The following is a 72,089-nucleotide window of genomic DNA, read 5'->3' as shown; positions in this document are numbered from 1 at the left end:
TGAACACATTGTCTGGCTGAACCTTGGTCCAGCCTCATCCTGAAAAAGAGTGCTAAAACCCTGCCAAGAGATAGAAACAATACCCACAAATGATACCAGCAGCCAGGACATTTAACAAACAAAAAAACAAGTTAATTGACACATCCTGCTTTGGAAAACATGTGCCTGTACGACATAGCCCAAAACTACTTATACACAAACAATGTCACACCAACTGGTAAATATTCAGTCTCAACTTGTGAAGGAAACCTAGTAAAACATACCAAACCCAGCCTAATTAATTATATAAAGTTATCATTTTCAATCTCTGCAACATAGAGAACTTTAGTGCATGGCCCTACTATTTAAACCATGTAGAAAAGAAGAAGAATTATTAGGTGACCATGACTCATTTGAAGCTGCATCCAATGCAAATGAAACCGGTATAACAAATGTAAATTTCAAACAATACAAACACATGTTAGACAATGAGCGCCAATAAGAGGAAGACATTTAAAATCTACTAGATAAAGACGCTCCTGAGGGCAATCAACCTTCTCTTGGAAGCCACGAACCACTTGGAGAGCAAATCATTCTAAATGAAGCAGAAATAGCCGCCATGAATGAGATAGAAAATGCCATGTATTGATCTAAACAATCTGCAGAAGACTTGTCAGTGCTCAAATCACAGTCAAATGATTAACAACTCACCATTTATCTAGAAGTCACTGAAGAAATTGAACATGGTTCTAATCATGAAACTGAAAGTTATAGCTGTAAAAATTATACACCTCTGCAAATGTAAGTAAACTTTCTTAATTCAAATAATCAGCACATTTTGACAAGACTTAACAAACAACAACCTTTCAGCTGTTGTAACAGCCGCCACAGGTTTAGCTGCATACAGCGTAGGAGGTGTATCTTTCCACCGACTACTGCGCCTCCCAGTAGAACACAAAAAACAAAATCGAAAACTACTTTGTCAGCAGAAGCTGCTACTGAAATACTCAAAATTCAGAAACAAATGAAAGTACTCCTGATCGATGAAGTAAGCATGGTTTCCAAACTCATGTTGGCTTTAATTCAAGAACTGACTACGAAGAACTGTTTGGAAGAAAACAAATGTTTGTTTTCAGATACCTCCTACAGTTAACACAAGTGAAAGGTCAAACCATTTTAAAAACATTTGGACACAAACAATGCCGCAGCACACTCAGCAGCATTGGAAATGTAAATCTCTAGCAACATTTCTGCTACAGAGAACTAACTCAAAACATGCATCATAGAGATCTGCAGATCTGACCTACGATAAAAAAAAATAATCAAAATTGGTCTGTTTACTAAAGATTCAAAATCCATCTTAACAACTTGACTAATCCTTGAGCTGTATGGACAAAACACATTTTCCCCTGATGTCATGCAACAATTAACTCAAGATAAAATTACATTAATGTTCTTAATGCCAAACCTTGCAAGATGTAGTGAATTCAATGATACAATGTTAAACAAAATGCAACCCTTACTGCATATCAGCTCCACAGACACACTAGGAGTGCACAGCATTACACTTCATATGTGCCAACAAGCAACACCACAACTAAATAGCTTAGAGAAATGTATCTCCAACACAGCTGGATTAGAACAAGTATTAACTTTCTGTCTAAACTGCAGAATAATTCTAAAATGTAACCTTGGAGTAGAACAAGGTTTAGTCAATGGAGCAATTGGTACAGTTGTTGGTTTCCAAAACATATCCACATGACAACAACATTCTGTTCATCACCAATGACTTTGACAAACTTGCAGAAGTAAAAAAATAGGCTGCACAATAGCACAATTCCTCCTTTTCAAAGACATGAACATACACAGAGAACAATTCTCTCTAGCTCTTGGATATGCTTTCACTAGTCACAAATCGCAAGGTCTAACCCTAGACCGTGCATTGATTGACATTGGCAACACAGTCTTTAAAGAAGGTATGGGTTACGTAACACTGTAACGTCTACCTACACTTGACGGCCTATTCCTAGTGAACTTTGATTCATACAAAGTAAACGCTGACATTCCTTGCATCTTTGAATATAAAAGGCTTTGGGCACTGTACACCGCCCATCTAGGTATGTACTCTGTACATCAAAAAGAGAAAACCTTTTTGAAGAAAAGTAATACAAACAGAATCTATAGCACATCTCCCTACAATACTGCTAAAGAAACAAAGAACAGCTGCTACTCCATCATAGAATACAACTACAAACATGTTGAGTTCAAACCCAATTGTACATCCATCCGTAGACAAAAAGACAAATGTCCCTTCTCAAAAAACAACTGCAGGCCCATCAAAAGACACAGAGACACAACTCTCTGGTACAGTTAAAATCTGCAACACATCTGGAGTAAATTGCTATGCAAATGTAGAAATCAATCTTCTCTTCCAATTGCCATCAATTGTTCACAACATTTACTTAAACGGTCCAGAGCAGTTGTATTTGCAAAAGTTTTTCATTCATAGAAATTCCACAAGTAACCCACCAATACTTACAGTCTCTCAGGTATAAAGCAAGAATTGGACTACTGTACAGGAATGGCACAATTCACCATAAACACACAGGAAGATCCACACAAATTCCTTATGTACTTACTAAATTTACTAGAAAGTAAACACATCCCTATAAATGAAATTTTCCAAATTTCTTACACATAGAGACATACATTCACTCTCTGCAACCATGTTTCACAAGAACACATCCTTAATGAAGCATTGTTGTATGTATCCATACCAAATTGTGAATCCATTTGATTTCACCAGCTATGCAAATCATGGTATATTATGCCCTTTTTGTAATTCAGACAATCATTCCAGCATACAAATAAACTCACATAGCCAACATGTGATACTAATGCTTCTACAGTACAATGCAGATGGTACCAAAAACAACTGTAAGCATACTAGCTTCACACACAGCCAAGCATCTCTTGGCAAGACAACCTTCACAACAGTGGGACTAATCTACAACACTTCAGGACACTATGCTACATATGTCCAAAACCTCTGTTACTATAAAACATAGGTTACCAGCAAATCTAACAAATGCCTACTAAATATTCCTTGAACCCAAATCTAGTCACTAAACTGTAGCACAATAAATAGTTAGAATATGCCAACGGGTATATAACTACATTCACAATACTACAATTGTACATTTACAGGGTAATTCATGGAATAAATGTGCGCCGAAAAGGGGAGCGCAAGCGTGAAAATCACAGTGCATGCGTGTTAAAGCCGCGCACGCCGCAGCCGTTCATTGATTCATGGAATTTGCTGCACGTGCAAACCCTGGGAGGTGCGCCAAATCCAAGGGTGGCGCACACAAGTCACTAAATGCCGAGCGTGACGTGCACAGCGAAAGCGCACAACGTGTGGCGCACACAAGAAAAGGGGGCGGAACACAGGGGGTAACACGCGAAATGGGGAACAACGTGTAAAAATGTGGGCGTTACGGGGGAAGTACTGCAGGTAAATGCTCGCAATGCCCACATGCACACTAACAACACGTATTCATGAAATCGAACAGGGGAAACCCGTGCGCTAAAATTGACGCGCTAATCCGGAAACACGTACGCCAGCAGGAAGCAGGCATAAGTGGACCCGCGCAGCATAAAAGTGCATGCAAACAACAAACAAGCTCATACGCTACAATGAATATACCGTTCCTCACAGCAGTGGTCGTGGGAAACCGCAGGAGGAGGAGGATAGCCAGGCCTTGCATTATTTTACCCAGGACCAGCCATTTTGGGATGCCTGATGACCAGGTCTATGAGAGGTATAGGTTTCCACCACTAATAATCCTAGAACTGGTCAGGGAGTGGGAGGATGACCTCACATCACCCACCCTGTGCTCCCAAGCATTGAGCCCCTTGGAAAAGGTGCTCAATGTACTGCATTTCTTGGCTCCTGGGTCATTTCAGCAGACAAGTGCCATAGTTGGAGGTGTCTCACAGGCCACGCAGTCATGCTGCCTACACCAGGTGTTGGCGATCATGACTGCACGCCCCTCAATCTTCAGGCACATATAAATGCCCAGAACACATGCAGAAAGGCAGGCCGTCGTCCAGGACTTTTACAGGGTGGCACACTTCCCCAAAGTGCTAGGTGCCATTGATTGCACCCATGTGGCTCTACGTCCTCCCAGGGCCACTGAGCACATCTATCGAAACCGCAAGCACTGGCATTCCATCAATGTGCAGGTTGTATGTGATGCCAAGGGAATCATCACCTCAGTATATGCCAACTACCCGGGGGCCAGCCATGATAGTTTCATATTCCGAATGTCACCCCGAACCGGGACCTGGAAGCTGGGATGCATGGCGACACATGGCTAATTGGTGAATACAAATGCCTCTGCACATTCATGCATGTCAGACACTGAGAAATGGGAAAACCCAACTAATGACAACCATTATCACCTCTCCAGGGGACAGCACCTACCCTCTGAGCACCTGCATGATGACGCCAATACGGAACCCCATCACACCACCTGAGGTAAGATACAACACAGCCCATATTGCAACCAGGGGCATAGTGGAGCGCACATTCGGAGTGCTCAAGTCATGCTTTCGCTCCCGTGACCACTCTGTGTACTACATGTGCCACCAGTAGTGTGCAGGATCATAGTGGCAGCATGTGTCCTCTGGGGGACCTATGTTCTAACCTCAGGGCATCCCTGTGGGCCTGTGACTCTGCAGAAATGGCTGTGCACAGAGTCTCCAGTCCAGCCTGTCGGTCACTGTTGGACGCCAACATGTCCTCCCTGTGTGAGGGGCACATGGACTCTGTTGCCTGCTGCTGGAGCTCCACCTGCCTTTCAGAGTGGAGAATGGAAGTGGCCACCCTATCAACGGCCTGAGCCATCATTTCACACAATGCCCCCTGTTGTGCTGCAATAGTATACATTGAGTTCTCCCACACAGTATTGCCTAGTGGCGCACGGCCACCGCCTTGGCAGGCACCACACGTGTATGGGGCAAGGTGATGTGCACATTGCTGTGCTGGCACTGCCTGAGGCTGCAGGACTGCATTCCTCCTTTGATCTCCTGGCAAGGAACAGGTGCAAATATAGTGGAGTGTGACCCTGCATCCGTAACTGGCACAGGCTGACTTTCCAACACTGAATGCCCCATAGAGGGGTCTACCCCCTGTGCAGGTGGGTTGGCCAGAACAGCATCCCTGCCAGAAACACTCACCTGCGACGGGACATTTTTCTCAATGTCAGATTCAGCACCTGAGCCATAGAGGTCTTCGGAGGTGTACCCAGAGACACCCATGGACAGGATGGTCTGTAAAAGTAATGGATTTTCACCCACCACCACCCCACGTCCTCCACTGCTGCCTGGTTGGGGCTGTGAGTACTTCTGCCTATGCGCCTTCTCCTCCTCCTCAAGAGCATCTAGTGCCTCATCACCTGCAAAAACATAAAAGAAAAGTAATGAAGACAGGCATGAGCAGCATAGCCCACACACATAGGCATCACAAGGTACACATCTAATACATAAATGACACATGTCACACATGACACTAAATCTGGCATGCATGCACTGGCAATGAAGTGGAAGGGGAGCTGAAAAGCAGACACTGAGGACTCCAAGATGGAAAAGCAACACATGTGCTGCATGATGGGAAAAAGCCAGTCTTTACTAATACAGTGATGGCAGGCACATGGATACATCAATGGTTGGTCACTTGGACATGGTAGAAGACAATTGTCATGTTGAACATTCAAGCAGGGCCCCAAAGTGATCATGTGCAGGGCATGTGTAGGTGCACAATACTCAATCAGCCTGATTGATGAAATCATTACCATAATAAGTAAACAAATGTGGGGCATTGTGAGGTGAAAACTATGTCTGAAGTATGTTGAATTTGGGGCAGAACGGCACAAAAATGTGTGTTAATCATGCAAAGTATTCCATCAATCAGGCAGAATGAACAGGAAAACAGTATGAACAACTTTGTGGCATGATGGCATTTGAAGGACAAGTGCGGTAATCAGGTGCAAATTGTTAACTGCGGTCAGAAGGGATACTGTAAAACCCAAACCCAAGGTCAGGGAATGGTTTGGAGGCACCACATGGGTGACCCATAGCAGTCATGACTACACAGCTTCACCTGGCACTCAATCAGAACACATGACCCAAGCAACATACACATGATTTGCACACACATGCATGCCCACTCACTGGACATTGCCTCAAGATCTGGTAGGTCTCCCACGCCTTGGATCTGATCCTCTGTGATGAAGCCTCCAGCGATTGACTCATGTTCTGTGAGTACTTCCTCCTCTGGTGGAGACCCACTGCCAGTCACCAGAGTAGAGGCATGATTGGAAGCCAGCTTGTTTTTTGCTCTGTGTTTCAGTTCATTCCACCGCTTAGACAATCATCAGCTGTGCGCATCACAAATCCAAGGGAACTAATCTGGTCAACGATGCACTGCCAGTGGGCCCTACGTTGAGCAGTCATAGTCTTGCACACTGCAGTCACCGGCATATCGCGGCCATGGGCCGACACGTAGCCCACAAGTGCATCTAGTTCCACATCATTGAAACTCTGCTTCCTTGACGTGCCAGAGGGGGAGCCGTGTCTGGGGTCCCAGCCTGTACTGCAAGAGCACCCTTCTTCCTCTTGAGAGGTGGTGCGGACCCTGAGAGGCTTATGCAACTCTGGTCGGTAGGGGCTGAAGCCCAGGTGAATTGGGCACTGGAAGTAGCCAAAGGCACGATGACCAAAGGTCTCACTGCAGGCATTGGCTGCTGGGTGATGTTGGCAGGACCAATCTTGGTGTGATGGTCTTGGACCAACACTGTCCCGGGTGGGAGACTCAGAGAGGGGTGGATTGAGCTGCAGCTGCCCCTGCCCCTGCAGCCTCCTCACCCTGGCTACTTAGGGCAGCAGATGACATTGCTGCCCCAGATCCACGTGGCCTGGTGACAGCAACTTTCACCGCCACACGTGGCTTTGACTTGGTGAAACGGAAGTCGGCCTGTGAGTCTTCCTGTGCCAGTTCAGTCAACAATATGGGCCGGGTTAACAAAGCCTGAGCTGGGATGGTGTCAGCTGCATCTCCCCGACCCATTGGGGGGGGGCATGGGTTTCCCAGATTGGTCCTCCACACACTGGCCTCTTGGGCCACCCTGCACATCCTGGCCAAGTCCCCTACCGTGGACACCTCTTGGAGGTCGGCCACCTTTACCTCCATTATCACTTGGTTGCCTCCCAACCATAGCACTGATGTTCTTGTACGAATGGGAGGTGCAGTAAACAATTGTCCTTGGCAATTGGGGTGAAGGGGGCAGGGTACTAGCTGGAATACATACCCTAGTGCTCTAGCAAGGCTGTCTGTGACCGCTGGGGGAAGATGACGGGTCACGCAACGATCAGGCACCCCGAAAACAAAATTTCACATGCACGCAACCCCTGGTAGCCCACGTGCATCGAAAAAAGAACCCTCACTACGCTGTGGCACCCAGAAACACAAGAATAAGCGTACGCGTGGTACACGCAGGCTACAATGACCTCTGAATGGGTACATGACACACGGGGCAACCACAGTTGAAAAATACGTGCGTGAATCACTGTCTGCCTGGAAAAAGAATGTGAAAAAGACGCACGTGTGCGCATTGGGAACATCCCCGCCAAAAGAAGAATTGAACGCTATCCGAGTATACAAGGAGTACGACCTGGAACCATTGTGAAGTAATCGCGTGTGAACCGACAAGAAGTACAAGAATCACCCACTCTCCACAAAAAGCATGTACAAGAAAATGGCGTCCTACGCGTACCTTTTAACCCAGGCCACACGCGTAAGATTACTTAGGCGCGTACACGCTAAGGGCCTTTCCTCCAATTACACACAGTGACACCCGGAAGTGCAGGATTTGCATGTGTACAATCACTATGCACCCGTGTGGAGGGAAAAGCGTTGTGCGCGTTATGTCACAGATGCGCTTACATGCTAAGGGCCTTTCCTCGAATTACACGCTGACATGCAGTTTTTTCACGTGCCAAATCACTCCGTATCAAGCTGGCCACACGATAACACACGGAAGATCACGCTCCTGCCCAGAAGGCCATTTTCCTGCCCCCCAGAGCCCCAAGCCCGCTCCCACCTGCCATCTGCTGCTGCCTGCTGGCAATGGTGCCCAGCTATTTGGTGCCTGCACGTCAGCCATCTGCAGGGGTCCAGTTGCTGTGACCACCCCTGCTGGAACAGCAGACTCCCGACTGAAGTTCCGTTGCTCCACAGACCAGCACCAGAACCTAGTTGCCCACCCACACCTGCCTCGGGGGTTGCCATGTCGATGGATACACCATCGGAGACCACTGGCAATCCCCAGCCAGAGAAGCAGAGCGCTACCAGTTTCAGTGCCACAGAGGTTGGTATCCTGTTGGAGCAAGTGCTGGTGCATTATTATGCCCTCTTTGGAACAGGACGCGCCGACAATGAAGGACGGAAGAGGATCTGGAAAGACATTGTGGCTGCCATCAACATGGAGGGGGTGGCAGCCCGCGACATGGCACATGTCCGGAAGCACTGGGAGGACTTCAGGTCCATGACCCTCAGCAAGGCCCGGCACCTCTTGGAGGCAGCGCATGCAGAGGGGTGCCAGGTCCACCATACCAACATCCAGATGAGGGTCCTGGAACATATATGCCCAGTGCTCCACCTGCAGGTCCTTGAGAGGCAGACCCATCTGGAGTCGAGCGGTAAGTGTCCATGCATACTGATTGGATGCAGTGCATGTTGGGGTGTGCCAGGAGTGTGGACATATGTCTTGAAAGGGGCATGTATGGATGTGTATGTACAGTGACATGAGCCTGCCGCATGTGAGTCCAGTCATGTGTGAGTCACATCAATGGTGTATGTGTTCAAATGCATGATGCACGGATGTATGTGGGGACGCACACTTGTTTGTATTTTGTACTGTGGCATGGTTGTGGTGTGACACATGGATGCTGGTTCCTCCTTCATATACGTGCATGGCATACATGTGCATGTGTGTGTTTGACATGTGTGGGAATGTGATATGCCATGGATGCATGTGACACAGACATGTAGGTGTCTGATTGGCAGATGTGACAGAGTTGCCGATGATTTCACTGTGACAGGTGGTGGAGATGTACAGATGGATGTATGTCTGGTGGCGTGTGTGCATGTGTTCAGAACTCCCCGTGTTGCATGTGACTTCAGGCTAACCTTCGGATGCTCATGCTGTTGTATGTGTATGGATGTTGCTGCCTGCTGTAACATTCCTGTTAATTTGCGCATGTGTGTGAGTTCAAATGATATGTGTGTTAGGGAGTGTGATCCCATCTGTGAAGTTTGACACTGCCACTCATGTGCAACTGTTGTGTGTATCAGACCATTGGACAGTGCCCTGATGTCTGTGTTCTGCCTCTCCCTGTCTACAGCGTCAACTGATGAAGAGGGCAGAGACGGTGCTGTGGAGCACAGCGGCAGGGATCCCACCACGAGCCGGAGACGCAAGGCCCAGCTCATCTCCCAGGTTGTCATCTCTTCGGGGAGTATGGAGTCTGGTGCCATGTCCGCAGCTGCAGAGGGTAGGTCCATGAGGTGGAGGTTGGAGGTGGACTCCTCGGCAGCAGAAGGTGCAGCTGGGCCCCCAGAGGGGCCTATGGAGGAAGATGGCACAGAGTCATCCATGTTGGTGGTGGGTTCGGTTGAGGAGGAGGCCGTGGAAGGCCCACGCATGGGGCCTGGAGGGTGGCATTCCACTGGTGCTAGTGGTGTAGTCCAGGGACAGGAGGCAGCACAGGCTGCCGCTGAGATGCCTGTGTGTAATCCTGTCCCCAATCCTGTGACTGCATCATCCCGCACCAGAAGGGATGCCTTCGTCCAGACCCGTTTTCAGGGAGGGATGCGCGAACAACAACTGGCCTCCCTCTCCCTGCGGACGTGGCTATCCTGGACCGGGTTGAGCCTGTCCTGGCTGTGGTGGCATTGCATCAATGCAGTATTCGGGATGATGTGCAGGGTTCTCGTGAAGACAATGCACGTCATTCCGAATACCTCATTGACCGCGTCGGCCTACTAGGAAAGGTCACCCAGGCTGGGTTCCTCCATGTGCTGGATCTTCTAGTGAACCCCTCCTCAACTGAACCCCCTATGCGCCAGCCGTCCTCCGTGCTATCTTCCTGCCCAAGTATCACCTGGGCACCCTGTGGAGCTGACCCTGAACCAGCGGCCAGGCTGGTGGAGGAAACATCCCTGCCACAGTAGGGAGTCGGAGGTCCAGCAGGGGTGGCCACCCCCACAACTGGACCCCAGCAAGAGTGGGACATGCAGGCATCGACCAGCAGGGCACATGCACGGCAGCAGCAGGCTCAGGGTGGGAGGCATCATGGCTCGGGAACATCTACATCAGAGGGGCAGGCATCGGCCGGAGGGCAGGAGGACCCTGGATTGGGAGTGTCTGCTGTGCGGCAGCAGTTGGGCCGGCAAATAGATGCAGAGCGGCGGCGAGTGGGGGAGGCATGGCTCACTATGGTCAGGGCAGAGAACTCCATGCGCAGGGCATTGAGGCGGGCTGAGTGCCTCAAGGCCACTCGCAGGGAGTTGGAGGCCGCCATGACTGCATCCCTGAGACACCTCGAGGCCAGGGAAGAGGCCCACCTCCGGGACATCGACATGGAGTTCGATGATGCCCTGGCCCGGAACATCAAAGAGTGAGCCGTAGGACATGCCCACCGCCTTTGTACATAGTTCTTTAGTGTTAGGTTTCCTTCGTTTTTTTTATTTTTATTTTGGAGTTCATGGACTTTGCTCCACTTTATGTATATTCTGGTAGGTTTCCTTTGGTTTTGGCATCATGGACCCTTTGGACTTGCAGTGTATATAGTTCCCGACTTGTACATACTTTGGTTATTTTAACATCCCATGGATCAATGGTTTTTCCTGGATTTTGTCATGTACTTTATTTGGACATTTGAAATTTACCACTTCCCTGTTTTCCTCTTGTGGATTTTTGTTTTACATTGGATTTTTCTTTTTTTATGATTTCATTGTCTCTTAATTTACAAGCTTGGATTAATGATATTTTATTTCAATACAATTTTTAATACATTTCATTTATCTCCTTTATTGGTGTGGTCTACTCTCATTGGTTTTGTACATGTGTCTATGAGCATTGACAAAGTCACGTGTTGCCACTGTGTGGCTCTGTTGTACATTTATGCATGGCCATGGTGGTTCTTTTGAGACTCTCATGGCATGGGTAATTTGGGAGTGGGTGCAGTGGATGGTTGCGTGCTTGTACTGGGGGCAAGAGGGAATAGGGTTGGCATTAGGGACATGGGTCAGTTTTGTTAGGACATGTTGTTTGGTGGGACATGTGCCGGGGCCTGCTGGCAGGTGCCCGTCAATGTGATGGGGACATGAGTCAGGGCCTGCTGGCAGGTGCCCGTCTATGGTTGGGGGACATAAGTCTGTGCTCCCCAGTGCATGGAGCCATGTGGGCTGGCTGCGGGCATGCCGAGGGGTGTAGGGTAGTCCCCTGTGGTGTGGGCTGCCTGCAGGGCATGGTCTGGGTAGATGTACTGCCTGCAGGGCATGGGGAGGGGGGAAAGGGCACACCCGAGGGCCCACACTGCAAAATCGCTTGTAAAACTCCCTGCACACCCCTCAGAAAAAATGCGTACCCCACCCGCGCTAGCAAAAACGTATGTAATACTCCCCACGCACCCCTCGGAATACGCATACCCCACTCGCATTAGCTAAAATGTCTGGAAAAAATCCCACAGGGGACTACCCTACAACCCTGACCATGCCCCCCAGGAAGCCCACATGGCACCATGCACTTGTGAGCCCCAACACATGTCCCCCACCCACCCACCCAGCAGTGACAAGCACCTGCCAGCAGGCCCCAAATCATGTCCCCCTGCACAAAGATGGGCACCTAGTAGCAGGCCCCAACTCATGTCCCCCAGCCACCCAAACAACCAACCACCCATCAGTGACGGGCACCTGCCAGCAGGCCCCAACACATGTCCCCCTGCACCCCCACCCACCCACCTTCCATTGAAGGGCACCTGCCAGCAGGCCCCAACCCATGCCCCCCAGCCACCCAACCACCTACCCACCAGTGACAGACACCTGCCAGCAGGCCCTGACTCATGTCCCCCAGCCACCCAACCACCCACCCTCCTAGCAGTGACAGGCACCTGCCAGCAGGCCCCGACTCATGTCCCCCAGCCACCAACCAAATTGACGGGCACCTGCCAGCAGGCCCCGACTCATGTCCCTCAGCCATCCAGGCACCCACCCGCCCAGCAGTGACGGTCACCTGCCAGCAGGCCCCAACTCATGTCCCTCAGCCACCCACCCACCATTGATGGATACCTGCCAGCAGGCCCCAACTCATGTCCCTCAGCCACCCAATCACCCACCCACCCAGCAGTGACGGGAACCTGCCAGCAGGCCCCAAATCATGTCCTCCTGCACATCCACCACCCACCATTGACGGGCACCTGCCAGCAGGCCCCAACTCATGTCCCCCAGCCACCCAACCATTGATGGGCACCTGCCAGCAGGCCCCAAGTCATGTCACCCTGTACCCCCACCCACCCACCATTGACGTGCACCTGCCAGCAGGCCACAAATCATGTCCCTCAGCCACCAGAGCAGTGACGGGCACCTGCCAGCAGGGCCAGACTCATGTCCCCCAGCCACCCAACCACCCACCCACCCAGCAGTGACGGGCACCTGCCAGCAGGCCCAGACACATGGCCCACCAAACAACATGTCCTGACAAAACAGACCCATGTCCCTAAAGCCAACCCTATTCTCCCTTACCCCCCAGTACAGGCATGCAACCATCCACAGAACCCACTCCCAAATTACCCATGCCATGACAGTCTTAAATGGACCACCATGCCCATGCAGGAATGCACAACAGAGCCACACAGTAGAAACACATGACTGAGTCAATGTTCATTGAGACATGCACAAAACCAATGATAGAACACAACACCAATCTTGAAGTTAGCAAAAATGTATTACAACATTATGAACTGACATTGAAGAAATGAAACTTGAAAATGATTGTCCAATGAGAGAAATTAAAAAAAGAAATTGTTGATCCAATGAAGAAACAAAAAAATATGTCATGTTGGATCAAAAAGTGGTCCATTGCCAATGTCTATTAGAAAAACATAATCCAAATTAAGGAAAACCATTGATCCATAGGAACATTTAAAAAGAAAGTATGTACAAGTTTGCAACTATATACAATGGAAGTCCAAATGGTCCATGATCCACAAACAAAAGAAAACCTACAAAAAGTCCTATAAAGAATAGACTATATACACGAAGTGGAGCAATGTCCATGAATTCAAAATAAAAGTAAAAACAAATGAAACCTAACACTAATGAACTATGTACAATGGCGGCGGGCAAGTCCAACGTCTCACTCGTTGATGTTTGGGGATAGGGCATCATCGAACTCCACGTCGATGTCCCGGAGGCGGGGTATGTGTATTCTGAGGGGTGCACGTGGACTTTTACAGGCATTTTTGCTGGCGCGAGCCTGGTACGTGTATTCCGAGGGGTGCGCGTGGACTTCTACATGCGTTTTCGATAGTGCAGGAGGGGTACGTGTATTCCAAGGGGTGCGCAGGGAGTTTGCCATGTGTTTTCGCTGGCGCGAGCGTGGTACGTGTATTCCGAGGGGTGCATGTGGACTTTTACACGCATTTTCGATCGTGCAGGCGGGGTCCGTGTATTTCAAGGAGTACACAGGGACTTTAACACTCATTTTCGCTGTCGCGAGAGGGGTACGTGTATTCCGAGGGGTGCACGTGGACTTTTACACAAGTTTTCGATAGCACGAGCGGGGTACGTGTATTCCAAGGGGTGCACGGGGAGTTTTCCACGTGTTTTCAATAGCTTGAGAGGGGTACGTGTATTCCGAGGGGTGCACAAATACATTTTCATGCGTTTTGGCTGCCGTGAGCGGGGTATGAGTAATATTTTTACACAATTACGGTGTAGCGGCCCTGTAAACTGGTCCAGAGTTAGCACGGTCCTTTGCGCCGCATTGGGGATTTCAATGGCTTTTCCCTGCACAAGGGGCATTCTTGGGGGCGTAACCGGCGCTGCGAGATGTTCGCTGCGCCAGCGCTCAAAATGGCTTGGAAATTCCATGAATACGCAGTGTGCCAGAATGCTTTTTAGCGCACACGGCTGGCCCACACTGGCTCATGCTCCCTCTCTGCGCTGCCTCTACACTGAAATCTATGAATTACCCCCTGAATGGCAAGCTATAATACACCAACAGCTATCTAACTACTTCAAAAATACCCTTCATTGCAATAAACTTCAAATATGCCATAACAATTCTTGTTACTATAATACTTTACATAAAATCCAATATAATTAAAATATGTCAATGTTACCACCACATCTAACAAATGCCTACTAAATATTCCTTAACCCCAAATTCACTCACTAAACTATAGTATAATAAACAGTTAGAATATGCCAACTGGTATCTAACTACTTCTAAAATACCCTTCCATACAATACACTTCAAATATGCCCTTTTAGTTATTCTTACTACAATACCTCTTCTAAATTCCAACATAGTTAAAATGCGCCAACAGGTATCACAGGGCAAACAAATATACTATCTCACTTATGCTCACACAATTAGAATAGTTTTTTAATACTCTATTGATTTGTTTTCCCAATGACCCATTGATTATTTTATGTCAATATAACAACAGTATACCACACATTAATGTTGTACAAACATAGTTCATAGAATGCACTGTTTATGAGGGTCAAAAAAGTATATCTATATGTAAATGGTATGCCATTAAAGCTTTAAACTATCCAACTTACTGTTGTTTTACAGACAAAGAACCAGAGATTCCAGCTGTATTACCATATGCACCTAAGTAACCCAATCAAGCATAATCCTATGTGTTATCTTCACAAAGAAATAAATACACATTTCATAAGCACTAAGCTCAATCGTACTGCATTCACAAATACCATATACATTTCAATTGTATCATTCTACCATATTACAAATACTGTATACGCCCCCTATAATACCTATACATACTACACACATATTAGTATAGTATATGTTGCCCGTGGCCACATTTTTGGCCACTGCCACAACCACCACCACAATATAATTAATCCATTTAACAAGCATGTACAATACAACTTAAAAAAACTCACCCAGAACCCCCTGCCATCCAAATGATGTCAACAGACACTAAAATTGTCTTGCGGACTGGGTAGCACCTGCAAACCCTTTTTTTACCGATACAAAAAGCTCCATATCAACTTTATTTAACTCCCCCACCCTTTCCAGGTCCTCTTTTGGCCACTGAATGACCCCAAATGTGTTTTCCAGACATTTTTCTCCGTCTGTGGTTGGTGGGTACGGTCCGTGGTTCCATTTTAGAAATATCTGACGCAGTTCACGTTTTTCTCCATCCAGTCAACGGGCGTGTTTGATTGGCACTAAACATGTCTGCAGACTCTGAATTAGGCAATGAGTCTGCGGACAGGACCCAGATATCACAAATACTTTTGGCCATTTTAAAAAAAAACTGTATGGATTTGAACAAAATTTACAAAAGCACACTTTCGGGACCAAGTTGCCGCTCCTTGCTCAAATATGATGAAAATCCATCCAGCGGTTTGTGCTATAGGTGCATGCAAACATATATATTTTTTTTCATTGTATCTATGAAGATTTCCATGCATTTTTGGACCACCCTGTAACTTTGCCCCACCCTGGACTAACCCTCACCAAACTTTGTTTCGAGGGAGCCACATACTTTTTTAGCTGTGTTTGGTGATGATTCGTCCAGTGGGGAAAAGTTGTAAGCCACCCAAATAGTGCTCTTCCTATGGGTTGAGCGACTTAACTATAACTACAGGGCCGTTACCGCAGGCCCTGCAATGAGCTGAAACTTAACATTTTATTGCAGCGCCTGGAAGTTAGGCCACATTTAGCATAGTATGGCTATTCATGGCAGGTGATAATTTAAAAGCTATAAGATGCCATTGACTGACCATATGATGCAGTTCTTGCATAGGAATGCAGTGCTTACAGCCTACGATAGTCTTGCTGTGTGTAAACTTAGCATATCATGACAGAAACCATTATATAGTGGGATAATGCTGCAGTTAATATATGGTTGAAAACTAAAATAACCTTTTGTCTGCTTTTTTTCTATTTGTTCTTTTTTTAATCATTCATGAATTGCTGTTTTTTTGCAATGTAATTTCCTGTGATTTCGCCAGAAAAACATTCCACATGGCATCACTTCCTGTGTGGTTGTCAGGGTAAGAGATCATGTGATGTCACTTCCTGTGCTGTAATTGGGTACACAACGACATGTCTTGTACTCCAAACATTTTCGTGAATATACGTCACTGTTCCAAATCCCCTCATCACTTCAATCTTGCACAAATAGAACCCTCCCATCGTTTTCAATTATGAGTATTTGGAGATAGCTTTTTCAGATTGGTAATATATTGTCAAGTTTTGCTTAAATCATGTTGATAGAATTCTATGTGTGAAGGAGTTTGGGGATTTTGTAACAAACATAGCACATTTGGTTTCTGCAAGAAGTGTTCTCCGTGAAACAGACACACTTTCTGTACATGCATAACGTTCTGTGTGCCATTATAAATGTACTTGCTTCCTGCTGAGGTAGTAAATACATTAATTATTCACATTCAAATATTGGGTGTATATATAGCTCTGTTGTGTGCAGTCCAAGCTACAGCTGGGAGGGTGGAAATGTCAACACTCCTGAGTGTATAGGTTGCCTGATTGAAATGTGCACATGGGGAAGTATGTTTCACTTTTACTTCTACTAAATGTACTATTCCCACCCCTGGCATTAGCATTAGCAAATGATGTGGGTCTGTGAAGGAATATTAGTGAAACAGAAAACATTCTGGGGTCCCAACCACCTGATAGCATAGGTGGTCTATTTCAATTTATAAAGCCTTATGTTAACATTCACAGATATTTCCACTGCAATTTAGCATGTACCTAAAGTCAATTTAACACACAAATTGACGTTAGGTATGTACAGCATTTAGCAACATATGTCTAAAGAAATATGTTGGTGTGTAATTAGACACAATTATAGCCCTATTCATTTTACTTAAAATAAATACACATGCCAAACTTGGAATTCATTTAATAGTTCTGAGATGAAAGAGTCAAAGGCTGAGAACCTTTCGGGGATGACAACAGCTTGCTTCAAAACAAACTACAAAGCCCTATTTTGTCCCTCAAATAACATTTCCACACTTTATATGGATTTGAAGGGGGGAAGCTAGTGGGTATGCAGAACACAAAACGGACACTTGGCATAGGGGCTATTTGAGCAAATTTCAAGCAGACCATTTTGTTCTTGGGGCGGCATTTATTATGTGGCAATGGCGCTAAGGAAACATGCTTTCTCAGGAGCAGTGACTATCATGTGTGCCAATTTAGGACTGCCACAAAACAACCATACATAGAGGAAGGGGCTCTGGGTATCATTTCAATGGAGTGAGGATTTTCCACAAGGGAGATGTCACCATTTGATCAAAGAATGGGCTTGGAAGACAAAACCTCCCCACTTTGATGAACGTACAACTTAAGAGCAATAGCCTCACTCTGTTGCAACCTGGTCGAATTTGTCAGCACTCAATGGGGGTTGGGAGTCCCCTCCCTCTATATCCTGGGTCCAGAATACCCATGTATGGTGAAAGGGTTAGTGTGCATTGAGGTGCTTCTGTTAATTTCAACCTGAAGAGGTGTTATCAGGTTTGTACTTGCCCTTATGATGGATCTATGTGATAGTTTCAACTCCTAAAATACCACATTTGTTCTTTTCTTTGGCCCTATTTCACAGCATATATATGCAGGGGGAGATCCCCCATATCCCGCCTCCATACCGATCCAATTTGTATTAACTTTACACACCCCTGAAATCTATATGCAGTGAAATGGATCATCCATATTTCGGCATTATGGGATTTGCATTGATTGTCTGAGATATTTTGAGGTGAGAGCACAGGCAAGATGGTGGATGGGCTGGTCGGTCTTCTATTGAGCTCCTAGCAGCAGCTCCTGATTACTGAGCCCTAGTGATCTATGAGATTCCGCACACCGTGGTTTGGAGGGCAGAGCCTGCAATTGTTTTCTAACATCAGTGGTGGTGGCCCATATGGGTCCCTGCATCTACCATCTGGAAGATCGGACTGGTTACAGTTGGTGACGTTTGAAGGGAGGAACCCATTGCTGATTTAATATTTGTTTTTTCTCTGGAGGAGAGGTGTTGGAAGATAGTCTGGGCGATCCTGGTGATTCCTGTGCAGATCAATCCATTCATTCAGTGGATATTCACCATAACTTGGCGCTGCAGCCGCAACTAAAACGGTGGCCGTCACAGACCTCCAACCTGTGAGTGCGGTTTCTATCACAGTGAGACCCCGTGCATGGATTCTCTTAATCTTGTGCCCCTTTGGGGGCACTTGGAGGCAGATTATCTGACTTCTTTGCTCACTTTGTCAGTGCCTCCCTGATTGCCTGCTTGTCTGCTGCTGAGCGCGTGTGCTGCGTGCCACCCTCAGGCGGGGCTGGAAGGTGTAATGGAGGCAATTTGGGAGACGCCTGGCCTGAGAAACTGTGGGCGGTCTACATTGAAAGGTCCCAAGCTGTGAGCCTCTGCCCCTGCTGCAGTCTGCTTGTGCAGCGGCGCTGTTGTGCTGCGTATGCTAATTCTAACCCTAATGCCATGGAGTATTCATGGTAAGGGACTGCTATTATTACTGTGCTGACTGTATCACTGTGGCTCTGTGCCCTGCTCTTGCAGGGTTTGGCTGTTCAGGGGTCTGGTTTGCAGGGGTCTGCTCTTGCTCGGTCTGTGCCCTGCTCTTGCAGGCTTCTGGCTAGGAGTCAAATTGTGCACCTGCTGTCTGCAGCCCTGTGTGGTCAGTGGGTCTGTGCTGCTTGCAAGGTTGGTGTGGATGAGTCAGGAGCACCTGGGCTAACCCGACTGCAGAAGAAGATCAGCATATGCATTGCTGGGGTGACACAATGTAATGTAAAGTAATGTAATTACATTTGTAAAGTGCAAATCTATGGCCAAAAGGCATCTAGGTGAACAGCATGTGGGAGATCCACTCTGGAGACATTCAAACCAAAGCAGAATGTATAAAATATATGTTTTGAGGGCTTTCTGAAATGCTAAATGATCATCAATGCTTTGCAGATGATTTGGTAGCAAATTCCACATACCAGGTGCAAGGGTGGAAAAAGCTCTGCCTCCCACCCGAGTTCTTTGAAAACGAGGGACCATTAAATGTTTCTGAGACTCTGAACAGAGCTGCCTTGAGGGAATCTAGGAAATAGGTTTTTTTCTGATGAAAGAAAGGCCTGATGAGTAATACAAAGGGTCTTAAAGAAGATCTACGGAGTGGGAGTTTCGAACATCTCCAAGAGCCAGATGAGCTGCAGCATTCTGAAGAAGCTGCAGTCTTTGGACCAAGAAAGCTGATTGGCCAAGATAGATTCAATTGCAGTAGTCAATGGACCCAAGAATCGAGGCCACAACCACCTTTGCTCAAGACTCAGGAGGAAGAAATAGCAGCGTCTTCCTCAAAATTTTAAGCTTCAAAAACCCAGAATTGCATACTGATGCAATTTGCAGCTTCTCAGAACCCAAAGCCTGGACTTTAATACCCAGACTGTAGACAGAATTAACAGGGACCGGGGATGGACTGAGAGAAGCTGACCAAACTCAGTGGTCCAGGTTACCTGCGATTCAGCGGTGCCTGTCACCAGGATCTTGGTCTTTGCACCATTTAACTTCATCCACTTTTTGGCCATCCACTCCTCCACTACGATAAGGCAGTTCCTCAATTGAGATGGGGGGGTCATTTTCTGGAGTGTCTAGCTGAAAAAGAAGCTGTGTATGTTCGGCATGGGTATAGGCATAGGTATAGAACCATACTTTGTGCTCCTGGTTTAAATCTGCCAGTGGACATAAATACAGGTTAAAAAGCATTCCTGTCTCAAGGCCTTTTAGCAGGATACCATGGTCAATAGTATCAAAGGCCGGGGAGAGGACAAGCAAAATCAACACTCCAACTTCCCACAGTCTTGAAGGCACACCAAGTCATCCAGGACCAAAATCATCAGGAACTCTGTACCCAGGATGGGGTGGAATCCAAATTGAAACGGGTGTAACAGTACGATGCATGAAAGTTGCGGAGTGACGATGGCCACCATGAGTTTCATTACACATGGTAAAAGTGAAATTGGCCTATAATTACAAGTGAAAACTGGATCAAGCTGAGACTTTTTCAGTAAAGGATAAACTAATGCATTTTTCAAAATCTCAGGAATAAAGCACAGAGAGAAAGAATTCTGCAATGCTGCAGTAAAAAGTGGGATAACCTCTACCGATACGGACTGTAGTACCGATAAAGTAATCGGATCGGCTGGGGAGGATGATGACAATTTCTGAAGGGCCCCCCCTGACCATATTGTCTGTAGTAGGCTCAAACTGATCCATCCCGGAAATGATAATTTCATTTACTAGCTGCTTCCAGAGCCTGTTTTCAGACTCATCAGTCCCATTACCAAAAAATTGGTTTGCACATTGTGGGGATCTTTTCATCAAAAAAAGAACTAATAAGATCACATTTTGCTTGTGATTGCAGAGCATCAGTAGAAGGAGTTACATATAATAGCTCTGTTTCTACTTTAAAAAATTATGTTGCTGAGTAGGAGGCTTATAGAATCTGTTCAGCAAAATGTTGAGATTTAGTGACTCAAATGGCTTCCTGATACCGAAACACTGACTGCTTGTAATTAAACTTGGAGGTTTGATCATATTCCAGTTTAAATTTATCTTCCAATTGACAACATAATTGCTTCATAGCCCTCAGATCGGCATTAAACCAAGAAGCCGAATGGTTGGCTTTAATGTTACTAGATTTATTCTGTGCAAGAACATTAGCAACCTCTGTTTTTGTATTCAGCAGGGCAGTGCACGGATCCTGCTTCACTTTGGCAATGAAATCACTGGTGATTCCTACAAGATATTTAGCAGCAACAATGGGGGCTACCTTCATCCAGTGCCACCATTGGCAGAGAGTGCTAGGTATGCAGCTAATAGGGGTAGCACAGGAAATGGTATAGTGAAGAACAAAGTGACCAGAGGACTCGTAATGGAGTAAATACTGCCACCTGATCTCTATCTGCTGAGGAAATCAAGTCAAGTACATTTCCCTTAAAGTGCGTTGGCAGATGTGTCAGTGGTGTTATTGGGATTGACAACAAATCTCACATGATGAACAAATTAGGATAGGATAAAACCAAATTAGCCAAAAACAAACCAAAGTTATAACATATCCTGTCCCAGAGGATCTGACAACCCTCCTGATTCTTGCTTCCAAAACCTGTCGCTGGGCTCTCGCCACATGGCTGGGCTTCGCTCTTGTACTCCTGACTCATCGACTCATCTACTCTTACCTTGCTGATAAGACACCTGTTCCCCAATCTGGCACATTCCTCATTTGTTGCTGGAACAGCGCATTACTTGGCTCGGCAACCTGGGTAACATTATGCACCTGATTAGTCTATGTCTGTGTTGCTGCTAGGCCACCTGGCAAGTTAATTGTGCTTTGTGCAGTCTCCTACTCTCTGTCTCCCCCTCCCATCTTCCTGCCCTCTCGCTCCATGGTGCTCTCCATTTCCCCTATGTACTCTAACTGCTACTCTATCAACTATCCTACCTCTAGTTCAAAGACTAGAAGGAAAAGGTTCAAAAAAAGAATGCCTGGTCTCTAACCCAGGCCTGCCCAACGCGGACACCTACGTCAATGCTTCTTTCAGACAGACTGTCACAGACATCATATTAGTAACTCCGTCTCCAGACCTATGGTCTCCCCGCATGGACTCTATCCTCTCCCCTTTCTCTTCGTCACCCATAAATGGTGGCACCAGTTGGGAAGTACTCTTGGTTTGCTTCTCATCCTCTAGGTGCATCATTAATGTCTATCTGAATGGCACTGTCATGATCCAGGGCTCTCAGCCAACCTCCTCAATCCTGATTGGCGTCTTCCATCTCTCTTAAACTTCCTCCCTTCTCCTGCCTTTCCTCTGTCTGCTACCCCAATTTCCCCTTCCCCATCACTGATGGGCATACCACATCACTATATCCCTCCTTTAAGCACAGCACCTGGTATGACTCCAACCTAGCCTCTCTGAAGCGCAAGTGCCTGGTTTCTGAGCGGAAGTGGTGGGCGTCAGGCACATCCTCTGACAGACTGGCCTGCCGCCTGCTCCAAACACTCTCCATCGGCTCGAACAAGAGGGACCATATCCAAGCCTGCATTCCGAGGGCCACTAACAACACGTGCAAACAGTTTAAAATATGCATGGAACTCGCCAATTCAACTGAAGTATCCACTTCTCCCCTGCCATCACTTACCCTTAGTACTTCATTGGCCTTCCACTTCTTAACCAAATCTCAGGACATCCTGTCCTCAATCTCCTCTACTTTCCTCACTCCACCCTCACCTGCTCTCAGGCCTCTCTTGGCCCCCCTCACACCTTCTCTCCTCTTTGTTGCCCATAGCACTGGATGCTGTCTCTAGAAAAGTCCTTTCTATGAAAGTCTCCTCCAAACAAGTGCTTCCCTGCTCCTCCACAATCATTAAGGATGCCATTGCTTCCCTTGCGCCAGCCTTGGTCGATTTCAGCAATCATTCCTTTGGCACTGGCTCCTTCCCGCTACCCCTCAAGCACTCCCTTGTGCATCCTCTCTGCAAAAAGTAATGTACCGACCACTCCTGCCCTGCTAACTACCACCCTATCTCCTCTACCCTCTTTTTGGGCAAACTCCTGGAGAAGCTGGTAATCACCCAACTGATCCAACACAATGAATCTGTGGGTTGTCCCACGACCACCAATCTGGCTTCAGAGCAACCAGAGGCATGGACACTACTCAACTGAACACCCATGAAGACTTGCTCTCAAATTTTGATTCCAACTCTCCATCCGTGCTTATCCTTCTGGATCATTCCTCTACCTTCGACACAGTCAATCATGTCAACCTGACTAATCGGCTCCATGACACCCCTAGCATCACAGGCCTGGCACTTGACTGGTTCACCTCTTCCTTCTTGGACAGTCCTTCCTATGTTCAACTGAGCCCTTTTCATTCTGTAGCATCCCACAAGGCTCTGTCCTCTCTGTCCTCTCTTCAACATCTACCTCACCCCTCTGGCCCACCTGATCTCCTCCTTCTCTCCTCACTTCCAGTGTTATGCAGAAGGCACACAGCTCCCCTTCAAGTTTCCTTCTACTGCCTCCTCTTCCTCCTCTCTCATCCCTGACTGTCTGACTGCTATTCAGTCATGATGTGCTGCCAATTATCTCTGCCTTTAATGCCAGTATTATTGAGATACTTCTCATTGTGACTCCTGCTCCCTCCTTCCCTCCTACCCTCTGGCTGCCCTTATGGGTCCCCTTCCCTCACCCTCTTGTGAGGCAAAAACCTTGGTGTCATCTTTGGCTTCTCTCTCTCCTTCTCTCCTCACATAGTGGACGTTGCCAAGAAGGCCCACTATCAGCTGCACCTCCTAAGTGGCACCTTCCCCAGAAACTGTCACGACTCGCTCCCTTAGCTCCATTTCTCACCACTTAGGGGCATGATTTGGGGTTTATTCCTTACTGGACTTTTCCTCCGAACCTTCTGCTACAGTGCTGGGATGAATTTGGAGCGCTAAATCCCTATTTTCCAAGTTACTTTCCTTCCGGATCCATTCCAGGTTTTTGGCAGCTAGCATGCTTCTTTGATCAAATGACTATGCTTCCCAGAATGCCTGGCCCACTGCTTCATCTTCATCCTTGCAGGACAAGGTTGGGTGGAGGATAGGCAACACCTGTGGCTGCAGGTGCAGCAAGCAGCTCACCTGAGGCGTTTGCTTGTTAAGCAGCTTTAAAAGGCTCAGTTTGATTCAGTCCAGCACTGGTCATTGATGCAGTGTTCCTGTTTGTGACTGGTCCTGTGTTCCTGGTTCTTAGCTTTCTGTCTAGTTCAAAGTTTCTATTCCTTGTTCCTTAACCCTGGATTTCGAATGTATGTGCTTAATTGATTTCTGCTTCCTAGATTCCTCTGTTTACAGGCAGCTTTTCTCAGTGCTTTCCCTTTTGGTGCAGCCCAGTTTGCCTGTGTTCTGTTTTTCTTTGACTTTTTCCTATGCTACTTTAGTCTATCCTCTTTATAAATTTTGCGTCCTGCCTTTTTGCTTGGGTAGGTGGGAAGTTTGCCTTTGTAATTTCGTTTTTTCCTGCTCCTGCTCCTTTACGTTCTCTTGGAATCCATTCCATATTTTCCCATGCAATTCTGCATTTATTTCCCATTGATTGTTAGGTGTGGTGTGATGTTGCAGCTAGCTTCTGTTTGAATGCCAATGTTTTCCTCACTATGCTGTAATCACTATTCCTACTTGCCCCTTGTCTTGAGTCTTATGTATTTAGTTATTCTCCCATAACCTTTCCGGGTCCCTGTTTCATCAAGCTTGGAGGTAGAGGTCAAGAGGGAAGAGATGGGATTAGCCCATTCAGAAAATAAGAGGGAGAACTGGGCAGGGGGACCGGTAAATAGTGGCAAGAGTAAGCGAGAGGGTAGGACTAACAACCAGCCTGCAAATAAGGCATTCAAAGGAAGTGTAGGGTTGAGTGGGTATGATAGCAGCAAAGACCCATTCAAGGAAAATCAGTACCACTCTGCCTCCAGACTGGTTGGGCCTGGACTTGGAGAGGATCTTGTAGCTCTCGGGAAGAAGAGTGTCAAGAGCAGTGACAGAGCTGGCATTGAACCATGCCTCAGTGGGGGTGAAAACCTCAAGGTCAAAGTATATATATATATATATATTTGGGGATAAACCTGCGTATCACACCCCATACCGCTACACATTTGTTATTAACCTTACCCACCCTGCCGTATATATACAGTGAAATGGGTCATCCAAAATGTTGTATTTTAGGATTCGCAGTGAATGTCTGCGATATTTGTGTGTGATACCCCTTATGATAAGGTCTCAAGTAGATCACTTCATGCCCAGCTTGTGGGCCTTCTCGTTATAGGGGCAATTTTGTCAGCTGTAGATTTATCAGTGTAATCATGCTATTCTATAACAAAAGAAGCGTAATCGCGAAAATATACCTGGTATCATACAAAAACAAACATTAAGTAAATGTTGACACAGAATATATATTTCATATACCTTTGGCACAAATGGAGGTGCAGAATTTTTTTTACAGATCTCTGTGATCATTTTGAGAAAACAAACTGCTAATCTCAAAATACCAATTGTGTTTTTTTCTTTCACCCCACTTTATTGCATATAGGGCGACCGTCGTATCTCATACCCATACCACTCCACGTTTTTTATTAACTTTTGTGAAATGGGTCATCCAACATTCAGAATATAGGATTTTGAAGTGATTGCATTGCGATATTTTCGGGTGATACCCCTTATGATTAGGGCTCAAATAGATCAATGCATTGCTAGCTTGTAGGCCTTCTCGTTGTAGGCACAATTTTCTCAGGGTTAGATTTAGCAGTGCAAGCATGCTATTCTCTACAGAAAGGAGCGGAATCAAGAAAATATAAATGGTAGCATACAACAACAAACATTAAGTAATTGTTGACACAGAATATATTTCAAAATATGTATTTCATATATATTTGGAACAAAAGGAGGTACTGCATTTTACAACTGAAAAGTTTTAAAGATAGAGCATTTTAGGTCAGTGACGTCTGTAGCAGTCACGAAATGCTAAGGACACAGATGAGAAATAGTGTTTGCATTGTTTTTGAACAGCGTTTATACACGTGATTAAATATCAATTAATTACCGTTGGTGTTCAGCAGTTTAGAAGCAGATAAGATGATGCTTGGTTATTTGTAGGTTTTTGACATTGCTTACTGCTGGTTTGTTGATTTGATTTGGCATTTTTTAGCGCATATCCTTTCAGAGCCAAACAGGGGACTTGCATCTAGGCACAGCTGTTCCATTCCTACACAACCAGTTTTTGACCCATGAAGACAGGAAAATGACTGAAACAAGTAGGTCTTCAATTTTCTATGTAAAAGAATAATGAAGCTAGTTTTCTGAAAATCAGCATGCAGTGCATTTCAGAGACAGGAGCACCTGATTGAAAATCGTTGGTGATCCCAAAATACCAAATGGGATGGTGGCATGACCAACTGGTTTTTCTGCATCGAGTGGCGACAGCGAAAGTGAGATGGGTGATAGAGCCTGATTTTGGAAACCAGGTAACTAGGTGCCACCCCATGGATATATTTATGTATTAAAAATAATGAACTACATTTGATTCCCTTCTGAACAGGCAACCAGTGTATCGTCTTCCGATACACAGAGGCAGATACTGTTTTAGGAAGATTGTAAATAAGTCAAATGCTGCATTCTGAGCTAACTGAATACAATGTAGCTGGCTCCTTGGTGCTCGAAAGAGAAGAATTTCAAAATAGTCGAGCCTAGAGTTCACCATTGTCCCCACCACCACAACACGGTGCATTTCAGGGGTAAATGGCAGACCAGGTTTTAATAGTCTGAGTTGGTAATAAATAGATCTGACAACTTCTGTAACGTAAGCATTACAGTACGTAGATGCCTGCCATATTCAGCCCACGTGTGCTACCTAATCGGAAAGCAGATTATAACATCACAAATGGGAGGACAGGAGGTTGTGGCATGGAAATCTGTGAATGGGTTTTTGGAGCCAAACCCAATAATCACATTTTTTAGAGGGGTTAAGTTGGAGGTTGCTTTCAAACGTCCACCTTTTTATTACATTGGCACAGGCCAAGGTACGTTCAATGATTTTGGAAAAGGATTTTACTCTAACATAGATTTGAGTTTAATTCGCATAGGTATAATATTTCAAATTGATCCTTGCAAAGTGATCCATTAGTGGCCTAAGAGAAATGGTGAACATTATCGAAGATAAAGAGGACCCCTGAGGCATTCCACATAAAACGTGAAGATCTTCAGAGTAGAACGTTCCCAGTTTAACTGCTTAAGTTCGATATTGCAGGAAACAGGAGAAGCACTTCAGTGCCCCCTCTGAGACCCTGGCAAACATATTAAGTCTGGTCAACAGCTCTCAAAAGTCAGCTGTATTGATGGCTGCTGACAAATCAAGCATGATTAACTTGCTCATGTCTCCTTCATCAGCGGCCTCAGGAATATCGTCCCACACAGCCACCAGGGCTGTCTATGTTCCTTAGCCAGGTTTAAAACCAGATTGGAATTTATCAAGAATGGAGTTCACCTCCACACAGCTCTGAAGCTGTATGGTGACGGCCTTCTCCAAAATCTTTGAAAGCCAGGGCAGCCCAGCAATCAGATGGTAGTTCACAACAACTTCAAGATCTAAAGAGGGTTTCTTCAATAATGGAGTAAGCCATTTTTTTTAAAGTTCTCGAAGCACACTTCCCTGAGATAATGCAGTATTCGTAAAATCCCTAAAAAGTTATTTAAGAGAGCATGGTGCCTTGCCAAAATGGGCTTGAATGGGAGCATAATCATGATGTGTTGGTTTTAGTTTTCGAATCAGAGTTTCAATAGTGTCTGATTTTATTAGAGAAAACACAAAATTAGATGTTGGTGGGGGGATACAATTACAGAATCTGAGTTTTGAATCCAGATTTGTTGGTCAGATTTGTCAATAGTCAAATAAATAGAATTTACTTTTTCATGAAAAAAGGAGTTGAAATCATTTGTCAACGCAGGAGATGGAGGTAACTTAAGGGAGGCACATTCAGGTGATCTTAAATTCTTCATCATGTCAAAGGGCTCTTTAGATCGCTTCTTTGAAGAGTCAATCCGTTTTTGAAAGAAATGTGATTTTGCTGTTGCAATCCCTTTTGTATAGAGAACCAGTGCCAGTTTGGCATTTGACGATCGCTAATATTCCTGGTTTAAAGCCAGCTCTTTTCAACCTTGTCATAGATTTGCTTTAGATATTTTATGGAGTCTGAGAACCAATGGTTATTTCTATTCCTGCTTTTTGGCATTTAGAGCTGCTCCTGCATCACAGGAACTCTTTAAAAGTGACATGTTAAGCTTATAATAATTATGTCTGTTAGTATGAATGTCGAAGGGTATTAGCTCTGCAACTAAATGGGATCCTGTAATAGCATCACGTTATTTTTTGCTGCATGAGAGAGTGGCCAGTCTTAGAAAAACCCACATAATGGGTAAGGATGGAGAATACAATGACTAAGTGGTCAGACCACGTCACTGCCATATTTTCCTGATGACATACACTCAGATCTCTAGACAAAACAAAGTCAAGGCAATGCCCCAAGTTGTGAGAGAGTAGTGTTGTTAATAATGATAAGTCACGTGAAAAAAGAATTTCCTTCAATTTGAGGCAGTCAGAATTATCAGGAATATTACATTGAAGTCACCAAGTATCACCAATTTGGGACCCTGTACAGCTCCTGAACAAAGACACAGCCCAGGTTGTCGAAAAAAGATCCAATAGGGCATGGTGGCCTATGGCAAAGAACCACCCACTGTTGCAGGGGATCCGAGTTCACAGACACAAGGTAAGCTGCTATGGTGCTTAGGTAGCTATGAATGGCTAGTCATATCAGGTTCATAACACTAACACTGAATACCAAGAAGAGTGAACTGAGGACAATGTTGTTGATGCCGTTATGGTAGTGGGATTATTTATTTATTTTTTGGATTTGTAAAGTGCACTAGCAGCTCAAAGTGTCTTAGTTATAGGAAGGGTACTTCGCTCTTGGTTACAGTGAGCGTGTAGCCGTAAAATGCGAACTCATATGTCGTTACAGGTTTGGATTATCACGCAGTAACATTGGAGGTTACATTGTTATTGTTATTGTTATTTTGCATTTATATAGCGCCTTATATACCATTGGTATGGTCTGAAGGCGCTGGTAGGTTGAACGCCCTTGGGAACCGAAGTTCAGGTCAGTATAGAGAGTAGAGGGAGTCCAAAAGTGCGTGTGCGCACTAGGTATGTGTGCAGCTGGTGCGGAAATCGAGTGGTAGCTGCTTCTTAGTTGTAGGTGTGGTGGTTGAGAGGTCAGGAGTATGTGTTTGCTCTGGTCGGTTTTACCCAGAACGAGTGTGGCTGCGTTAGGCCTGAGGAGAACGCCTGGCTGGGGGGTGTGAATCCAGAAATGATTACTTAGAGTGATGTGGAGTAAGAGGGAGATGTGGATATGAGAACAGTTATACCGAATGGTGTCATAGTATCTCTGTGTTCTAGATGAGTGGTGGTGTAAGAGGGAGAGTAAGCGTGGGGTGTGGTAATGATGTATATTTTCAAGTGTTTCCTTCATTCCAAAGCATATTAAGCATTGTCTGTTGTACATATTCGTCCGTTCCTCATATTCGTCCGCTCCACACATTCGTTCAGTCATTATCATCGTCAAGTTCACACCCTCGTACACTTCAAAACGCTGCTGGGAACAGTTCTGAATTCAACTTTCACAGAGAGGCTATTGGGTGCAACTTTCAAGTGTAACTGGGTATACTTCTAAAATGCTATTGGGTACACTTCTAAATGCAGGTGGGAACCGTTTTACAATCAGCTTTCAGATAGGCTATTGGGTGCAGCTTCTAAATGCAATTGGGTATATTTCTAAAATGCTGTTGGATACACTTCTAATTGCAAGAGGGTACAATTCTAATTCAACTTTCTCTGAGGAGGTGCGGGGTACAGTTCTAGTTGTGAGTGGGAACAGTTCTTAATTCAACTTTCACAGAGAGGCTATTGGGTGCAAACCTTCAGGTGCAACTGGGTACACTTCTAAATGCAAGTGGGAACAGTTCTAAATTTCAGCTATCACAGAGAGGCTATTGGGTGCAGCTTCTGAATGCAATTGGGTACACTTCTAAATGCCGTTGGGTACATTTCTACATGTAAGAGAGAACAGTTCTAAATCAACTTTCTCACAGAGGCTAACCGGCGCAACTTCCAACTCTAATTGGATACACTTCCAGGAGCAGGTGGGAGCAGTTCTAATGCGGGTGGTAACGGATTTAAATTCAACTTTCGCAGAAAGGCTATTGGGCGCAGCTTCTAAATGCAATTGGGTACAATTCTAATGCAGGTGAGGACAATTCTAAATTCGACTTTCTCAGAGAGGCTATTGGGTGTAGCTTCTAAATGCAATTGGGTACACTTCTAAATGCCGTTGGGTACATTTCTACATGCAAGAGGGAACAATTCTAATTCAACTTTCTCAGAGAGGCTATCCGGCGAAACTTCCAAATGCAATTGGGTACTATTCTAAATGGAGGTGGGAGCAGTTCTAATGCAGGTGGTAACAGATCTAAATTCAATTTTCACAGAGAGACTATCGGGCGCAGCCTCTAAATGCAACTGAGTACACTTCTAAATGCAGGTGGGAACAATTTTAAATTCAACTTTCACAGAGAGGCTAATTGGGGACAGCTTCTAAATGCAAATTCTAGTGTATCTTTCTCAGAGGGCTATCCGGCGTACTTCTAAATGCTAACATTCACAATTCCATCAAGGAGTGGACATGCTAACATTCACAATTCCATCCAAGAGTGGACATGCTAACATTCACAATTCCATCAAGGAGTGGACATGCTAACATTCACAATTCCATCCAAGAGTGGACATGCTAACATTCACAATTCCATCAAGGAGTGGACATGCTAACATTCACAATTCCATCCAAGAGTGGACATGCTAACATTCACAATTCCATCAAGGAGTGGACATGCTAACATTCACAATTCCATCCAAGAGTGGACATGCTAACATTCACAATTCCATCAAGGAGTGGACATGCTAACATTCACAATTCCATCCAAGAGTGGACATGCTAACATTCACAATTCCATCCAAGAGTGGACATGCTAACATTCACAATTCCATCAAGGAGTGGACATGCTAACATTCACAATTCCATCCAAGAGTGGACATGCTAACATTCACAATTCCATCAAGGAGTGGACATGCTAACATTCACAATTCCATCCAAGAGTGGACATGCTAATATTCACAATTCCATCCAAGAGTGGACATGCTAACATTCACAATTCCATCAAGGAGTGGACATGCTAACATTCACAATTCCATCAAGGAGTGGACATGCTAACATTCACAATTCCATCCAAGAGTGGACATGCTAACATTCACAATTCCATCAAGGAGTGGACATGCTAACATTCACAATTCCATCAAGGAGTGGACATGCTAACATTCACAATTCCATCCAAGAGTGGACATGCTAACATTCACAATTCCATCAAGGAGTGGACATGCTAACATTCACAATTCCATCCAAGAGTGGACATGCTAACATTCACAACTCCATCTAAGAACATGCTAACATTCACAATTCCATCTAAGAACATGCTAACATTCACAATTCCATCAAGGAGTGGACATGCTAACATTCACAATTCCATCCAAGAGTGGACATGCTAACATTCACAATTCCATCAAGGAGTGGACATGCTAACATTCACAATTCCATCCAAGAGTGGACATGCTAACATTCACAATTCCATCCAAGAGTGGACATGCTAACATTCACAATTCCATCAAGGAGTGGACATGCTAACATTCACAATTCCATCCAAGAGTGGACATGCTAACATTCACAATTCCATCAAGGAGTGGACATGCTAACATTCACAATTCCATCCAAGAGTGGACATGCTAATATTCACAATTCCATCCAAGAGTGGACATGCTAACATTCACAATTCCATCAAGGAGTGGACATGCTAACATTCACAATTCCATCAAGGAGTGGACATGCTAACATTCACAATTCCATCCAAGAGTGGACATGCTAACATTCACAATTCCATCAAGGAGTGGACATGCTAACATTCACAATTCCATCAAGGAGTGGACATGCTAACATTCACAATTCCATCCAAGAGTGGACATGCTAACATTCACAATTCCATCAAGGAGTGGACATGCTAACATTCACAATTCCATCCAAGAGTGGACATGCTAACATTCACAACTCCATCTAAGAACATGCTAACATTCACAATTCCATCTAAGAACATGCTAACATTCACAATTCCATCAAGGAGTGGACATGCTAACATTCACAATTCCATCCAAGAGTGGACATGCTAACATTCACAATTCCATCAAGGAGTGGACATGCTAACATTCACAATTCCATCTAGGAGTGGACATGCTAACATTCACAATTCCATCAAGGAGTGGTCATGCTAACATTCACAATTCCATCAAGGAGTGGACATGCTAACATTTACAATTCCATCCAAGAGTGGACATGCTAACATTCACAATTCCATCAAGGAGTGGACATGCTAACATTCACAATTCCATCTAGGAGTGGACATGCTAACATTCACAATTCCATCTAGGAGTGGACATGCTAACATTCACAATTCCATCTAAGAACATGCTAACATTCACAATTCCATCTAAGAACATGCTAACATTCACAATTCCATCTAGGAGTGGACATGCTAACATTCACAATTCCATTTAAGAGTGGACATGCTAGTATTATGGCACTCTATGTTATTGGTAGGTAAGATAGAGTGGCGGGGGTTTTCTGGAGTAGAGTGATTGCTCTACTCCCCACCCATGCCACACTCACGGTTTTTGTTGGTGTTTGTTGGCTTCCTTGGCGTCCCCTGCGGACACCTGCTGACACATCCTGGAGCCGCCTCTGTAGGAGCCGCCCTTTTCCTTGGGGCCCTTCGCCAGAGGGGCTGCCGGGCAGAGGGCTGCCCTGGGAAAGTCGGGGATAAAGGGGAGGTGGACGAATCAGGGCAAGGGGAGGGCAAAGGGGGCGGGACTGAGGGAGGAAAGCTGCCGTGCAGAAGGGAGGCAGCAAGGGCCTCCTGGCCCCAAAATGGTGTCATGGGGGGCAGGGGCACAGAAATCCCTTTGTGGGGGCATCTGGGGTCGGCTTGCCCTGCGCAGCACTCACCTGCTTCCCGATGGTAAAGGAAGCAGGGAGGCTGCCGCGGGTCGCTAGACCCGAGACCACAGGCCCAGTTAGCCAATGGGGAACGGGGGACGGGATGGAAGGCGGGAGCAGGGATCCAGGAAGGAGCGGGGATAGGGGACGCAAAGAGGGTACAGGGGCATGGGGGCACAGAAATTCCTTTGTGGGGGCATCTGGGTTCGGCTTGCCCTGCGCAGCACTCACCTGCTTCCCGATGGTAAAGGAAGCAGGGAGGCTGCCGCGGGTCGCTAGACCCGAGCCCACGGGCCCAGTTAGCCAATGGGGAACGGGGGGCGGGATGGAAGGCGGGAGCAGGGATCCAGGAAGGAGCGGGGAGAGGGGACGCAAAGAGGGTACAGGGGCCTGGGGGCACAGAAATTCCTTTGTGGTGGCATCTGGGGTCGGCTTGCCCTGCGCAGCACTCACCTGCTTCCCGATGGTAAAGGAAGCAGGGAGGCTGCCGCGGGTCGCTAGACCCGAGCCCACGGGCCCAGTTAGCCAATGGGGAACGGGGGGCGGGATGGAAGGCGGGAGCAGGGATCCAGGAAGGAGCGGGGAGAGGGGACGCAAAGAGGGCACAGGGGCCTGGGGGCACAGAAATTCCTTTGTGGGGGCATCTGGGGTCGGCTTGCCCTGCGCAGCACTCACCTGCTTCCCGATGGTAAAGAAAGCAGAGAGGCTGCCGCGGGTCGCTAGACCCGAGCCCACGGACCCAGTTAGCCAATGGGGAACGGGGGCGGGATGGAAGGCGGGAGCAGGGATCCACGAAGGAGCAGGGAGAGGGGACACAAAGAGGGTACAGGGGCCTGGGGGCACAGAAATTCCTTTGTGGGGGCATCTGGGGTCGGCTTGCCCTGCGCAGCACTCACCTGCTTCCCGATGGTAAAGATAGAGAGTAGTAGGTTGAAGCATGCAGATGTGCTTATTACTTTGCCTTACAAATGTAATTTTCAGAAGAAGGGCCTTCATCTTCTTTGGGAAACTTCTTCCTGCTGCTTTGAGACATGTCCCAGAATTTGAAAACTCATAGTGAAGATACCTGTACTGTTAGATGCGTGGACTATATGCATGCTTAGCCTCCATTTACGTATACTGTATTATTCAAACATTGAACGGCAGCTGGATCAGACTAGATTGTCACATTCATGCCTTTTCTTCCTTCCAGGCAAACAATCTGAATGTAGATGCTGGAGCGAATTTCAGTCTCACATTCATACATCCAACCAGATCTGCTCATGGTTAGTATGAGCTTCCTTCCGGTAATATAAGGAAGACCATTCCATTATGTGGCACATACGCGTGTCCATGTATACTAGGTAAACACAGCCTCATTGTAGAATCTCATTTTGGTCTGACTCTGTCATGGTGTGCATCCCCTCAGAAATAGAAATAGAAATGTGTTATATGTATAAGAATCCGTCTAAACGTAATAGAACTAGAAATGTGATCTATTCATAAAAATACCTTTAAAAGTGTTTACAGGAACGGAGTCCCTAGCTGAACCAGAACTCCAGCTAGCAGAATACAGGTTTTGCGCGTAGGCTGACATTACAGAAAGCATTTGAGGATTATATGTCAGTAGAGTGCATACTTGCACAGGTTTGGCTTGACATACGGTAGACAAGCAAGTCTATCCTGGCAGGAAACACATACTTTTTTAATGGATTTCCTCTATTTTGCTTGTGGCCACTCCTCCAATTTGATCAAATAACTGTTTTGAAGGAGTTGGATCTTGTTTACAGGGAACAATAAGAAATGAAGAACTATATTTAAGAAACTGCTGCTCTTTTAATCGTGCTTCATTACGTTTTGTGCAGGTAATTATTAAAGTGTACAATCACTACAAGCGGCCTCTCGGAGGTGAGTCCGAGTTGCCTGTGAAGTATGCACTACAAGTGAATACAATCATTTAGCATGCACAATAAATAAGTGCGAGTTTAAATTCTAAAGGTGAGGAACGTAACTAAATGGATTTGGAATAGAGTTCCATTGATAAGAGACTCAAAACACAAGGTTTCCCCACGATCCATGTGTTCCATGTGTTTATTTTTTATTTCTGCCAGTAGTCATATGCAAAGACTTTAACGTTCTCCTGGAAACCTATGTATGGGGTCTGTCCCTAATTTCTGGAGATACCAGGCCATGATAATCATGGTGTGTGGTAATTCCTAGCTGTATTATATACTTTAAATAGACATCGGGCCCTATTCATGGAACTTTTACGGCGGTACAAAGTGGCTTTGCATTGGTGCAAATTGGCTTTGCACTGCCAGCAAACACCCTGTTTCACAGAGCAGTGAAAAGTGTATTTGTGCAGTGCAAGGCCCTGCAAAGTCACTTTGCACCGCAAAGATACACTTTGCACTGCTCTGTGAATCAGGGGGTTTGTTGGCAGTGCACAGTGACTTTGCAACTGAACAAGGTCACTTTGCACCGTGCTAAAAATCCATGAATCAGGCCCAATTTCTACTTAGAATGTTCTAATCACTTTGACATAAGGTAATGTTATGCTACTGGGTTTTATTTAGCTCACTGCTACTATTTTAGATTTCTCTTGGTATTTTGGTGCCTTATGGAGGTTTCAGTTTGGATAGTATGACAGATTTAACTATACAGGGCTGCTATGCTGTTATGTTAATGCACATGGACAGAAGGAAATGGGTTCCTGGTGTGGTTACGGAACTTGCGGTATGTGTATCCCGACTGTACCAAAAGGTGTACCTATCATGCCCGGTTTGCGACTACAAAGGTCTACCCTATAATCTAGGATGGGGTTGCAGTAGTGCTATGTGACAGGCTGGTGGCAGTGCTGCCATGTGCAGGCGGCGTGAGGATGCGAAGGTGTGGGTATGTAGCTACTGTTACTTACAGTATGGTTCAGGTTACTCAATATGTATATTAGGTGGGCGGTACAATGGTGAGCAGGTTAGTCACACATAGCAATGAATAACATGGAATAGCAAGGCATGTAATTCAAATAAGACATATAAGAGCACACAAGAAATGAAAAGCCATAAAAAGCCATAGCAAGGAAAACAACATGCTCTCGACTCCATAGCCAAATTTAACCCGTCTCCCACCTCTCTTTCTCACAATCTCGTTTGCTCGGTCTGCCACTCTCTCTCTCTTTCTCTCTCAGCTTTTTCCCTCTCTCTATCTCTCTCTGTGTCTGTGTTACATAGATACATTACAGGATCGGGGTTCAAGACTCAGATCCAAATGTTCGAGGACGAAAAGACAGAAGATTATTTTTCTTTTCTCCCCTGAACATTTCCAACTATCTCAAACTTTGTTCACTTTTGTTCAGGTGCTGGGTCCAATATGTTCTGCTGGGACCTATGCTTGCCAGTCCAAGTCTGTGCCAGTGCCATAGGTCAGAAAGGATAGTTCCCTGCAAGTCTCAGGGGTTCGATGAAACTCACAGGGAGGTTCTGTTTGCTTTGAGTGCCTGCCATTTTGACATTTACAGTGAATGACTAACTGGCCACATTAACATTTTCACTACAATGAAAAATGGAGCAAAACAATATACCTGTCCATAATGTGTTCTGAATGTTTTCTCTTTTATGGCATTGCCATCTTTAGGCGGCTGGGCGGCAGCACAAATGATCGGTCCAGCCCTCTTGCCTCTTGATGTCTGTCCATTAGTGTCGGGAGCACACTCATACCTAATAGACTCCCAGCACCCTGTGAAAGACCTTGAAATGTTGAAGATAGGTGAAAGCCTTTCTATCTTTGAATGGGGAATCGAAATGCAAATGGGTTAGCATTGGTTTCTACCGCTGTTTCTCCTCTTTAAAAAAATCCAATAAAATACAATTCATGAGAGGGCCAGAAAAAACCTTAGTCAAACAATGTGCATATGTCCCCTCACTTGTTACAAAGCAACACTCGGGAATTGGTTTCTTTTCTTCACATTTTAATGTGCATCCTATTTACGAATGTGTGGTGTACTTGAACATTGTCAGAAACGTAATTTATAATAGTGGGTCAAAGAGGGCATTGGAAACCATCCATTCATGATGTACCCATTCTGATGACCTTTGTGGATAGGAGAAGCTCTCATCACTTTCACCAAAAACCTTTTAAGAATGGGCCACATTCTCTCAAAATCCAAAGCAGCTAATACAATGGATTACTCTCTGAATTACTAAGCCTAATAGTTGGCAGCTTTTGTTGGAAATCATTCAAACATAGCTCACACAGAGAATACTTTTCTTTGATGTAATTTCTAAAAAATATTCATTGGAACCAAAATGAAGACAACGCATAGCCAAATATGGATTGGAAGACCAACAAGAACTGTTTACATATACATTCTTCATTCAGAATATCATTCAATATATGCTCACTATTCAGTCCTGTTTTTGTTCTTAACATGCTTACAATAATCTTGTCTTCCACATTATTAATTTAGGACTACAAGCCCCACAATGCAAAGGAAGATAAAGCTGGCCAGTGAATATGATATGTGGTATTCCATAGAACTGTGGAGGTTGTTCAAATGTTTCCAGCTCTGAAAGGGACTGCTGTGATGCTGGGAGGGATGCAAGGGACATGACAGTTGCTGGGATCTGCACCATCGTAATGCTGCCTCATCTAAGAACAAGGTTAACACTAGCATTACAGTGTTTTATCTATTGTTTTCTAGTAAAACTCATCAGTGCATTATAGTAGATAGAAAGAATAATGCATTCTAACACATATTTTACTCCAACTGTGCAATGGTTTTATTGCAGTTAAATTGTGGCTTTAAACCTTTGCTGTAATATAGTTCTGAGCTGAGTGCCGTCATACTGGTCTCTGATCCCTGAATAGGCTTGTTTCAAAGGGTCTATGTAGGAACTCTCCCTTTCAATCTTCCAAAGCCCATCAAAGGATTGCCATAGAGTGGCCGATTGTAACATATTAAAGGTGCAAGAAGACTGTTTGCTCTGTTTTGTGCATGATTTGATTTGTAAATCTCTAAAGTGCATACCCCAGTGAGGGGTCCCGGCAGAAACCTGCATCTGGGCGCAGATGGCTATTAAGCAAAAGACACACAAACATGTAATATTTGCTAAAAGGCAATGATATTATATGAATACGAGTTTTCAGTTTATTCCTAAATGTATTCAGGGATTCACGTTGTCGTTGGTTATCTGGGAGTGAATTCCAGGTTTCAGGACCCGTGAAGGAAAAACACCTATCAACCCACGTAAAGATTCTAGAAGCGGGAACCACCAACAAATCAGTAGGTAGGTAGTGAACTTAGATGATAGATAAGCTGGTGCCAAGCCATGAATACATTTAATGACCATAGACAGGATTTGGAACAAGATCCTTTGCTGCACCAGTAGCCAAAGAAGGCTCCTTCGAAAAGAAGACATGGCAATGTTCCTAGATAGATAAAGAAATACAGTCATACCGTCAAATTTTGAGCTACCTGCAATCTCTGGAGCTGGTATTTAAGAATGCCCATTATTTGAAAGCAAAAAGAAGATATCAAGGCTGAGTACCAAATACACCAAACGCGGGTTCAAAAGATACACAGATCTTTATTCTACAACTGAACAGTTTCAAAGGACAAATCAACAGATAGCTATCAGGCCCTCAGTACAACACAGCGAAAACCAGCCCTGTTCAGTGTGTTCAGTGAGTGGGGCTGTACATCAAAATAGTCACACCTTTTATACAATCCAAAACATGAAGTCCAACCCACTTGTAAGTTAATGAATCTCTGATCTAGGGTTCGTGCCGAGTTCACTTCTGATTTATGCATCTATACATTTACAGATTATCCTTAATGCATTCTCCAACAAGTTATAATAGCAACAGTGTATCTTTGGATTTCATATTGAGCCTTCATACACATTTATACAATATAGTCAAACAAGTGTTCACATTAGATGCTTGAACAGTATTGTGCACAATATATGTTCATGGATTAGTTTCGTTTGTACAGGTAATCCTCTATGCACAGGTCAACGAAGGACAAGGTCTCAGTACATGACCCTAACATTTGGCCTGCGGGCAGTTTACATATTAACATGCATGCAGAGGTCAAGACGGCCATGTTACATTCAAAATTACACTGTCCACTATCTTAGAACACAGGGTGACTTTAGAGTGATAATCTAAAATGGCGGATGAACCGAAAATGGCGTCTAACACAGATTTAAGGTCAGGACCTTGCAACGCGGATTTCCTCACAGAGCAACTTGGCCTAGGCCAATATATATACATACGATCTAGAGGGTATAATATGATTTCCAGTTCAACAATCAGAAGGGCATTGCAGTAATCTAACCTAGTATTGATTAGTGTTCCAACCACAATAGGTCGACTGGTCTCTGAAATGAGAAGCAGTCAGGTTTTAAAAGTTTTAACTGAAAATAAATTGACTTCACAATCTAGTTGACATGTAAATTACAACTCAGACTAGCGTGCCAAAAGACAGCCTATGTTTTTTACTTTCCTGAGTGTATTTAGTTAGAGCCCCAAACAAAGTTGGACAGGCAACAGAGTGCAGAGCATTGGCTACTTTAGACTTTGAGCCAAAATCAATCATCTCAGTTTTTAACAGGTTTAAATGGAGTTTGTTCTACAGCATCCGATTTTGGATTTTATCACCACAAGATATCGGGCTGTCGGACCTGTAAAAATGTAGTGACGCCAGACTTCCTGGTGCCACTGGCTCAATACGAGTCAGGCGGCCGGGAAGTCAGGCACCGGTAAATGTGTTAATCCCCATTCACAAAGAGTCTCATAGGACTGTATGGGAGTGGGGACATGGACGCACCCGCACAGTTGCTTATGGTGCCTGTGCTTTTGTGATAGGTTTTCTTACTGTTACCGCTGAGCCTGGCAGGGTCTGACCTGTCGGGCACAGCGGCTCCAGCAGGCAAAAGCGTAGTTTTCCGGTCTGGAAACAAGGGTGCCAGTGAGCTTACCAGCACCCTTATTTCCAGACTGGCAAACTTGTCATGAGGCCGTTATGTAAATGCAGCAGTAATAGCACCATATGAGAGCAATATGAAAAAAACAAGATGAAATCTTTCAACGTATAACACATTGGACCATGTGTAAGATGCAACTCTAAACACTTGAACAAAGTACATTTGTCAGCAGAAAATATGAAATGTTACACCATAGAAAATATGTAACATTGTATCTGGAATGTAACAACTGCAGAGGTGTAGTGCACCAAAGGCTTCCAAGTGACATCTAATAGACAAGGAAAGGAAAGCTGGAGTTGTCTATGAGTTCGCTTGGAACCCTGCGCTGAAATACAGTTTGGCCCTCATTACTGGTCTGGCAGTAGCCGTGCCTGTAACAAAGGCATGGCTGCTGCCGGACCCGTGATTTTGCCGGCAACCGCGAATGGCCAATTACTGGGTCATGACAAGGTGGGCAGACCCTGTAAATGCCCATTCACGAGTGCCGGCAATAAGGTACTCCCCATCCACATTTGGCCCCATAGGGCTGAATGGTAATGGAGAGCTTGGATGCACCAGCACCATTCTTAATGGTGCCACTGCATCCAAGAGTTGTGCTTGCGGGTGCTGCGCTGCACGCCAGGTTGGACCTGGCAGGCAGAGCGAGGCCCGTGAGCACTGCTCGTAGTATGGCAGTACGGTAGCAATGATAATACTTGTAATGAGGCCCATTGTCTTTGATAGACATTTATTTTATGTATGTATTATTAATAAAAATAACAGGGAAAGCAATGTATTTTTGGAACAAAAACTCTTAGAGTTTACCTTCGACAACACAGTGGAGGACTTGGATCCTTTACAATGGGGTGAGAGAATGTGACTTGAAGACCAGATGTTGCAAGGGAAAGTGAAAACAAACCAGGGAAGAGGACATGACAGAATGACATAGGAACGGGATGGTGGAGAAAAGTTCTGAATTAAGGATGGAGGTGTGACAGAAAAGTGCTATAAGGTGACATCTGTGATTGTTTTATTTCCTCCCTGAATGTCTTTTCTTCCCTCTTCATTGTCTCCACACAGACAATCTTAACAGTGGGACGGGAAAGGAGCATGATAGAGCGTTATACAATATACTTCTATGTGCAATGCAGAAAGGTGTACTTGGATTACAGAGACCCATGCAACCTCCATTTTGCTTTTTCCCAAATGAAAACATTTCTTTTTGACATACATCCAGCTCCCACCACTATATCTGACAGGCTGTGAGAGCCCCATCAAAATGTACGGGCCACCCTGCGAGCCATGCTGAGCCCCCTCTCCCCAAGCTCTGCAACACAGCATGAGATGTGCCACACTTGGGCGGGCCTGGACCACTCTGAAAGATGATCGTGATGATGTTGCTTGTGCAGTGTCATGCCACACAGTGTTCGGGGTGAACAATCTAAGTATGTGTTTTACATCTTTTACCTAGAGGAGAAACAAGGTGGCTGTGCTTCGCTCCTGCGTCCTAACTCCAAAATGTATCAGCCGACTCTGTGAGTGGCTAGTGATATTATACACGGTAATGATACCATAAAACAGCATGTTAATGCTGGCTCTGACTGTATATGCCAGTTTACCAATGTACAAACATTCTCTTGTTGGCTTTTCCCTTAATGCCAGTAAACATCTCCTGACCCAAGAAGAAAACGTGTAAATGCTTACCCAACCCCAGCACCACCATCTAATGTTTGTTATGTTGAATTTGCCCTTGTAGGTAGTAAAACAGTAAGGAACTATTTTGCTGATTGGCTGCACAAATGCATCCACCCACATGTATGAACACTCATCATGTTGATTTTGCCCTTCACACCAATAAAACATGCAATGCCAAAATAACAAATATTTTCTTGCTGACTGCACAAGTGTACCCACCCTTCCCATGTAAGAACACACGTCATAATGGCCTTGCCCCACATGTGAGTAAACAATACTATGCCATAAAAAGAAAATGTTCAGTGCGCATGTCCCATTGTGCTTTAACATCCCCACCCCTAACCTTCCTCCATGTAATAACATTAATTAAGTTGGCTTTGCCCACAAATGCCAGTAAAATGCCACAAATGTAGGGACATGTCCATGCTCCACTCACCCTTGCCTGAGTCCCAGCCTTGCAAGCACACATTCAGTATTGCATTCTTTTGCCAATACTCGTTTTTTCCAAGTCATTTTCAACAAAGAAATGACTTTGAAAAAATTGATTGAAATATATAGACGGTCAGGGGCGAGGCATCAACATGGGTGGGGAGGGTGTTTGAGGTAGGAGTTCATAGTATATGGAAGGTGGGGTTCGGGTACTCCCCCAAAATGTTAAAAAACAATTTTGATGAGTTTTTTCTAAGTCATTTCCTAGGTGTCGGCAAAGGGACATGGAACCACACATTCATACCCATTCACCCACCAGTCACTCAGCAAGTGGAGGCTGAGTGACTGGTGCAGACCTGTGGAAAAGTGGGTAAAAATCCAGAAAACTTTCATCTGGGTTTGTAGGGATACTCCATTAAAAAAATCAAATAGATTCAATGCACATATAGTGCACATGTGTATTTTCCAGCACATTTTCAGGCTTACTGTGCCCATACATGTCCATGGTGTCTACAGATATATATGCCAGTATGATATGATATGATATATGATATGGCATTTGTAACGTGCCTATACACAAGTGTTTCAAGTGTATTCCCATATAAGAGCATACTCATGTGTGCTTTGCACATAGTGCCAATAATTATACTATCATAACAAGTGTCAACACCTGCTCTACCAATACATGTTCCTGTTGGCTTTACCATTATAAGGACACACCACATTAGGAAAACATGTCCAAACTTACACCACTACTCATACCACTGCACTCATCCCCACATGCAAGTCCCTCCACTCTCCTCAACAATTACAGAGCCATTATCGACAAGGAACTCAACAACATTGCCTTCCTCAAATGACAAAATTCCTGCAGCAACCACCATAAACCATGGTTCTACAGCTCCCTCCTCTATATCAAGCAGGAGGACAGATGTCTAGAAATAGACTGACTAAAGATCCCAAGCATTGCCACTAGAACACCACTAAAAAGCAGCAAATACAAAACAACCAGAATCTGCTGCAAACAATATAAACAGCCATACGCAATCCCAAAGCCACCTATTTCCTTGAAGACATCCAATATGTCACAAATCACACACAGTAACTATTTAATGGTATCAAATCCCTCTCCAAACCACCATCCCAACCCCCATCCACTGCAGTATGCCATTTCCTTGTGGGCTACTTCAACTCCAATATACACAAAATTAGGCATGCCACCCCCTCTGTTCTCCTACTCCTAGCCACCACTCCCAAAAATTCCAATACATAGTACACTTTTCACTCCAGCAACACAGACACTCTCATCACCCTTACTACCAAATCAAAACCTGCAAACTACCTTGATAAGGAATGCCCACCTCAAACCACATCCAAATGCATCACCACCCTCACCCCCCACTGGTTCAATGTTATCAACTCCTGACTCTCACTTGGTACTAAACTCTCTACTCTCAAACTGGACACTTTTCACCCCTTATCAAAAAACCATCTCTTGACCCCATATTCCCTGTAAGTTACCACCCCGTTACTAGTTTGCATACCACTTCACATCTCCGAATCTGTACACAGCACTGAGACTGCTACACTTCAAATCCTTGATAACCTCCACAACATCACTGACAAAGGAGATATAGCGCCACATTTACTCCTCAATGTCTCTGCAGCCTTCACCACCATTGACCACACCATTCTACTCAACATCCTATCTCACAGGATGAAACTCAGGAACCATAGTCAACTGGTTCACCCCTTTCCTAACTGACAGGACAGGCTTTGTTTCCATACCACCTTTTCGGTCTGACCCCACCTCAGTCAAATATGGAGTCCCATATGGCTCCTCGCTGTCTCCTATATGTTGAATCCCTTTGACAGACCCTTAGAAAACACAACATCCATTTACACGCAGATGACATTCAAACATGCTTCCAAATCTTATCCCATCACTACTCCACACCCTCAATAGCTGTTTCTACACCATCACCACCTAGATGGCCACCCACTTCATCAAGCTCAACTCTTCCAAAATGGAATACCTTCTCAACTGACCCCCAGAAACAAACCCAAATCCACTCATTGGTTTAAAAAACTTGCCACCAACAACACATACATATCCCACTTGTCACCAGTCAAATCCCTTCACTTCACCAAAAATCCCCACCTGTCCTTTGCACACCACATAGTTGCGGTCACCAAAGCATGCAATCTACAACTACACCTCCTACGAAAGATCAGGAACATGCTTCCTCTTGATGACTTCTGCATGATAGTTCAAGCACTGGTTCTGTCCAAGGAGGAATACAGTGATGCTCTCCTCACCAGACTTCACAGCAGGAATCTTGCCCATCTGCAAGCTATGCAAAATGCAGCAGCCAGACTGATCTGCCACCTACCAAAATATTCACATGTGCAAGTACTTTGACATAAAAATGTAATGTTCTAACTTCTGGATGAAATAATTTCTTTCTGAAGTCATAGTGCATGCACTCTTACTTCAGAAATACATTATTTATTTCTGGATTTGGCAGACCCCACCAGGATATTGCACTTCGAGTCAGCCGGGACAGCGGGTGCTATGCGGCCATCACTACACAGTGGCTTCCCTCTGTCAGGCCTTTCCCTGATGGTCATAAGTCGGTTTTATGTCAGAGCTGCAGATTATTGGTCCCTGGCTGTTTCTCTCTCCTTCTGCTCTATTAGGGAGAATTCTCCAGAATGGCTAATTCATCTTACCTACTGAGTCCCTCAGCAGCTTTGCTGGATTTCTAGGATTTTTTTTTTTTTTACCTGGGAAGAGTGTGAGCATGTTTTCCCACTCTTACATGTGTTTTTAGCTATGTGTTGCACATTTTTGTGCTCATGGACTATGGAATCTCACCTACTTCATAGGCATCATCTTTTTACTGTGTGTCACACAGCACTTTTATTACAGTGACACAGGGTTGTCTTTTAAACTTCCCACATTAAACTCAATTTTCTGGGACTGAATACTGACTTCCAGAACATGTAAAGTTGCCATTGACTTTTACTAGTCTATTTACATTTACAGACCAAGTACAAACTTTCTTCCATAGAGTACTGTAAGGGTTAATAGGTATCCCTTTGTGTCTGTTTCTCATTGAACATTATTTAATTCCCCATTCTCTAAGATTTGGCTGGTGGCAGTGGTATCTACCATTTTTTTCTACCGCATACTAAGAAAATACCCTTGGTACTATTAGATGTTATGGTGGTAGCCTCAAACTTTAATCCGCTGGACCCCTTTTAATTTTATTTGGTTCCAATTGGGTTTATTCATCATTTCTTTTTGTAAAGGTATTTCTCGTGTTTTACTCTGCATGCCAAATCAGGTTTGGTTCCTTGGTTCGCCGTCCTTTAGCGGCCTTCTGCACAGAAGCACCCTCCTTAGGCGCGTGAGTGTCTGGGTGGACAGGATGTGAGGGAAGGGTTTGAGGCCTCCAGCACAGGATCTCCTTGGAGACCCAAGTCACACTCTAGTTTGATTGGCTTAAAAGCAGGTCTCTGGGACTTGGAAGGCAGAGTCGCCATTGGATCTAGATAACCAAAGAGAAGCTGAAGGAAGAGGACTACTGCAACTAGTGAGACTGCAACTAGTGAACCTCCCGGTGTAGCATTGCTGCGGGTCCGAATCGCCTGAAACTTTGACGTCAGGGAAAATCGGCAAGCAATCTTCTCCCCTTGAGCTGGTGTGAAAAACCAGTTTTCCAAACACCAAGCAAGGCCTCCCTCCGCTGGTCGAATTTCCTGTGCATCGCTGCAGTGAACCGGATAGCCAGGAGGACCAGACCCTGTTTGGGTTTTAAGGAGCGCACCTTTTATTTGTCACTTTGCTTTGCTGCTGGTTTCTTCCCTGGGCAGTGCAGGACCCTCCACTCTTCCTCCTCCTTGTCAGTCCGACAGCCGCTTCCGGAACTGTGAGCCTGCAGGACCTGCCAGGAACCTCTGCCTCAGCTACAGCATTCTTATTCTTCTAAGGTACTGTTCAAATCCGGTTGTTAGCTCCGTCTGACCGCGGTGGAAGTGTTTTAAATCTTTCGCTAATCCGAGGGCTTGTCCTTCTCTACTCTTTTGAATAATCTTTCTTTCAACCAACTTCATTTTGAACTCTTGACAAAGATTTAACCGCAAACTACTCTGAACTTTGTGATCCTCTGCAAAAACTCTGAACCATTAACATTGGCCCAGGCGTATTGATTTGAATCCTAGTTGTAGTAAGCCTTTTCTAAATTGCCCTGCCTATTACTTGTTGGTGTTGTTTTGATTTGAATAGCCTTGTCTTTCCCTCCCTTTTTAAATTGCTGGAGTTCCATTTTGCTCACACTTCATTTTGAGCTTAACTTGTCCAGAATTGATTGGGTGTGGTGTAGTGTATTAAGATTGTAATTTTCTGCTGCTTTATATCAGTGAAATGTTTTATAACTGATGGTGTAAATAAATGTATATTCTTTTACTCAGAAACCTTGAATCAGTGTGTATTTGAACCATAGTAATTGTGGTCCTTTGTGTAACTTGTGATACTGCTCAGTTTACTCTTGAGATAAGTCTGGCTGATCAGCCATCACTACCACTTTACTGTGTAGTACAGGCTTGTACCAAAGGTGAATTTGTACTTGCACGTGTAGTCTTAATTGTGTGTGGTGTTCCCAAATGGTACTGCATGTAATTCTGCCGAACAAGGTCTTTGGAGGGAGACATAGGCAGAGAAATAGCTTTTTTTTTGTCAGCTATGACCACAAATCAATTGGTTATGAATTTTATAGACGTCTGGAATTATGTTATAGTTCAAAGATATGCCCTTTGGAGAAATATATCATTTCTGATGAGTTTCAATGGAAGTCATTCTCATCATTTAGAATTGCAGAAATTGTAACAGTCAACAATGGGAATACATTCCACCAAGTGGTTTCAAATGGCATGTAATAGACAACGTGAGCAAAACGGAAACACCGTCTGTGATATTACTATGACAACTCGACATGATAGAATCTTCTGTTTTTGTACTAATTAGACATCATGTAGTCTCGCTCACATGGTTTATATGGATGTATTAGTATCTGCCCCACATATGCTAACTAAATATCATGTTCATTTATCTGCTGAGGTAAGTGGAAATAATAGTATCTGACATTACCTGGCGACGTGGGCATAATGCAAGTTGGCACTGCTGTGGCAAGTAGGCATAATGGTACCTGATTTTGCTATTCTTTCTGGAAATATTGGAACTTGCCAATGGTGTAAAGGCTTGAGCATTGGATGCCAATGTTGTGACCTCAAGATGTTTTGATGGGACACGCTGGTAATCATGTGATGTGTTGAGGTAAATCTGTGATAGATAGTAGAAATGCAACTACATGATCTTAGTATGGGACTAAATGTTGGCACTTTCGGGGCATATGAAGCCAATACCTAAACAACGTCTAAACATCAGTGTAAAATATTGCTTTCGTCAGTGATTGTTGTCTTTCTAATGGCCAGTTGCAGCGTAACCTTTGCTCCGAATGTTGGGTCCATCTGTCCGACTATTGTTATGCCCTACTTGACAGCAAATGTTCCATGAGAGTTTAAAAATAAAACACAACTTTTGAGACACCCATTATAAGTACACGTTCTTATCAATTTGCTACAAACATGTAACATGTATGTGGAGTACTTCTGTCAGCTGGTTTTGTGCTGACTGCGCAAAGGGTCCAGCACTATAACCTCTCGAATGACATTATTCCTGCAAATTCCTTCATGAATATTGATTTGGCGAAGGCTAACCATGACGCGTGGGGGATATTTAGAGATTTCTTTAATAACACATTGGAGCTGTGAAACTAATCATAGCCTCCTTCAGTTTAAAATTCAACGAACATTTCAAGCGTCTTACGAGGTTTTATTTCCTAATTAGCTGCATGATTAAAATGAGTGATTAATTACTCCCCTCCAGGGTTTTGTAACATAAAAGAAAGAACGATTAAAAAGGACCGAACATAGCTAGATGTAAATAGTGGATGACAGCCGTGTTTCTGCTTAGAAGGCTAGGCATATTGCATACGAAAATGCTATTTTCTTGTAATTTGTATGGTTTCTGGTAAAACTATTTTGCTATTTAAAGTGAGTGTCTGCTCTGCTAGAACTGTAATAGTATTTTTACTTGTCCAATGATCAATCATTTGTTGTGACTGTTTAGACTTTATGTATCAAATGTGATCCCTCTAAATTCGGACTAAATACATGTTATAGACCAGTTAGCTGGTTTTATGAAGACCTCTTTCCATCCTGTCATGGGCTCTGACCATTCCAATGCAAATAATCCTGAGATATGTTTAATTCTGTTAAAACAGGGTTCTGTAACCATTAGCTCTCCATAGGCCAGACTAAAGAAATGTTGCATTGGCGCAAGTGCAACATTGCATGATATTCTAGTGCAAAAGAAATTGGGTTCATCTCAGAAATAATTTGCACCATAAAATGTGCAATTTTTTCTGGTCTAAGAATTAGGGAAGACATTGCCTGAGTGCAAACAAATTCACTTTTAATGCATGTGTGCACCGGGGCAAACATTGCCCTATTACTAATACAATTCCATTTTAGCACTTGGGCACATTTTGCCCTGGTGCAAAAATGCATTGCACGTGCATGTTTTTGCACTAGGGCAACGTATGCCCTAGTGGTTATACCATTCTGTATTAGCAGTGGGGCAAACTTTGACTTGGTGCAAAAATACATTGAAAGTGCAGTGCTTAGTGCATAGGCCATGCAAAATCAAAACTTTCTGGTTGCAAAGGTTTTCTAAAATGGCCCCAATTTCTTTTGCACTAGGGCAACATTTTCCATAATGCTAAAACCGTTTAGCTTTGCATATCCACCTGTGAAACGTTCTGTAATCTGTCCCCAATTCCAGTCAGCTCTAATCAGATCAGTAATTGATGAAGGACCATGTACATCATAATCCACATCTGGAGAGGCATAGCTTAAAGGCCCCATCATAAAAAATGCGCTCATGTTGTGGAGCCACATTCATAAACACCAAATGGAACTTTGAAGTGGGCTTGCTTATATTACTTAATTTATATCTATGAACCTAATCATGAGGTGTCAAAAGTATACTCACAAAGCAGGTTTTGATGCAGGGTGTGGGCAACTGAACGGCAAATCAGTGTTCTATGGTCATGAACTCTTTCATTCCTCACTCCCTGCCAGAAGTGGAATAAGATGGATGTTTTGCCCCGGTGACCAGTCCATCAGTACCTGGCAATGATGCCTCTGAATTGACTGTTGCACATGTCTCTTTTTTATTCATTGTACATTTAAATTGGAACATCGTTATAAGTGTTTGAAGGAGCATGCACAGGCAGTCGGTGTGAATTAGAGGGACAGTGGTCAGGAGTAAGTTCCTCAATAACTGTTTATGTTTGGAAGATAAAAACGGATTGGTGCATTTGCATCTGAGAACACCATACAGCTCCAAATGACTGCCCTGTACCCAACGCAAAACACAAGAGGTAATGGCTGGCAGGTTTGGAACTAATCCTAACCTCAGGCATTGCTTTGGGCAACTCTCCAGACCACTTCTTCACCTACCAAGCCATTACAAAAGGGGAAAGACCATATGCAAGTCAAACAGGGGAAAGACCATATGCAAATCAGACTTGGTCCCAACCCAAAAAGGGGCAGACCAACCAGAGCTGCTTGGTCACATCCCTTCTGCAGGAGACCAAAGGATTCCCAAACATGTTTCTGCCTCATTGGGCCTTATCGAGTAGCTTGGGTATCTAGGCCCAGCAGGCACGGGACATACGTCTTGGCATACCCATCCCACTCAGGGTGACTTGCCCAAAACAAATGAGGTGATGGCTAGAAGGTTTGGAATTAATCCTAACCCCTGGCATTGTTATGGGCAACTCTCCAGACCATCGCTCTTCGCCTGTCAAGCCATTACAAAAGTGGAAAGACCATATGCAATTCAGGCTTTGTATCACCCTGTACCCAAACCTTTATCTTCTCTCTATGTAACTTAAATGAGGGGTAAACCCGCACACCTTCCTTTTTAAACGGTCTGGTTTGCTTCCATGAAGACTGCTTGTTTTACATGCATAATAATGGATGTTTATAGGAATGTCAGATGTTCGTCTTATCCTGCATAAGAACATTCTGCAGGCCAAACAATGACTACGAGCACATGACCATGTCACACAGTTTTGTTTTGTGTTTTTATGGTTTGGATGTAAATCAAAAACCTCAGATTGGATTAGGTGTTTTACACTACTTTGTACTGTGGTACTTGCAGGCTTCTTTTCCGTACGTGGTATTTAAAGCTACAGTCATGCTTTTTTAAAATATGTGTCCTGCTGTTTTACTTAGTGGTGTACACTTTTCTGTGCATTTTTCCTTATTGTATGTAATGCAGGGACAATGTGCTTCAACTAGAAAGAATTACAGCTACAACATACATAGTGGTATCCATTCAGCTCTTTAAAGTCAAAGATGAACACACGGCTGTTCCAAGAAGGGGAAGGAATGCATGTGGCCTAGTGCACACATGAAAGTCTGGTCCAAATACCTAGCTTCCATGCTTAACGGCTAGAAGTTAAGATTAGTTACCTAACATTGTTTTCCACCCCAATTGTTTTATGAGCGCTTTGCATGTTCTAACATTATGTACCCCTTAAGTGCAGGACATTCATTGGGACCCTATGTTGTTTTCCTTGTGAAGACCGATGTTTAGATGACAAGATGCTCTCCCTGGTGACTTTATACCCATTGGGCCTCACTACGCGGTAGGAGGTAGCCATGGTGCTATTAGCGCCATGGCCACCCCCTTACCATATTCTGGGTCCGGGTTCCCAAAATAGGGACTTACCGGGTCATTCCAACCTTGGAGGACCTGGTAAGTCTCCATTCCGGGAACTATTCCCCATTCCCATTCGAGCCCCCATAGGGCTCCATGGGAATGGGGATGGAGCTAATAACGTTATCAGCTGTGAAGTCCCTTAACGGGTCCCATCCATAACGCCTGGAAAAACCAGGAATCCCTTACCACCTACCGCGCAATGAGGCCCATTGTCCTGAAGAGGCTGGGTCAGCTAAAAAAGGGGGAACTCATAAGCCAAGGAAATATTCATGTTTAGTTAATTAATTTGACATTTTTACAAGGAAATTGTCATGTTGAGCCAATGACTTTGAAATGTTAAACTATATATAGCCAGAACCAAATGTTCAAAAAACACAAATGGCTATTTTCATGAAGCAAATGTTACGCACGTGATGTTAGGGTAACCGCTGTTGGGACAATATATTGGTCCCACTGTGGGCTTGGATTGAGTTTCTAGTTTTTTGCTGTTGCAAATTTTGTATTTACAGTTTTTCACACAAGCAATTGTGGTATGCCTGTAGGTATGATTGTTAAGTTTGGCTTAAATGTGCAGGTCGTTGTTCATGCAGGCAGTTTGCAATCACACTTTATTACAGTGTGTTTTTATGTTTTAAAAGTAGTAAACACAGATGTTTTTTCTTTTCTACTATTGATTGTTGGTGTACAGATTGTTGTGATAATTTACTCATTTACAATGCATTCATAGATTGCACTATAATCAATGGATCAGGAAACTGTGTATTTTAATTTTAAGTGGTGTTCAACCAAAACATCTTTGTGCAATAAGTGAAGGATTATTATCCACATTTAGTTTATGTTTGGTAGCCACTGACCCTTCACTTCAAATTATAATGTGCCCTGACCATAGGTTTGTCTGTTAAATATATAGGGGGTCATTACGACCCCAGCGTTAAGGGGTTAACGCTGCCATAAAAGGCTGTGGCGCCGTTATCCCCTTAAAGCCTTACTATGAGGTCCCTTTGCGGCTCCCGACCTTAACGCCGTTAAAGTAGGGACCCGCAAAGGGACCTTGATCGCAATTACGGTACCGCAATTTGTGGTACCGTAATTGCCGCCTTCCCCATTCCCATTGAGCCCTATGGGGCAAAAATATGAATGGGGAAGGGCCATGGAGAAAGGGTGAATTACCACCATGCCAACCTTGGAATGGGGTGGTAATTCCCCCTTTCTCCATGGCGGACTCCGGCATGGACTATGGTGCTAATAGCATCATGCTTCAGCGCTGGAGTCCTAATGAGGGCCATAGTTTCAAAATCAGCCATACTTAAGACACCACTACTGTAAAACAACTGTAACCTGGCCACCACTAAATACACCTCATGACACCACACATCAACACAAATTAATTTACCCAACCAAACAGCTCTTCAACAATAAACATAGCATAAGGATTTACTTTGTATTCTTAGAGAAAACAAAACAGTGACAGTATGAAAAATACACCCCAACAGCTGCAAACATTACATTTTTTTATTATTAATAACATACTGTTATGCAAATTTGAATACATTTCACATCATTTCATTGCCATCAGTTCATCACTTTTGAAACAACCAAGAAAAAGGGAGGAAAGGACATTTATATATCTAAAACAAGTATAATTCATAAATCTCCACAATTTTGTAAAATAAAATAAATCCCTCGTTTCTTCGTAACAAATTTCCAACAGAGCATCAGAAATAACAGATATGTCGAACCCTGCAGCTCCGGTCACCTTTACTCGTAGTTCTACCATCGCACTGCACTCAAAGAGATGATGACGGACTGATTCCAGTTCTAATTGGCCGCGAAAACTGCAAGGTGTTTACATTTTAAACACATGTAGTCCCAAACAAAGTGATTACCAATGAAATTATGAATATATGAAGGAACCAACTGTCTATCAGATATATATGGGATAAACCATTCGGCATTTGATTTAGGGGCCAAATTGATGATCATCTTATCATGGATAAAAACCTTCAGGGAGGCCCTCACAGTTCTTTTGTAGAGGTTAAAATTCTTCTCTACTGGGTCCCGCAGAGATCTCTTGATCCATGTGTCAGTTAACCGCTTAATGGTTCCTAAAGTAGAGGAATGTATGAAAACAACTTTGGTAGAGAACACCACGAACAGCAACCCCATGAGTATGTTTCCCTGAGCGTGTGTTAGCTTCCAATAGAAAGTCAAACAATTTAACATGATGCGCTCTATAATCGGGAATACATCAAACTCCAAATATAACATTTCTGATAAAAAAAATCACTGTTTGTTAAAACATCTCTGTTTGTTAAAACCTTAAAATCCTCTTTACAATTGCAATTTCGAGTTTGAAAACAGCCTCCAGAGAACCCAGTGCCCATACCTCTGCAGCATAGGAAATAATAGGTAAAATGTTCATAGAGTACAATTTAACCAAGGTACCCAAGGAGTAACCTCCTCCCTTGGGAGCAAGGGAGCAGATGCCCTACAACGTTTGTGCGGTTTGAACATTGAGTTTGTGTTCCCACTGAGTGAGTAAGCTGCTAAATAGACGTTAAGGTTATCCAATACTGTTTGAAGTCCACGAGGGGTTAGATCAAGGATAACAATGTGATCATAGCCAATCCATTGTACCACCTCATCACCAAGTTTAGGCAGGGTAAAAATCAGATCAGCCAAAGCCTTCCCCATGTCAGATAAATATAAGTTAAATAGCAGAGGTGTTAGGATACAGCCGTGCTTTAGTCCCATATTATTGTTGATCGAGCCCGAGTTCCCCCAATGCCCTCCAACCACACTTTAACCCGGGTCTCGTCATGTAACATCATTATCATTTTATGCCAAGTGGAATCCCCCACTGATCAGCATCCCCACGGTCTTGCACGGTCAACCATATCAAATGCAACACTGTAGTATACGAATACTGCATAGACAGGTCTTTTACACATCTGCCATGATTGCTGAATGATGGTTGTAGGTGCTAAAGCATTGACTGTTGTATTACAACTTTTTCTGTAACAAGTTTGGTTCTACAGCATGATATTTTCAGCCTTAACCCAGCTCAAGAAGAACGCTAGCAAACACCTTTGATGAACATCCAGCATTGCCAAAAGGCAATTCTTGCAAGGGTCAGTGTGGGAACCTTTCTTTAAAACAGAGACAGGTATGCGGTCATGCCCAAATTGAGGTAGTGTTTGGGTGGTGGCAATACAGCCAAAATGGTGATGAAGGACGTCTGCCCATAATGTGACATCTGTTTTTATCAACAAATTACAAAGACCATCTGGGCCATGGGCGCGAGATGACTTAGTGATGTTAATTAACCTATCAACTTCTTCCTTGTTCTTTTACAACTGACAGGTGCAGGAAGGTGGTGAATGCTGTTTTGTCTCAGATTGGGACCACCTAAAGTATCGGAAATAATTTGCTATGCATTCAGACTCAGAGACTCTGTTCATGTCTGAACGTGTCATATTCGTTCTTGTTATGATCTGCCAGAATTTCTGTGGATCATTAGTTAAGGTGGTCAAAACCAAATCTGTCTACTTTTGGCATTCTCTTATCTGTTGATGAAGTCTGAGCCATTTAATATATTTGGCCCTAATTAGCCTCCTGCCAATTGCATATTGTGCTTGATCAGGGACAGAGAGGGCTAAGAAATGTAGCTCTTTTTGTATGGTTCTCTTTTTGTCCCTAATCATTTTATCATTAACATGTTTGTGGATTTTATTTGGTCCAGTAGCCCTCCTATTTATTCCCATAATGTTTGCAAAAATACTCTCATTAATAAGTGTGACACACTCTTCATATTTCTTCATAGTCGAAAGGCCCAAGAGTTGATCAATAACAAGTTGTGAGGTGGACCATAATGGTGTGAAGTCTTTAAATACCTGATGGGCCGCATCCGATGCAGCCACTATTTTTGTAGAAGTCCACACAACTCAGTGTGTTGTTAATCAAGACTATCCCCATTGTGTGATCTCCAAAGATAGGCCTCTCGATATCAAAACTCAGAATAATTGGTAAATTACCATTCTCTGTACGATAATGCATGATGTATACCCAGATCGATTATCAGAGAGGGTTTGTTCCCCACAAACACTTAATCAATTATACTGGAGCTTATAGAAGTTGATCATGTGTGCTGTGGGGGACAGTTTGAAGGTTGTGCTCCGTTCATAATAATGCACCCTCTGGAATAAAGCAAAGTCAGCCAATTGATACCAAGAGTACAAGAATGATCAAGCCTAGATTTGAACATTATTCCTTAGGAATGTGTATCTAGTCCAAGAGACTAGAGGATGTTGACCTATATTTTTGCTTTAGACCTCTTTGCAGCAGCCCTCTTCAGTACACAACCTACAAAATGGTTTCATATGTACAAAGGGTCCCTTGTTTTTACATCCTCATCCAGTTTTTGACCCTAAACGCATGTCTTGACCAATTATATTTAGACATAGCACAATTCAATTTTGTATCAAAAAAGTTGTTACAATTTTATTTTCATATAAAAAAAATCTAACATCTTATTTTTTGGAAGCCCCGTGCAAGTCCCGCTTAGCCGCTGACTTTTTCTGCTGCTGCTTGTGTTTTGGATTTAATCCACGGCGCCTTTGCTATTGCAAAAAGAAAGGAACTTCAAGCCCCAGAAGGCTTTGCTTCCTACGTCCTGTGGGCGTGAATATAAAATTGAAGTTGCGCGCGCTGTTGAGCCCGTGGAAGCCCCGTGCAAGTCCTGCTTAGCCGCTTTGCCACGCTTGTCGCAGTTCGTGGCTAGGTTGCGACACCTACAGGTTTAATTTGTTGTACATAGGGTCTTGTGTGTTGTGGTTTGAGTTATCTAACATTAATAATGAAACAGGCATTCCTACTTTAAAATCGGGCATGCCCGTAGTGACTGTTATTCACTGTACTAACGGTGAAGGTCCCGCTTTCAACTCGCCACATTGCCCAACTAAAAGATCCCACTTAAGTTCTACCCACCCGTACGGGCACAATTAAACCTAAATTAAGAACTAAGACAGAAATATTACTGGGCATGGATATTCGACCATTCTACCGTGATGCAACCCATCTGGACTCCAATAATTTGGAATGTGGAAGTAATGCATCAGAAAATGTAGCGGTCTCAAATGGATGGACCCAAAATGGCATCCCCCATGGTCAATCCATTAATAAGGACACTATGGACGCAAAAACAACAGACAGACAGATGAAACATGTGACAGAGGCTGCTCCTACGGTAACCTTTGCTAAAGAAAATGTATCTCTAACGGATAGCATTTTTCTGAAAAATTTCCTAACTGGTTCTGGTACTAAACCTGTTAAAGTGCCTGTTATTTCTGCTTCATCTGATGCTGACATTTCTAATTCAAAATTGTCTAAAATATCTATGTCTGGTGACATGGCTGTAATTGATTTGGATATGAATGCATCATGTTTTTCTGCTCATACCTTATCTGAAAATGTATCTAAACCACCGGTTTTATTTACAAACCTTAGTGACACGAACTCAGTGGAGCATGTATCCTTTATTGCCCCAACCCCACGGAAACTGGGACAAATCATTTTTCTTCAGTTGAACCAGTTGGAAATTTGGACGGTTTAACCAAAATTGCATTAACCTCAATGAATACAGCAATTCACTCTTAGGCTAAACTGTTTGAAGCGTTAGCCAATAAGGCTGAAGTTCATTCAAACCAACTTAATCAGATCTTGCCTTTGCAACTCTCTATCACAAATAAACTTGAGAATTTAGAGGGTTCTTCCATACAGCCCCTTCTGCACAGGTTGGTAAATTCTCAAACTTACACACAGTTGGAGGAGCCTCCACAGAATTTCCAGAACATTCCTCACATACTGAACCCTATTATTGACTTGGCAGGCATTACAAACGAAACCATGGCTGATCAGCAAAACAAAACAAATTATGCACTCTTTGATGGTAGAAGGACAAATGTATTTGAGTTTCCTGCACTCTTAGGGTTCAAAAAGGATGACTTGGCCAAGAAATCTAAAAATTGTAGATCTTTAGCCAAGCGAACATCTCAAATCAAATTGTTTGTTAAAAATCTTTCGATACCGCCAACAGCACTCAACACTGCTTCTAAGGCCATAGCGAAAAAATACCTGTTGCAATCTCAGTTGAAGAAATCTAAAGTTTCTTCAGAAAAGAGTACTGTTACTCAATCGTACAGTCCCTTGAATGCCTTGGTAAATGCAGCCGTGGATGCTGCTAATGAATCTAGCGAAATAAAATCCTGTGAAACACAACATTCAAATCCTTCAACAGCTCTGGAGGATCAGGGCCTCAGTGCTCGTCTTAGAGAAATAAGAGAAGCAGTGGACAAATATATGGCCTCTAAACCAGCCCCTAAGAAGCTGACCTTGGCGACAAGCGATATTATAGTACTCACTCCAAAAACACTTTGCGTCAATGCAAACCCAAGTCCGAGTGAGTCTGGTCCTCTGGTGGCACAAAAACTCAAATGGCTCAAATTCAAGTTCCTCATAATACAACAACAAATACTATCATCGACACAGATGCAATATCAAAACAAGAACGTTGAGTCATCATCCCAGACCTCCTCTTCTTTAGATATTGAAGAGGTGATTAAATCTACCTTACTGAAGCTCCTTGATACTCGCAATCTTATAAATGACGGTGATCCTGGAACTAAGGTATCAGACCATCGAAATCTGAATGTCCCTCGCAATCTGACAAAACAATAAACTCTAACTCCCAGTATTAAGCAACCAGCAGTCCATTCATTATTTATGAGATGTAGGCCTGTCCCGGCTCCTCAGTACAATCTGAAACAAGCCTCAGTTTTATCCATCTTCAGTGAAAATTCCTGAGCTTGATGACATCGGTACGATCGATATTGAGCAAGTAGAATTCACTGACGCGCTGAAATGGTCATCAGTGACCCTATGGATAATCTCGAGTGTCGTAGTCAATAGCATCTGGGCAGTCAAGTCCCAGCTTTTAGACCTTGGGTTTATTATACAGGCAGGGCCGGGTTCTACCGAGCATACTCCCCCTGAAACTAGGAAACGAATCCCACAGCAAAAACCGAACAAAAAGCCAATCACTTGCTTACATAACTGCAATTGCAAACAAAAAGATACACAATGTTAGCATCTGGATGCTCATGAAATTGCTCTATCCTTGATTAGCTGGAACTCTAGAGGGCATAAACATCTGATGCATAACCAGGCCATTAATTTGCTAGATCATGATGTAATATTAATACAAGAATCTTGGCTTACTTGCACTCCATTGTGGAATAATTACGACATTCTTATGACTCCAGGGGTTAAGGGCATTTCTGGGCGGCCTGTATCAGGTTTTCTAATAGCAGTTAAGCAAAGTTCCTCTTTAAAAGTTGAATCTTGGTTTTTGCCAAATCCATTCATACAAATGGCTAGACTTATTGGTGATAACATCCAGTGTGCACTTATTAATGCCTACTGGAATCCGCTGGACTCAATGAACAAAGCATTGGACCTTATAACTATAGATGGCAATGTTGACACTATAATTATAGCTGGTGATCAAAACTTGCATTGCCTGGGCCCAAAACGGAAACCTGAAATGGCTCATCTTACTAAATGGACAAGCTTTGTAGAATCCAGAAGCCTATTCATGTTAAATGGCTCATTCCTCACTGACATTCCTGCTAAAGCAACTTGGCATCAAGCCTCGAGTGAGGGAATCATTGATTACATATATGTCAATTTAAATATGTTGAATAAAATAAATTGTTTCCAAATAAGACACACAGAAGCGAGTGATCATAACATCCTTAACGTGACCTGGACTTCCAAATTTAATATCATCCAACGGCACCCACAACACATTAAGGGTTCAATTATAGTAAACACTGCAAGAAACAGGTTAATTTGGACAGAGTCATCCCTGGAAACGTTTAGGTCCTTTTATGATGCTGAGCTAAAGTGTGAAATTGCTGGAACTCAAGGTTCAACAGTCATTTACCATGATCTTCTGCAGTTATTTCAACATGCTTCTACTAGCCACAAACAAAAACAAACACCTTATTTCCACGTCTTCAATCATGAGGTAAAGACTAAGAAATCATTGGTTCGGGCTGAAAGGAGGGAGCCATACAAACTGCCTGGTGATAAACAAATGCTGGCTTTGACTCACATCAAAACTAGATATAGGAACTGGATAAGGGGAATTCAGGCTAATCTGTATCAAAGTGATGGTAGCAATATGCTAAAACTGCTGTCTAGTAAAAACTCTGCAGAATCATGGAAAATTATCAACCAAGCAACTGCAGGTCACCAGATAGCAGTTCAGTCCAATGATGTTTCTGAAGAGAGATGGGTTCAGAATTATTCTAAACTATATGCTGCATCCATAGAGGAATGCTGTTCACCCAGGTCCCTGTTCCTAACTAATTTCCATCTAAGGTCTGACAAAGATGATATTCTACAATTCATCAACAAAGTCAGTCGTTCTAGGGCGCCTGGTCCGGATGGGCTGTCAAATATGACAATGAAACAATTTCCAGTCAAATGGTCCGAAATGCTGTATATCATATTCAAGAACATACTTTTATCACAAAAAATGCCGGTGTCTTGGAAACATTCTATGACTATCCCAATTTACAAGAAAGGAGACCGGCTAACCGGGCCAGTTATAAACCTATATCCTTGTTAGATGTTCTTGAGAAGATCTTCTGTCATCTAATTTTAAGAGATATGAACAACTGGTCAAAAAATCACCCTAAGAGAGATCCCTTCCAATCTGGATTTGTTAGTGGGCTCGGCACTATACCCAATATTATTGCCATTAACATGCTTAAAGCTCCGTATGCAGCCCGGAAACAATCATTGTATATTGCATTTATTGATTTCAGGACTGCTTTTAATTCAATAAACCATGAATTGCTATTTCAAAAACTAGAACTTCTTGGCTTAGCACTATTAATCCAGCTGCATACGGAGCCTACCATCCAGGTGAGATTATCTTTGGAGGGACTTTTGTCATCATCATTCAGCACCCATGTGAGTCTTAAACAAGGTTGCATTCTGGTCTCTATCTTGTTTAATTTATTTATTCTGGACATGGGTAAATTATTCCTCCAAGTTGTCTCTGATGCGCCTGAATTGGGGGTCATCGTATAGCATGGCTATTATACGCTGACGACCTGGTCTTGATCTCACAAACCCCTAAAGGTCTTCAAAATCTGTTGTCTGCTCTATCCTCTTATGCTGAACTGAACCATCTCATTGTGAATCTGGACAAATCGCAAATACTAATATGCAAAAATCAAGGTAAAAGCAGAATTGATAATTGCATTTGGTCCATTAGAGATGAACCCTTGAAATCAATCATAGAATATAAATATTTGGGACTTATAATTCAGAATACGTTCACGGACAACCTTTATCTAATCAACATCCAGTCCAAAATTTCTAGCCTGATTTCACAGGCTAGAATCCAAATCTATAAATATGGGAAATTTACCTTGAAACATCTTCTTTTTTACGAACAAAAGGTAATTCCCATATTAATTTATGGTGTTGAATCGAAACTTTTCATCAATGACAAAATGTGGAATAAACTGGAGGCACGTTTTTGGAAATCGGTATTGCATCTGCCGAATTGTATACCCATGCCAAAATTACGATTCAAACTAGGCTTGAACTCATTGGCCTGCAGAGTAAAATGTCGGATGTGTGCTTTCTTTCGCAAGTGTTTGATGGGTCTGGAAAATAATAACATCTTAAGTACTGTTGCACAGTATTTGTCTTCATCAAATCATGTTTTTCCGTTAACTTGGCGTAACTGTGTGGTGAACAAGTTGGCTGAAGCCGATATAATGGTAACGCTTCTGATTGAAAATCCATTGCGTGCTAAAATTAAGCTATATTGGTGGGATTAGATAAAAAACAGAGAGCCCTGCCTAAAATATAAAGACTTTAACTCAATTGGCAGGATACTTACTGAAATGTCCATCTTCGATTTATACGGAATACATTTCTATGAGTTACATTGAATTTATGGCTTAAATTCAATCTAACTTGTCAGGCGTAATGTCATTCCAGCTGATATGAATTGCTTTCGTTATTGTGAACTTCCAACTGAAAAGGAGACACTCAAGCACCTAGTGATATGTTGTAATATGCTATTTGATCAACAAACCAAATTTTTCACTAATCTGTTAAATTTGAATGATGAATTGAATGAAAACCAGATCTGGAGTTTGTTATTTTCCAACAACAAATTCACTGTGATAAAAACACTAGTGCAATACCTAGACGTAATTCTGCCTTGTGAAATTAAGCTGTAATGAAATCCTGTGATTAATTTGTAAATGTTAAAGGAGAATTCTGTATTCAGGAATGAGATTTTTATAGTTTTTGCTTAATGTTTTAATTAATGTTTTTCTTCATTTGATTTTACTTCCTTTTATACTAACATGTAAATGAAATTTGAAAAAAAACTTTTTTTTGATTTTTGAAAAGTTGACTTGTTCACCTATATCAAAATAAATATTTTTTATTTTTTTTAAAGACACACAATTCAATAATAAACAATTTGTTGGTTTGTTTCTCTCACAATCTTACCATGTTGTAGTACAAAAAGTGTCTTTTCTAACAGCCAATCTCTAAGGTAAATCAATAGGCAGCAATTATTTTTCAATCTATTGTGCTAATGGTTTTGATCACACAAAGATCATCTCTGTCAGTCTTGTAAAATATGTGCTACTGACTGATAGTCTCCTGATTGCTTTCACATTGATGGCCCTTCACTCATCCATTCTTTCATCATTCAAACAAACATACCCGACATGTTTCATTCCTCATCTCACCTATCATAATTGTTTTCAGGAAATTCTTCAGGGGAAGACAACACAATAGGAAAAAACTATTTTTTGTTTCCAAAATGCTGCTTGTCTTCATATTCGCCTGGTATCTAGGTTTTCTTTCTTGTCCCTTCTATCATAGATCTGGGTCAACCTCCGGATGATGGTCTGTGAAAAACAAGGTAACAAAAGACGGTTCTATTAGTGACCAGTCTTTTAATGTAGTTCAACTTCTACATCTTTCTAAATATCTTAATTAAATTTCTGATGGGTTCATTATTCCCTATCATATTTCTTTTTCACTCTTGCATCCTTTTCAATCTTGTTTGTAAAACTGTGACAACATGTTACTGGCACGATTCTCTCCTGAATGTCCTCCTCCCTCTCATTGGGTTAGTTTCTTTTTTTTCTCCAGCTCTTTCAATTCTCATCATTACCAGTGGGTTATTTAAACGTTGAGTTTCTTTTCCCACTCTTATGTCTGCCAGTTGTTATTCTTGGATAGGCTTTCTATAGTTCTGAGGCTTTTCTTTGCGTGTTGCACTTTTTCTTTTGTCTGTACAGTAGTAAAGAGATCAGGGTGTCATCTATCGTTCTAATGTACTATTCATTCAATTGGTCAGTATCCCCTCTGTTAAATAATTTTCCTTTACCTTATTGTAAATTGCCCTTCCTCACGGCACTTGGTCCGGTGGCTATCTCGTAGTTCTTATCTTTCTCTTCCAGAAACTATTAGTTCAGGGTTGCAGCGGTTTCTTAGTGGCTTATTCAGTGAGTCTACAAATAGATTTTGTACCCCCTGTAGTGGCGAGATATTAAGAAGAATTAATATTTTCTGCCTCTAGTACATATTCGATCAACCTAGTTTACTAGTTCCTTCTTAACTTTAGTAGGTGGACTGGTGGTACGTGTCCTCTTCCTGATCTGGGTATCGCAGCCTGAAATTTACGCTCCTGCATACTTTTCCTCTCGTTCTGATCTACCCTCTTCTTTTCGGCATTTACCGCCTCCTCAGCGTATCGTTTTCCTGTTGTTTTATTCAAAGGAATCCGTGTTGAAGGAAGTGAGTCTTCATTTTCGTTTGTGTCCTTCTTTCGTCTTCAATTCAGAATCTATTCCATGTTTTTCATGTTTCCTCAGTTACTGTTTGAAGCTTCGCATTACTTCAATATTTGTATTTATTTTCTTTTTTCTTTTTTTTAAACCATAGTGGATCAGGCTGTTAAGCTGTTCTCCTTACATTATATATTCTACCCTACCTCAAGAAGTGATCCATGGGATCCAAAGTATTTGATGTATCAATGTGTTGTTAGTTGTGAAAAACTACTAGATTGTTTTATTGATACCTAAATTACTTGGATCTTCCATTTAGGCCGATTGTCATGCTTCTTGTGAGAAAAAAGTGTTATTTTTCTTTCTTAAGGAGCCTCTTATGATCCATGTTAATGTTATTACTTACCTTCAATTGGAAGATAACTGACCATGTCAATTCTTCTGCTCTGTGTATTTTTCTACAAAGTGTCCTACTAATGGTGCTGTATGGACATGGTTCTTAATGCAACTCTTGTGCTCTGTTATTCTTGTTTTCACCTTTCTTTCTGTTTTTCCCACATAAAGCATTTTGCACGGGCACCAAATGCAATATACCACAAATGTTGAATTACAATTCGTCAATTTCCCTTGTTTCCATTTTGACTCCAGGCCTAGATCAATTTCCGCTGTTTTCTTAGTCTGCTGGCAACATGTGCAATTCCCACATGGGTAGTGACCCATTGGGGCTTTCAATCTGCACTTTTCTGTCAGTGTTGGTTGTTTTTTTCTTTGTACTGTGATGTTGTTCCTCAACCCCTGATCTTTGATAGTTTTTCTCCTTCGAAACACAATCAAAGGTTTCTCTATTGGAATACTACTTTTTTCCAGGATCTTCCAGTTACGATAAATGATTTTTCTGATTCTATTCAATAAGTTGCTATATTTGTTAGCAAACACTATGCCGTCTTTTTTGTTTTCCATAGGTTTGCATTGTTATTCAAGTCGGGCCTCTCGGTTATTATTGTCTGCCCTCTTCATTGTTTTTTTAATTAGACTTGCTGGGTATCCTCGATTTTGTAGATTTTTTCCTCTGTTTTCTCACTCCTTATCTGTAGTCTTCTCTATTGTTTGCTTAGATTGCTAGAGATCCCAGAATTAAAATCGCCACACAAAATGAAAGGGGAAGCACAAAATGCAGTGTCAAACTATCCCTCTAAATCTATTAAGACTGCTGCATGGGGCGTGGCACAGGGGTGTCGTAGATATTAATAAGGATCATTTATTGTGTTGCATCAGTGAGGGTCATCCTGCCCGCAAGATTGTAAAGAGAGCCAGAATACATCTCAGTAAGTGTTAGGGGCCTCTTTCCGCCCAGGAGCAGACCATACTTGGTTGTGCCTATTTTCCCTTTAACAACATGTTAATAGTGGCCCAGCCATCCAAAACTAAAGTTACCACAAAACATGTCTCCTTTAGTGCAATTGCACTGAAACAATCTATATGGTCTAGGAGGCCATCTTGTTCATACAAGTGTTGGGGCCCCCTAGTGTTCCAATGGAGAAGTAAGAAGGTGCTGCTAGGAACCCTGCAATTTCCTCTGGTGGACCAACTGTGCCAACCATTCTCAATGATCGTCATCATTAGTTGACCCAGGCTCTTCCCCCTCAGTCCATAAGGGACCAGCAAGAGCCCCCCAAAACAGCTGGTAGAGATGTTAATAATCATGAAGGAACATGGGATTGGTTACAATCTTCTTGGACATCAGTGACTACCTCACACCATCCAGGCGCACCACCTTGATTGTCCAGTCTAGGACGTTTTTTACAATTCAGAACAAAACGTTTGTAGCCAGCTCTAAAGAAGAGTTGGGAACAATCAGCAACATATTCAACCATCCCATCAGAAAATAAATATTCTAAAGTGACAAATTCTTCTTCCTCGCATTGATATACAGTTTTAATGTCATTACTCCCAATGGTGCGTAGCAGATTAATGGAGTGAAACAGATCCAGCACCTGTGCAAGGTTCAGGTTGTCTTGTCGTTCTGTCAGAAAAAGGCTTTTGATTTGCTAAGCCTCCTCTGTTTTTGTAATATTAAGATCAAAATCTGGCGTACGAGATCTGGCTGAAATTGAGCACACATTTGTTTGAACTTCTGCCGTAGAGATGGATCTGCCCTTAGACGTGGAAATAGAGGTCCTAGACACAGAGGCAGTGGTCATAGCGACAGAGATGTTGAACAATTGTTTCAGGTTGTATACAGGACCCATGTCTAGTTGACTTTTGCCACTTATTGCCCCAGCCTTTTGTTTGTTTTGGCATGCCCCTCTCCGCTTTAACAACAGGCGAGGCAGCGGGAATCGTGGTCAGATCTTGAGTGTAAGACTTTGTCACCTGGGTGTTCATATGGATGTACACATCAACAGGGGGCTCAGGGAGACACTCATGTTCGTGAATGAGAATGCCTGCACGGCACAGTTGTTCCAAAGTGCTCCTTTACAGGTGCCATCTTTATTTCGTTCTTCGTGCTCACTTTCCAGGGTGGCACCCTTCCTTATTGTGTCCTGGACTCCTGTCAAAGTCATGTCAATACATGTCTCTTCTTGTATCGGAGAGTGTCGGCGGCGGCCTCTGCTTTGTGCTTGTGTGTACGGAGCATCGGGGTGCGGCTTGACACAGCTTGACATGTCGCTTGACACGTTGCAGGGTTCTTTCCTCTCACAGTTGAACGCGGACGCGGAAGGAACGCGGCGCTGCTGGTGCACTCGCGGCTCACCGCTCCGTTTCCTGGCATAGCAGCATCAGCCAAGATCCAGCGTTTTCCTCTGTGGTCTTACGCCAACGGGAGCCGCTGCTGCAGTACAATAACGGCGCAACGGCGGAACGGCTGCAACGCGGCCCCATGTCCCTACTAGTTCCTACTAGTTGGCCTTTCTTGTGCAAGGGCCCCCTCGGGGCATTGCAGGAGGTGAGTGAAGAGCTGGGAACATGTTGCTTGCGGGCTATTTGTCACGCTATCTGGCCTCCATCCTGTGACCTCTCCTCCTGACGCATTTTGCACAATAATTGGTCAGTGTAGCACAACTATAGTGCTAAGTTAGATAACTTTATATACTTGATATCTGATGAGACCCTGCTTCCTGTTGACCCTTGTTGTGTGCAACCCTTATTTACTTTGGCTTGTGTGGTCCAGGGGTGCAGTATTTGGGCCTCGTATTACTGCACCTTCTTGGCTCATTAGAGCAGAAGATGCAAGACACATCTAACCTGACCTATAGGTCACACTACCAGGAGACTGTAGGTTTTGGCCTTTGATCCTGGGTGCCTCGATACTTTGACTTTGTCCAATTCTCCGGTCTTTGTGTGTGAGGACTTACTTGGACAGCCCCTGAGGCTTGTGGTTCACCTTTTCCTATCATCCCACCTCTCATTAACCCTTATATTTATTATCTAACCCTGTACGAGAAAGTTTCCCTTCCTCTGAATAGACAACCTTGGTGGCCGTTGACCTCCTTCCTTCCCCTGAAATGCAGGAAGGGAAAATGTTCTCCCACTCAAGCTACAACCTGTGGAAAACCAAGACCCTACCTCTAGAGGGGAATATGGAGACTCACACAAAGGGTGGCAAGCCTAAGAAGAAGGTGAAATACGCCAAGCCAGTGGACCAAGGTGGGATCACCGAGTTCTTCTCAGTAAATCCTCCTCCGGAAACAAACTCAACTACTATCGAAGAAACCGCAGTCCCAGGCTCTAATGGCAGCATGCTAATGAATACTACCAATTTTGATGACATTGATAACAATTCCCTCTTAGACCTGTGTCTAAATATCCAGAGATGGATGGCATCTCACACCCCTCTGACAATAATAAGTGGCTCACTACCCCAAAACATAAGCAATATGAGCACTCCTCCTGGACTACATAACTCCATTGGAAGCAGCGGACGTTTGTCTGCTTCCCCTAACTTAGCAATGGCATCTATGGAGGATACACCAGACAAAGAGACGTGGATTTGGAGTGCCAAAATCCTGGCTCAACCGTGATTGCCGAACTGCAGTCATCAGTTGCTGCCCTACAATTTGCACTCAAGATTTTACTTCAAATGTCAGGTCGTATCCTGACTAACACCAACACCCTTACCATGGCACTAGACCAGAAGGATCATCTTCGCTAAGAGGCGGAAGCTAATCTATCTGATGCCTTACATATTGTGGAAGGAAGTGACGACCAGGATAATATGGAAGGCGCTGTAGCTAAGCCATCAGAAACCATAATCTGTGTTGGAGTCCACGATACACCCCAAGAGAATGCTGCTGACCCTGAGATGACACAAAGTCCTTACGTTTTCTTCTCACGGAAGCAACATAGACTGGCGAGGAAGGCGCTTAAAAATAAAAAATCCAAAATAAGTGCCTTACCCCCTAATGATGAGCCACGGTCAGGGCTAGATATATGCTGAAAAAAAGCTAAGAAGAAACTAGCCAGAACAGCTGCATTGGCGCCAACGGCCAAAGGTTCCCTCGCTGGCTGGTTGGTGCCTGAAGACAAACCCATTAGCCCAGATGCGGACAAGGACTTTCCGAAAGACTTAGACTTGGACGAGGACCTTTTGAAAGAATTTGACCTAGAACTGGAAGTCACTGAACTACCATCAGCACCCACACAAGAGGGAAATCTATCGGTGCCTGCACATCCTGAACCTTGGAATGACTCTAAAGACATCAATGTGAACCGCATCTGCCTCATTAAGAACCTTTATCAGAGTGGCAAAAACACTTGGCTTGCGTGATCTGAGCTATTAGTCAGACTCTATTGCATTCCCCAACTTCGAGTATTGAAATCAGGCGACTTTATGTTTGTAGAACCTCTGTCAGGTCCGAACCCTTCTGTCTCTGCCTTACATTGTACCTTTCTGTCAACTGCACGGTTGATCAGGCAATACAAAAAAGCACTTGGGGCTGTTGACGTAGACATTGATGTGTATCTGAATCCAGTTTCTGCGCTTAATTGTCTTAAACAAGCAGATGTGAAAAATCTTGAACATGCTGAAGTCCAACAAGTGCTAAAGTGGCTAAAGGACTCCCTCCCGGGGGTTCTACACAATCATTGAGCCTTTTCTCTTCTCACTTGGAATTGCAGAGGCTTTGCCCACTTATTGAGGGCAGAGAGCTCCGTTGACTCTCTTTGTAAACATAGCTGTATTTGTCTTCAAGAAACCTGGGCAATGGATCCTCTGCTATGGGATGGTTTTGTTGTATATCAATCTTTCGCAAAACGGGGCACAAGGGGCCTTCCTTTTGGCGGTTCGCCCATTGGGGTGGTAAACACAATGTTTTCCGGAAGGGTCCACTGTGAACTTGAGGACTACCTCATGGCAGTGGAGATTGAGTATGAAGAGGAAAGCTGCTTTCTTAGGTTTCTCCTTGTTAACCTCTACAATCCACTAGGAGCTACTACTAGTGAATCCTTACAATAAGCATTACAGGCCTAATGTTATCTTAGTTAATGAAACCTGGTAATACCGCAGTGGCGGTCATGGGGGGTTTCAACTGCCACATGATTGGGGAGGGTTTTGTATCACCTAACCCTAACCTCAATACAACTTGTCTAATGACCCATGAGAAAAGGGAGGCTGAAGGGTTGGGCTGGCTACAATTGTTTTCCTTTTGGGATCTTGAGATGATTAACGGCCGCACGTCCGGTGATCACGCTTTCTCCGACTACCTAGTCATACCACTCCCATTCTGAATATTGGCAGATTTAACACCAATAGTGCAGGCTCAAGAATTGTATGGTCAGAAAAAAACATTAGACTAGCTGCGGAAGCCCTCAAAAACACTCCCACTGTGAACTCCCTGGATTTCAACAGCATGTCTGTCAATGTCATTGAAGAATGGATTCTGGCATTTTCTGGAAAACATGCTGTGACTAAAATGAGCTATATGCTAAGAAGAGAGGGCGTTAGTCAACCTTACAACAAAGGAATCATAGATGCTAAGAGAGAGCTCAGAGCGGAAATTCGTAACATTAAGACCTTGAATTTACCTGCAGCCTTTTACTGCGAGAGGATTAGAAAAACCAAATACAGCTATAAAATTAGCATTACGCATATAAAAAAGGCTGAGAGAAATAGTCCCTAGCAAAGATTGATACTGACTATTTGCTCTAGGAACTCTCACAGCATTTGGTCCCTGCTGAATGAGACTAGGGAGAACGATAAAGGCCAACTAGTTAATCCTATTAGCGAGGAGACCTGGGTAACATTTTTAGAAGAACGTAATCATGGGGAGAGTGAGACTCTTAATATACCCTTGTATATATATACCCTGGCAAACGTAGTGATTATGAACTACCCTGAATTTTGGGCGGAGGTGTTTACAGTTCTCTTTGAAAAGGTCTTTGCGGAGGGGAGAATCCCGCACTCTTGGCAAACAGCAGTACTCATCCCCATTTTCAAAAAAGGGCAATCGTGCCGATCCCAACAATTATAGGCTCTTATCCATGTTGGACATATCAGGTAAACTTTTTGCTTCACTGTTGCTAAGCGAAATACAGAAATGGGTTGATGAGGCCAATATACTCAGTAAATTCCAGAGTGGATTTTGGCGGGATTACTCCACCTCACACAACCTTATGGTAATGGACATAATTCGCACACGGGCACTCTCTAAGAGGCAGCCTCCTTTGTATGCTCCATAAATTGACTTTAAGGCTGCCTTTGACTCCATCCCTAGAAACAGGCTGTGGCTGAAACTTGGAAGGGGCTCTTGTACTACCTGAGGCTCCTGCATCAAAACACTTCTGCCCGCCTCAGGCTAAACCAAGAAGGCAGCATGACTAAAAAAGTGATCCAAAATAGGTGGGTAAAGCGACATACCAGCAGTACTAGCCGAAACTGATAATTGCCCACCTAAAATTGGCTAGGCGCCTTGTACTATACTAGCATACGCTGATGACCTGGTAGTATTTGACAACACCATCAGTGGGCTACAGCGCTCTGCTACCACCTTATGGGAATACGCTAGCATGAATGGTTTAACCATTAATTTAGACAAGACTAAAGTGCTCAGATTCACCGGGAAAAGAGTTTCCTGAGTTAACTTGATGGTGGGTAAAACAAATATACCTTATGCTCCATCCTATCGGTATCTCGGAGTTGAAATTGAGCCCAATGGCGATTACCATTTATGCAGACAAGCTCGCAAAATCAGAGAAGCGCAAGTTACTGCATTGATTGCTGCATTCTCTAATAAGCAGGGTACTTATTGTGTTCGTGTTCGTGCCCATGATCACCTATGGCCTTGAAGCCCTCCGCTCGTTTGACTTAGCCTGGCTCCAAGTGATGCTAGGTAAATTTTGGCGTCGAATATTGGGACTGTCCCCGGGAGTACCGATGGCTTTGATAAGAATGGAACTGGGTCTTCTATCACTAAAAGCCACGGTACTCAAAAGGAGAGCCGGATTGTACCTCAAAATGACTAGTTGTTGCTCAAACCCTCTATTGTCTGTGATACATCAAGAGTTGGTCAAAAAACACACCACTTCACCCCTATCTAAAGCAATGACTATATTTCTTGTTGACATAGGTTGGATACATAGAGGGGCAGCTTACACTAAGGAAGTACATAAAGCACTTGGGAAAAGGGTGGACCTCTGGGATTGGCTCGAGAACTTTTCACACTTGAGCACTCTAAAGAGCTATCATTTCATCAAATACAGATTGTACACCTATATGAAGCCCCAAGCTTATTTGAACCTCTGCCCTATGAAAAGACTCAGACGTTTTATCACCGTATTTAGATTGGAACAATTACCTACTCTGAGGATCGTGGGAGCGAGGGAAAATATCCCAGTCCCTGAGCGAGTTTGTCGCCTTTACAAGTCACCTGAATGCTTGGAGACAGCCAAACATCTTCTAACGGAATGCCGGTCACTAACTAGCACAATATTACTGCACCTTGGTGAATTTGTAGATAACCCCCAATTTATCTGCGAAATGCCTTTCTGGCTTCATTGTACAAATACTTGTAATATGCATTTGTTCATAGCCCTGTACAATGTATGGCTAGAAATCGAGCTAAATCTGGGCCCATTGATTTGAGCAACCTGTGACACACAAGAAAATATAGGTCAGTGTGGACCTCGGATTTAAGCTGTATACATGAGCTTGATGTGAGTTGTTATTGTAAACACGCATATTACTATGTATAGTGTATAAGTCCACACAGCATTTTGGGTCAAATTAATAATAATAATAATAATAATAATAATAATAATAATAATAATAATAATAATAATAATAATAATAATAATAATAATAATAATAATGATATTCCGCATCCTCATGTTGGTACATGTTATATTCATTTGTTTTCTTCTTTTTATGTTCTCTTTCTTGTATATTTGTGTGCATTTGTTGAATACTATTCGTATACTGTTTTAAGGATATTCATGAAAATTATTTTATTATGTGTAAAGTCTGAATTTACTTTCAGTCTGTATCACATTAAAGAATAAAGAAATAAGTATTCTTTTTGAGGTTTCATTTTTGATTTTTACTCCGTTAACAGGGATACCTTCTTCCTTAAAAACAGTGAACACCTTCCCAAAGCCTACCTCCTGTTAGCAATTAAGTTAGGACCAGCTGTGGCCTTTTTGTTACTACGTTTTTTTTTTTCAGCATACCTCTTTGCCTGACATATGAGCTCCCTTTATTCTGTGTGTGCCAAGCAGCTGAGTCACCAACAGAGGTGGACTCCTCATTGACAGTGGAGCTACAGATGTTTCTTGAGTTTTATTGAGAAGTAATGGTTTGCACGTTGGCTGTTTTGTTGACATCAGCCACACCATGGAGTGGCCCCAATTTCCACAAGATTACTACAATGGCGTCTTAAAATGGACTCCAGTTGTTTTAAGGAGTTTGCATATTTACCCATCGCAGAATACTGTTGCTTTAAATGGGTCAGAATGTCATCAGATCGAGTGAGGAGTATGGTGAATAAGTTCTCTAAAACTCCAAACATAGAGGCAGAGTCACAGCTGGTAATGCTGTGCCACTGGTCCGAGAGAAGTTGAATACATTCATTGTATTTGAGAGCATTCCATCAAGTGGTGAACCAACATTTTCTGCAAACGCAGCCACAGGCTCATTGGGATTAACATACAAGTTACATTTATTTAGAATAGTGGATGAATGCACTTCCACTGATACTGCCACCAGAA

Source organism: Ambystoma mexicanum, chromosome 6q (genome assembly GCF_040938575.1).
Source record: "Ambystoma mexicanum isolate Mex_15411 chromosome 6q, UKY_AmexF1_1, whole genome shotgun sequence".
In the NCBI taxonomy this organism is placed as follows: domain Eukaryota; kingdom Metazoa; phylum Chordata; class Amphibia; order Caudata; family Ambystomatidae; genus Ambystoma; species Ambystoma mexicanum.
This window is presented reverse-complemented; position numbering follows the sequence as displayed.